The sequence below is a fragment of the Ochotona curzoniae genome, unplaced genomic scaffold (genome assembly GCF_017591425.1).
Source record: "Ochotona curzoniae isolate NIBS_2020 unplaced genomic scaffold, NIBS_Ocur_1.0 scaffold_4937, whole genome shotgun sequence".
Classification (NCBI taxonomy): domain Eukaryota; kingdom Metazoa; phylum Chordata; class Mammalia; order Lagomorpha; family Ochotonidae; genus Ochotona; species Ochotona curzoniae.
Window position 1 is genome coordinate 1,893,542 of NW_024467126.1, and position 60,743 is coordinate 1,954,284.

General features: G+C 56.9%; 6 protein-coding genes across 10 annotated transcripts; 4 read left to right on the forward strand and 2 right to left on the reverse strand.

The window, feature by feature from the left end:
- Positions 1–1,687: 1,687 nt before the first annotated feature.
- CUNH11orf68 (chromosome unknown C11orf68 homolog) lies at positions 1,688–3,831 on the reverse strand. 2 transcript variants are annotated; one of them, XM_040970676.1, is made up of 2 exons: positions 3,682–3,831; positions 1,688–3,012 (listed from the first exon to the last, which is right to left on the reverse strand). In XM_040970676.1, exons 1-2 carry the CDS (start codon positions 3,798–3,800, stop codon positions 2,256–2,258), a joined length of 876 nt encoding a protein of 291 aa, XP_040826610.1. In that variant the 5' UTR covers positions 3,801–3,831; the 3' UTR covers positions 1,688–2,255. The 2 variants fall into 2 exon arrangements, with proteins under 2 accessions (XP_040826610.1, XP_040826609.1); XM_040970675.1 differs by having other exon boundaries at positions 1,688–3,015.
- Positions 3,832–4,100: 269 nt separating this feature from the next.
- On the forward strand, positions 4,101–5,935 carry DRAP1 (DR1 associated protein 1). 2 transcript variants are annotated; one of them, XM_040970747.1, is made up of 7 exons: positions 4,101–4,233; positions 4,473–4,545; positions 4,631–4,724; positions 4,870–4,989; positions 5,104–5,197; positions 5,314–5,402; positions 5,711–5,935. In XM_040970747.1, exons 1-7 carry the CDS (start codon positions 4,192–4,194, stop codon positions 5,823–5,825), a joined length of 627 nt encoding a protein of 208 aa, XP_040826681.1. In that variant the 5' UTR covers positions 4,101–4,191; the 3' UTR covers positions 5,826–5,935. The 2 variants fall into 2 exon arrangements, with proteins under 2 accessions (XP_040826681.1, XP_040826680.1); XM_040970746.1 differs by having other exon boundaries at positions 4,144–4,233; positions 4,870–5,013.
- Positions 5,936–18,368: 12,433 nt separating this feature from the next.
- On the forward strand, positions 18,369–28,519 carry LOC121150120 (testis specific 10 interacting protein). The gene is made up of 8 exons (XM_040970799.1): positions 18,369–18,563; positions 20,114–20,250; positions 20,334–20,995; positions 21,134–21,281; positions 24,629–24,799; positions 27,548–27,647; positions 27,803–27,927; positions 28,278–28,519. Exons 1-8 carry the CDS (start codon positions 18,369–18,371, stop codon positions 28,381–28,383), a joined length of 1,644 nt encoding a protein of 547 aa, XP_040826733.1. The 3' UTR covers positions 28,384–28,519.
- Positions 28,520–29,112: 593 nt separating this feature from the next.
- Positions 29,113–41,409, forward strand: SART1 (spliceosome associated factor 1, recruiter of U4/U6.U5 tri-snRNP). Its single transcript, XM_040970970.1, has 20 exons — positions 29,113–29,506; positions 31,422–31,479; positions 31,759–31,814; positions 32,474–32,600; positions 32,742–32,847; positions 33,077–33,154; positions 33,246–33,345; positions 33,431–33,570; positions 33,661–33,867; positions 34,184–34,308; positions 34,394–34,530; positions 34,618–34,760; positions 39,705–39,878; positions 39,959–40,069; positions 40,182–40,269; positions 40,347–40,437; positions 40,526–40,661; positions 40,950–41,039; positions 41,112–41,233; positions 41,327–41,409. Exons 1-20 carry the CDS (start codon positions 29,188–29,190, stop codon positions 41,343–41,345), a joined length of 2,427 nt encoding a protein of 808 aa, XP_040826904.1. The 5' UTR covers positions 29,113–29,187; the 3' UTR covers positions 41,346–41,409.
- A 3,094-nt stretch (positions 41,410–44,503) lies between these two features.
- EIF1AD (eukaryotic translation initiation factor 1A domain containing) lies at positions 44,504–48,704 on the reverse strand. Of its 3 annotated transcripts, none has more exons than XM_040970873.1 (7): positions 48,309–48,704; positions 47,778–47,841; positions 47,348–47,489; positions 47,138–47,246; positions 46,942–47,050; positions 46,803–46,853; positions 44,504–46,153 (listed from the first exon to the last, which is right to left on the reverse strand). In XM_040970873.1, exons 3-7 carry the CDS (start codon positions 47,432–47,434, stop codon positions 46,012–46,014), a joined length of 498 nt encoding a protein of 165 aa, XP_040826807.1. In that variant the 5' UTR covers positions 47,435–47,489; positions 47,778–47,841; positions 48,309–48,704; the 3' UTR covers positions 44,504–46,011. The 3 variants fall into 3 exon arrangements, with proteins under 3 accessions (XP_040826807.1, XP_040826806.1, XP_040826805.1); XM_040970872.1 differs by having other exon boundaries at positions 47,348–47,541; XM_040970871.1 differs by lacking the exon at positions 47,778–47,841 and having other exon boundaries at positions 47,348–47,541.
- A 99-nt stretch (positions 48,705–48,803) lies between these two features.
- BANF1 (BAF nuclear assembly factor 1) lies at positions 48,804–50,268 on the forward strand. Its single transcript, XM_040970874.1, has 3 exons — positions 48,804–48,896; positions 49,419–49,557; positions 49,762–50,268. The coding sequence occupies exons 2-3, from the start codon at positions 49,435–49,437 to the stop codon at positions 49,906–49,908; spliced, it is 270 nt and encodes an 89-aa protein (XP_040826808.1). The 5' UTR covers positions 48,804–48,896; positions 49,419–49,434; the 3' UTR covers positions 49,909–50,268.
- The last annotated feature ends 10,475 nt before the right edge of the window (positions 50,269–60,743 follow it).

Sequence of the window (60,743 nt, forward strand, 5' to 3'; positions counted from 1 at the left end):
CTAAGTTCAAGCACCACACCTTCCCGGCCCTGCTCCCAGCTCCCTGGTGCAATAGTGGCTAAATCCTCACCTTGCATGCACCAGAATCTCATACGGCTGCCTTAGTTCCCAACTCCCTGCGTGTGGCCTGGGAAAGCAGTTGAGGACAGCCCAAAGCCTTGGGACCTGCATCCATGTGGGAGACCCAGAAAAAGCTCCTGGTTCCTGGCTTCAGATCAGCATAGCTCTGGCCGTTGCAGCCACTTGGGGAGTGAATTAATAGACAGAAGATCTTCCTCTCTTTCTCTTCTCTCTGTATATCCGCCTTTTTAAAAACTTTTTAAAATCTCTACCTCTGCATCTCTATAATGCTGCCTTTCAAATAGCTACATTTTTAAATAAGAAAGAATGTGTCTTTGGCACCTGCAGTGTACTGGGTCTTCTGCTGGGTGATGAGAATGACCCAGATTCCGGAGCTAAGCCATCCTCAAGAGGTCCCCAGGACAGAGGTGAGAGCCGGTGGGTGAGCTCAGGTGGGGAGGAATGTGAGGGAGGGTGACACCCAAGCTATGGACACTGGGATGGCAAGTCAGCTAGGAAGGTAGGCCATGCTAAGTAGGGGCCACAGGAAGAACCGAGACACAGAAGTGACAAAGGGCAGGATGTGCGCAGGGAAATGTGCAGCGTGCATTTCTGGAACAAGGAGGGTGAGCAAGTGCACAGGAGGGCTTCCTTCGTTCACTGAATGGGCTTTAGAGCTGGCTCTGGCCACACATGGAGCTAGGCCCTGGGCACAGGACTACCTTACACACTGCTTCTGTCCTCATAGGGCACATGGTCTGGACATGTGGCTAAACGGCTGGCAGAAAGCAGGCCTCAACTGAGCCCACAATCCTCCGAGTAGCAGCGTGTGGCAGGTGTTCAAGCATGAGCAAGCCCAAGGCCCAGGGCTGTGTGCCAGGGGCTGAAGCAGGTGCCAGCTGGCATCCATGCAGCAGCACAGGCACAAAGAGGTGCCTAGAGGTAGCTCCCATCTGGGCTATGACTGGCCCTAGGTGGATAGACTCATTTCTGTAGCCGTGTTAGGTAACATAGGCAGTTCCACATGTTGAGTGTCAGGGCCTGAGGGTGGTAGGGTGCCAAGCCCCAATTGAGACTACTGGTTCCAGAGACATCCCACCTCTGGGTTGGGAGGACTTAACACTGGGGATACTCAGGGTGGGGAGGAAGCTGGGGGGGGGGGGCGGGGATGAGCCAGCATCTCATGACTCAGCCACTTCCACCCAGTCAGCCCTGTGGCATCTCCGCTCCAAATTCCAGCTTGCTGAGGCTGCTGGGGGCTGAGTCAGCTCTGGCACGCGGGAGAGCAGCATCCCAGGGGGCTCCCAGCTAGACCACGTGAGCACATGTACTTGGCCAAGGCGCCAACTTCACGGGTGACAACAGGGCCTTGGCTCTGGTGACAGTTGTCCCAGCCCCGCCCAGCTCAGCACGTGACCCTCAGAAAACTTTCCCTACTTGACCTCTATTTTGTTGACTGCAGTGGGGTGAGGATTCAACGATGCACCCCAAGCGCTCTGCACACTGCCCGCTGGACTCTGTGATGGGCAGGGCTCCAGGAGTCACTGGTGACATAGGGGTGCCCAGCTGGGCCAGGGCACTCTGCTGACCCTGCCTCGCAGCCAGTGTTTTGAAAGACACAAGGACACAGACCCAAGTTGACTTTTATTGAGCTTGCCAGGAACAGGCACATGTCAGGGGAGCTGGGAGCAGAGGAGGGTGGAGCAGGCTGTGTGGGTGGCGAGGGGCAGAACCATGTCCGTGGCCCTGGCATCCCCTCTCTCTGTTGGGGGATGAGTGGGTACAACTACCCTCCTGGCAAAGTGGCATGCTTGGGCTGCGGGGCCCTTCTCCCTGGACCCCGAAGGCCCCGTAGTGAGGGCTTGGAAGCACTGTTTTCCCCTTGAGAGGGAGGAAGGCAGGGGTAGGCGGAAGGGGTGGTCTGGCGAAGGTGGCCAAGGTGGGCTTTCTCCCACGGTGTCTGTACCCAATGTCTGGCCCTGGTCTGCAGGGGGGGAGCACTGAAAGGGTGGCTGGGCACCGGGCCCGTTGGGAGCCAGAACATGTGGAAGCTCGAGCCAGCCCTAAACACAGGGCCCAAGTTCAAGGGTTTGGAAGACGCAGGCAGTTTGTGGGGGACCTTGACCTTGGGACAAGGAGGAAGATAAAAGGATCCAGCCTCCAGCAGGGGAGACCAGAGGGAGGTTTCCCTCTTACTAGGTCAGTTCCACATTGTTGACCCGGTCCAGCACGCGGGAGCCACGGGTACCGCCTCCCAGCTGGAAACGGCTCTCGTAGAGAGTGGGGCAGAGGTGCCAGCGGTTGGCCCGGTAGATGCCCAGGTAGGTGTAGACGTCAGGCTTGTAAGTGAGCAGGCACTTGATGCCCGCCGCTCGGATAGCGGCATCCGCTGCCAAGACACCCAAGCGGTCCGTGAAGTCGTCCGTGTAGACACAGATGACCTGGCGCCCGCCCTCCTTGGCACGAGGACTCACCTTGGCCACCTGGAGCTGGCCCTCCACCACAGCCCGGGCGATGCCAGCCCAGGCATGGTCCAGCTTGAAGCCAGGTGTCAGGTGCATCAACCACTTGCCAGAGAGCACGCGGTGGGTGATGGCGAGCTGGCGCAGGGTTTCTGGTGTGACAGGTCGGCCGCTGGTCTGCAGCGCCTCCCAGGCTGCCTGCAGCCCTTGCACGTCGCCCGAGTTGGGGTTGTAACCCTGCCCGTAGGCTGCGATCCAGCCCACGGGCTCGGGATTGGGTGAACCAGGGTCCCCATAGCGGGTAACTTGGGACGGTGGGTACTTGGCCAGCCAGGCTTCAAGCTCAGCAGCAGTCGTGGTGCGGGCATCGAACACCAGCCAGGGGTCCATGTCAGCCGCCATGGCCTCCGCAGCCAGGTGCTCCGCAGTGAAGCCATCTTCACGGCCACCAGGAGAGTCGTCCTCCTCCGGCTCCTCCCCTGCTTCCATCCTGCTGGGAGGGAACCCTGTGTGAGCAGTTTTGAGACCAGGACAACCGGGCTCTGGGCACTGCCTACGCTGCCTGCCTCAGGCCTCATCCGGACCATGGGCCAGCAAGTGTTCCAGGCTGGTGTGGATGAATCGGGAGAGTTAAATGCCCTTCATGGGACGCACCTGGCTAAGCGCCATTGCCAGGGGTGTTGTGGCTCCCCCAGGCTCACGCGGGAGAAGGAGTGACGCTTTGCGGGATGGGGAGGGTCTTGCCCAAGACCGCATTTGCAGTAAGTGGCAGGGCCCGTGTGGGAGCCCCGGCCTCCGCTACTCAGGCCCTTGGAGGGCCAGGCAGGTAGCTATTCCTAGGGTGGGCTGCTCATGGAGGAAAGCAGATTCGCTCGGCAACCCTTTCCCGACCCCCCCACCGCCCTATGGACGGCCAGCCTCCTTACGGGGAATTACCAGGTGCACTTAACGACGAGGACCTTGAGTCCTCCCACCCCCGCCCGCGATGGTAAGCGACTGGTCGGACACTGATGGGCCGGGGCTGGGACTCGAACCCTGGTCTGTCAGCATGCGGAAGGGAGGGCCTGCTGGATCAGGCCCCACCGCGCCCGCCGCCATTAGCACCCATAGCCCCACTTGGGTCCCCGGTCCTCCCGTTCCAGCCCTGCCCCGCAGTCACCTCCGGCCTTCGCTGCGTTCCGCGCCGACCCAGCCCCGGGCCCGGGTCCGCTCTGGCCGGGGTTCCGCGCCGCCGCCGCCGCCGCGCCCCGCCCCCGCCACGGCAGCCGCCGCCGCCATCTTAGCGCCGCGCCGTCTCAACAACAACTTTATAGACAAACGCCGCCGCGGGGGCGTGACCGACGCCTGGGATGGGGGCGTGGCCGGTGGGAAAGGGGCGGGCCCTGGGCAGAACGGGGCGGAGCTAACGTTCGCTCTTCTGGCCCGGGGGGCGGGAGGGAGTGGCGGGAGGAGGGACGACCGCGTCCGGGGACCGCGGCGGCGCACGGCCTGCCAGGCGGTCCGCTGCGGGCGGCGCTAGGACCCGGCGGCGGCGGCGGCGGCGGCGGGGCGGGCGGCAGGCGGCAGGACCCGGGGGGGAACCCGCGGCGGGCCGGCGGCGGAGCAGGCCCGGGGCCCCGGGGAGGCTGCGGGCGGCGCAGGGCCCGGCGCGGCGGAGCGAGGCCCGGAGATGCCGAGCAAGAAGAAGAAGTACAACGCGCGGTTTCCGCCGGTGAGCACGTGGCGGGGGAGGGAGGAAGCCCCGGCCGCAGCGAGCCAGCCCGGGAGCCCCGGCGGAGGCTCCGGGCCTCCCCGCACCGAGCCCGCAGCGCCGACGGGGTGTGGGGTGTGGGGTGGCGTTCCGGGGAGCCCGGCGTCCCGCCCCTTCCGCGCGCCCCTCGCTCCGCGGTCCCCGCCCCCTGCTTCCCGGGATCCCCGTCCCCGCCCCCACCCTGCGGTCCCCCTCCGCAGGCGCGCATCAAGAAGATCATGCAAACGGACGAAGAGATCGGGAAGGTGGCGGCCGCCGTGCCTGTCATCATCTGTATCCTGCCGGAAAGGGTGTGTGTGGGGGGGTGCAGCTCAGGGGGGTCCCCACCACGTTCTCCTTAACGACCCTCCACCCCAAGCCCGGGCCCTCGAACTCTTCCTGGAATCCCTCTTGAGGAAGGCCTGCCAGGTGACACAGTCGCGAAATGCCAAGACCATGACCACGTCCCACCTGTAAGCCGCCGCTGGGGCACTTTGTAGGGGCGGGGAGACCCCAGGGAGCCAGGCCCCCAGCACCTGGCTGGGCAAGGGGAGAGGGGCTGCCCCGTGCGGGAGCCCACACCCCAGCGTCGCCCCCCACTCCGCCCGGCTCTCACAGGAAGCAGTGCATTGAACTGGAGCAACAGTTTGATTTCCTAAAGGACCTGGTGGCCTCTGTCCCCGACATGCAGGGAGATGCGGAGGACAACCACATGGACGGCGACAAGGCGCCGCGAAGGTGGGGCTGGCCCCGCAGGGCTTGGTGCTGGGGGTGGCGGGTGAGTGGAGGGGTGGTGGTCCCGGCTCAGGAGCCAGGGAGCCTGTGGGGCAGACATGCCGGGTCTTCCCACAGGGGTCGGAAGCCAGGCAGCGGCGGCCGCAAGAACGGTGGCATGGGAAGCAAGGCCAAGGACAAGAAGCTGTCAGGCACCGACTCCGAGCAGGAGGTGAGTGAGGCCCTGCGCGGCCTGGGCTCCTGCTCTCCGGGTGGCCTGGTGGGCATGACGGGGAGCCGGTTCAGCCCCCAACGATGGGCCCTGGCCTTTGCCGTCTCCCCTCCCAGGGCGAGTCTGAGGACACAGACACGGACGGGGACGAGGAGACACCCATGCCGCCTCCCCAGACCAGCCACCCCCCTGTCCACTTTCAGAGGTGAGCCCCTCTTCAGGGACCCCGTAGTTTCTCTCCAGTCCCTTGTGGTCACTTGGTCTTGCTACTTGGGGCAGGCGTGGAGGAAGGGAGCCAAGGGGTGAGCAGGGGGTTCCTAGACGCCTGGCCCTCGTCTGCAAGCCTTGTCCCCACACCCTGACCAGGAGCGGTGGGCGGGGCCGGGCGGCAGTGTGATCAGCTCGGGGCCTGCCCCTTGCCCGGGCCTCGGCTCCCATTGGCACACATGCAGGCAGGGGGTGGGGTGGGGCGGGGGCGGGCCCAGCCTCATGTCCCCTCTGCTCCTCCCACAGCCCTTCCGCCCCTTTCCTGCCCTTCGCCCCTACTCTGCCTCTGCCCCCCACGCCGCCGGTGCCCCCAGGTCCGTCTGCGCCAGACATGGAGGATGAAGAGGACTACGACTCCTAGCGCCCTTCGCCCCCGGGCCATACTCCTTTTAGTTGGTTTTAGTTGCTTTTGGGGGGACAGAGAAAAGGTGGAGTTGTTCTTAAATTTATTAAAAAAAAAAATTTAAAAAGTGATGATAAAAGGGAGTGTTTGTGTGTGCGCAGGCCTCTACCCTCCGGTCCACACGCCTGCCTCTCCCTCCAGCTGTGGCCGGGGCAGTAAGTGGCTGAGGTTCAGCTGGGGGCGTGGAGGGCCACGGTGTGCCAGTGCAGATCATGGTTCTGTGTGGCCCTGGGCTGCGGAGAAGGACTAGGCAGGACCTTAAGAGGAGGTGAGTGCGGGTCTGGACGGCAGCTTCTGAGTAGGATGGGGGCAGCATCTGCCTGTGGGTGCTGGGGACACTGTGCTTGGGACCCACCTGCTGTGGAGCAGCCGGGATTAGAACCTGCGTCCCACACAGCAACTTTACTGGTTCTGCCAACCCAGCCCCCAACCCTGCTCCAGCCCCATCTCTTGTACAAACTAGTGGTTGTGCGGCTCAGCCCAACCTTATCCACCACACCTGTGGCCCTTACACATACCAGTGGGAACTGCAGTTCAGTCTGTGACGCCCATCCCTAGCCCTGGTTCCTGCACACAATGGTCTGTCCCACGTCCCATTTAGCTTTTGTACACTCCAATAGGTGCTGCAGCTTAGCTCAGCCGAATGTCCTACAATCCAGCCCACACTTACGCTGGCGGGCGCTCCTGCCTGTCCAGTCAATCCACCCAAAGCCCTGGTTCTGGTGCTCACCGGTGAGAGCTGCAGCCCATCATAGGGGTGCCCACAGTTTCCCTACTAGACCCACTCCCAGCCCCAGATCTTGCACTTTCCAGGTAGTTCCGCAGTTTAGCTTGACAGGACTTGCCCCCATTCCTAGCACTTATCAGCTGATAGTGCAGTGAAGCCCAACCAACCTGAACTTACTCTGGCTCATGCACGCACCAATGGATACAGTCGGTTAGCCCAGCCTAGCTCTCCCACTAAACTAATTCACAGGAAGATCAACAGGTGTTGTAGCCTTGCCCAGCCTGGTCTGCTCCCAGTTCTAGTTCACATGTTCACCAGGTAAATCCCTTCACTGCCCCAGTCTGGCATGTCCTGCCTCACAGCATTTGCCAACAGCTACTACAGCCTGGTCTGGCCTGGCCTGCCCCAGTTCCAACTCGTGCTAGCAGGTGCTGCAGCCTAACCCAGCTTGGACTGCCCCCAGACCTGACCCTAATGTGAACTGGCTGGTGTTGCGGTCCAACTTGGCCTGTCCTGCACCTCATTCTGGTTCTCACATCTGTTAGTAGGTGCTATGAACTAGCCCGGCCTGGCTGCCCCCAGACCTGAGCCACATGTGTGCTGGCAGGTACTGCAACCTGGCCTGGTCTGGGCTACTCTCCGATTGGTTCTTGTGCGTCCTGACACAGAAGATCCCCAATCCCCTCTGTCAGGTCACCTCCCTGTGGCAGAGCTCATGCACGCTGGTGGCTGCTTGGTCCAGCCTGACTTGGCCTACCTCCTTTCCTTGCAAGTACAGTGACTACACAACTGGTCCATGCTCTTCCCAGCTCTTACTGTTGGGTGCTATAGCTCAGCCATGCCTGGCCCACCCCAGACACAGCTCTTATGTGGTTTAATGGGTTTTGAGACCTAGCCCGGATCATCCTACACTTAACCTTGGCTTTCACAAACACCAATGGGTGCTGGAGCCTGGCACAGTGGGGCACACCCCAGACCCAGTCCACACCCATGCTGAGGTATACTGCAGTCATGTCTAGCCCAGTTTACTGCTCCCATTCCAGCTCTTACGCCCAACAGTGGGAACCACAACTCAGCCAGGGCATCCCCTTAGCTCCCCAACCAGGCCTATTCGCAGCCACAGGTCTTGCACATGCCAGTGGTTGCTCTGACCCAGCATGGTATAGCCCATCCCCCATCTTGGCCCTTGTCATCGGATGCTGTGGCTTGGCCTGACCCCACTCACCTCCAGTCCCAACTCTCAATGGTGGGAGCTGCAACCTAGTCCTGCCCAGTCGGCCCCATCCCTGGGTTTCATGCAAACCGGTAGGTGTGGCAGTCTAACACACTCCTTACTGGGTCCTGAGGTTTAGCCTGGCTCTGTTCAGTCCACCCTGCCCCATCCAAAACCAACCTACATACTTGCTGACAAGTGGAGCAGCCTTGCCCAGCCTGGCATGCTCACGTGCATAGACCGACCCTGGAAGCAGACAGGGTAAGGTAGGGGGACAATAGTTCTGGGGCGGACGGGGTGATGAGTATTGGAGATTCAGGGTGAAGACAAAGTCGATTAAAAGAGAGGAGCAGGGCCTGGCGCGCTAACCTAGTGGCTAAATCCTCCCCTTGCATCTGCTGGAATCCCATACGAGTGCCAATTCATGTCCTAGTTGCTCCACTTCCCATCCAGCCCCCTGCTTGTGGCCTGGGAGGGCAGTTGAGGACAGCCCAAAGCCTTTGGGACCCTGCATGCACATGGGAGACATGGAAGAAGCTCTTGGCTCCTGGCTTCAGATCAGCTCAGCTCAGGCCATTGCAGCTACTTGGGGAGTGAATCAGCGGGTGAAAGAACTTAGTCTCTGTCTCTCTTCTCCCTATACAAATCTGATATGCCCTTCCAATAAAAATTTTTAAATTTAATCTAAAAAGATTTATTTTTGTTTACTTGAAAAGCAGAGTTATATATAAAGATTCTTTCATGTACTGGTTCACTCCCCAAATTGTCGCAGTGGGATGGAGCTGGGTTGGGCCAAAGCCAGAAGCTTCTTCCGGGTCTCCCACATGGGTTCAGGGCCCCAAACACTTGTACCATCTGCCATTTATTTTCCAGACCACTAGCAGAGAGCTGGATGGAAAGTGGAACAGACGGGACTTGAGCCAGCAGTTCCCACAAGGGATACCGGTGCTGCAGGCGGCAGCTTTTCCTGCCACACCACAGTGTCAGTCCCCAGATTCATGTTTTCTGATCACCTACTCTGGGCTATGCTCTGTCTGGGCTGGGGAGGGCAGACATGAAACCCTAAGAACAAATGAAAATATGAAGGGATGCGGCAGAGGGACAAATGGCACTTGTGTCCTAGATTGTTCTGGAAACCCAGGAAGCCATTGTGCTGAGCCCAGCCCCGGTGCCTGGTGGTGGAGGGGCGAGGCAGCCTGAGGCCCTGTCTGCAGCTATGGCCTCACTGCCCACCTGCCCTGGTGCCCAGTGTTGGTGTTGTGTGTTTGACTTCTCCTTTGTGGAGCACCCAGCCTTCCATCCTCTCCAATCACAAAGGACCCCAAGAGGAGCGGGTAGAAGGACCCCCAGAGGCCTTGTTGTTTCATCACACCCACACTCCAAGGGAGGGAGCACCGAAGGGCTCTCCCCCACGCAGGAGGCCCAGGGTGACTGTATTGACTCATGTGAGAACCTTGGGCAGCTTCCGTAACTCCCATGGGCAGCACTTCCGCAACCTCCAGCATTCAGCGTAAGTATGGGGTGATATCCACCAAGTACTGCTGGTCACCCGCCAACCATGCCAGGCTCAGCCCCTGGCCTTGGCCATCAGTGGCAAACAAGTCCTTTCTTGGGGGGATTCTTTAGCATCATCCATTTTCTTTTTTTCCTGAGTGCACGGTTCTGTGGCATTGGAGGTGTGCCCACTGTCGGGAAACAGACACTTCCACTCCACCAGTGGAACCCTGTACCAGAAGGTACACCCCAACCACCCCTAAGCCTCCTGCCATCTCCCCTCCCCATGGCACCTTGGGAGCCTCCAGTCTACTTCCTGTCACTATGAATTTGGTGGCTCCGACCTAGAACTTCACAGGGACTAAATCAGATGTTCTGGGGTGCTATGGCTAGCTGCTCACACCCCAGCGCCATCTCCTTCACCTGGTGGGGGAGGGGAAGTCCGACCTGTGATTGGGGTGTCCAAGGGACTGAGGGCCGGTCCGGGTTAGTTAGGGTAGGGTTAGGTTAGGGTTAAGGGTAGGGTTAGTGTCTCAGTCTTCCCTGTAAAGTTCTTTTTTTTTTTTTCTTTTCTTTTTTTCCCTTTTCTATCTATTTTTTTTTATTTGTCTATTTTTATTGGAAAGGCAGATCCATAGAGAGGAGAAACAGAAAGGTCTTCAGTTTGCTGGTTCCCTCTCCAGTTGTCCTTAATGCGCTTAGCTGAGCCAATCTTAAGCTAGGAGCCCGGAGCTTCTCTAGGTTAGTATAAGAACGGTTGAGTGGACAGTGTGTGTGTGAGAGCACTTGGTGGAATATACAAGACAGAAGGACGTCCAAACAAAAGCATAGAAACAGTTGATGGGTTTGTTGATGAGCTCAATACCTCCACCCTTATCCCATAGGACCCTCAGTGTATAAAGTCTGATGCCACTAATACACTTTGGCTATTGATCATCAGTCAATAGTCCATGTGTGTACCAAGTCCATCACTGCAGGACAGCGACACCAGGCCACAAGCAGGGAGCTGGATGGAAAGTGGGGCTGCTGGGATTAGAACCGGCACCCACATGGGATCCCAGTGCGTGCAAGGCAAGGGCTTTAGCCACAGGGCTACTGCGCTGGGCCACGCCACTTCCTTCGAGGTTTTCTTTTTCTTTTTCTTTTTCTTTTTTTTTAATTTGCTTACATTGCATTATGTGACAATGTCTCATATGCTCTGGGATTCCCCCAACCCCTCCCCGTACCCTCCCCCCATGGTGGATTCCTCCACCTTGTCGCCTTACAGTTCAAATTCAGTCAAGGTTCTTTCATTGCAAGCATAGAGTCCAGCATCTTATTATCCAGATAAATTCAACAGTTTCTTGGGGAGACCATCTCTGATCTGAAAGCAGAGCTGTCAGAATATAATCCTGATCAATTAAAAGCCAAACATAACATCAACAACAATTTACAACATTATGGAATTGACATGGTATTGAGTAACCAATATGTTAAAAAATGCAAGTTCTTAACCACATCCTGTGACTACTTCATTGACATTTCAATTTTAGGTTATACACAGAACCGGCTGCTATACACCTCAAAATGACTAAAGGGTACTATTCAGCTGTCTCATGACTATTTTCATTTTAGCATTCAGCAGTTTATAGTGCTGAAGCTTAATTTTGCTGAACTTGGCAGATTTTGGGATAGTCCAAACTGGCTTATAACTCTAACAAGGCATATGTCAACAGTTGAAGTGCAGAACAGTTTTAGGAGGGGTGTGTGCAGAGAAATCCTCAATACATGAAGGAAACTGTGGAAATAATAGTCTTACCCACTTTCTTGTAGCCCTTGAACCTTTTTACCCTAATTAACTATGTAAAGATTGTCAAAATATTTAAAAAAGAGAAATCTTTCTGTCCCTCTGTGTCTTTCTTTCAAATTAATAAGAATCAGCCTATGAAACTGTGTCATAAAATGATATTTAAAAATTAATAAGAATCAAAAGAAAAGGAATCAAACAAAACCACATGCCCAATTGTGTAGAGTAGCCAAATCTCAGTGTGACTTAGAAGACATCCATAGCTGGCACTACGGCATATCAAGCTAAGCCTCTAATGTAGTGCCAGAATCCCATATATTCCAACAGCTCTGCTTCTATTCTAGCTTCCTGCTATGGCATGGGAAATGAACAAAAGATGGCCTAAGTCCCCAGGACCCTGTACACACATGGGAGACCTGGAAGAAGCTCCTGGCTCTTGGCTCGAGACCAGCTCAGTTCCTGCCTTTACAGTCATATGCGGAGGAAACCAGTGGATCGAAGATTCTCTCTTGCTCCTTCTGTAACTCTGCCTTTCCAATAAAAAAGGAGAAGACATTCTCCACCTTGGTCTGCAGCTTGGAAACCAGTAGGGTGGGACACGGGCAGGAAGTACTTCCGTGATTGGCATCTCATGACCCCAGGGCTGTGTTCAAATCTGGCTCAAGTGCTGTGGGACTAGTGGGTTTTGGGAGTTGTGCACTCAACTCCTGGAGGTGGGCAGGGCCTCTCTTAGGCTGCCTCTGGTCTACCCTTGACTGGCATTCCCTGTGCAGGACACTGGGTTCCTTCTGGGCAGGTCTGCCCGGTCTCTGCAGGCCCAGCCAGGTCTGGGAGTAGAAAGCAGCCCTTGGCCCCGACCCCAGGACTCTGCCCAGCAGCAGCAATCCCCAGGTCTCATCACAAACTTCTCCTTCAAACCCACGCTAAGTGACCCTGCTGATGAGGGTGGTGACTCAGGAGTGCAGCCTGGGCCAATCAAACCACTGCATGTGATCCACATTGTGTCTGTGTCAGGATACCTGATGGAATCCTGGCTGCTCCACGTCTGATCCAGCTCCCTGCTGCTGTGCCTGGGAGAGCAGCAGAGGATGGTCCAAGTGCCTGGGCGCCTGCACCTGCGTGGGAGTCCCGGAGGAGGCTCCTGGCTTCAGCCTGGCCTAGCTCTGGCCACTGTGGACATTCGGGAAGTGAACCAGAGGATGGAAGATCTCTTTCTCTCTCTGTCTGCCTCTCTCTGTAATTCTGACTTTCAAGTAACTAAATCTTGAGGCAGAAAGAGAAAACGGCTGAGCAACAGCCTGGTGCCATGCCACTCAGTTTCAGTGTCCAGTGAGTGAGGATGTTTGCAGAAGAGCTGTGTGTGAGAAGACAGGTCCTCAGCGTGGGGACCCCCGGAACCCGGACTTGCATGGGAACCAGCCCCTCCCCTGCCAGCCTGGGAAGCTGTTTTTCAACGCCTGATGCCTACGGTGTCTGGGTTCTTCGTTCTTTGCACTGTACAATTTAAACCAGCACCCTCCCCACCCCATTCCAGGTGGCCAGCCTGGGCTTCCCTGCCTCAGAGGCACAGCCATCTGTGCCCAGCCATCCATGGTCATCACAGACGGCCTCTTCTGGGACCTCCCAGCCTCCAGGGTCCCAAGGCATGGATTGCCTTTTTTTTTTTTTTTTAATTTAAAAGGCAGAATTGCAAAGAGGAAGGACAGAGGTCTTCCATCTGCTGGTTCACTCCCAAACAGCCACTGTAGTCAGAGCCGAGTTGGTCCTGGCCAGGAGCCAGGACCTTCTTCCGGGTCTCTGACGTGGGTACAGGATCCTAAGGCCTTGGGCTGTGCTCTATTGCTTTCCCATCCACAAGCAGGGAGCTGGAAGGGAAGTGGAGCAGATAGGATTCGACCCACTTATGGCATGCTGTCGCTGCATACTTAGCTTTGTACACCACAGTGCCAACCCTGGATTTCCCAATATTTTTACTCTAGAAGGAGATTTTAGCTTTTCCATGTTCAGGGAACTTGGACAGTTCCCCTAGTAAACTAAGACTTTATGCTTTTTGATAGGACCCTTAGATGGAATTTACCTGGCACTTCCTGGGGGCTCAAAACTCCTCTTTTGAGCCCAACACAGTAAGGTTAAGGAAAAACAACAACAGCAACAAAACTGGTATAAAAATCCTTTTTTCTGGTTCCTTGGCTGGCCCTCCTACCCCAGTATTTCTAGGTTTACTTCTAAGACTGTGTGTCATAGCCTAATGGCTAAAATTCTCACCTTGCATGTGTCGGGATCCCCCATATGTCGCCAGTTCTAATCCCATCAGCCCTGCTTCCCATCCAGCTTCCTGCTTGTGGCTGGGAAAGCAGTCAAGGACGGCTCAAGACCTTGGGACCCTGCACCCGCGTGGGAGACCCGGAAGAGGCGCTGGGCTCCTGGCTTCGGACTGGCTCAGCTCCAGCTGTTGCAGCCGCTAGAGGAGTGAACAGCAGATGGAAGATCTTTCTGTCTCTCCTCCTCTCTGTAGATATGTCTTTGCAATAAAAATGAATAAACCTCAGAAATAAAACAAAATAATAACAAATATATAACTGTTTATGTCTAGGCATTGAAGTTCCTGGTACCTAGGACCCACTATCAATAATCAGACACAGGGTCCATGATTTGGCTCCCCCCCCAAAAAAAATAGTGGGGAGTGTTAAAAGTTATGCAGAGTGTCCCCCATGGTCACCAGTCAGGTAGACTGACTCGCCTCCCCTAGAAAGGAGCCAGGTATTAGGAGCAGAGCCTTATGAAAAGGAGGAAACAGGTCCTGGAAATGAGCCCTGTGCAAAATGGAGCCACATGTTCCAAACATTAAATAAACAAGTTGATATGGACCTCTCCAAATTGGAAATTTCAGTGGCCAGCTTAGAAGCCTCCCTAAACTCCTCGGCCCAGTTGATCCTCCAACACAACAGGGACCTGACTTATTATACCTTTTCAAAGATTTATTTCTTTTTTATTGGAAAGTCAGCTATACAGAGAGGAGGAGAGACAGAGAGGAAGATCTTTTGTCTGCCGATTCATTCCCAAAGCTGCCGCAACAGCTGGAGCTGAGCCAATCCGAAGCTAGGAGCCAGGAACCTCTTTCAGGTCTCCCATGCAGGTGCAGGGTCCCAAGGCTTTGGGCTGTCCTTGACTGCTTTCCCAGGCCACAAGCAGGGAGCTAGAAGGGAAGCGGGGCTGCCAGGATTAGAACTGGCGACCATATGGGATCCTGGCGTGTGCAAAGTGAGGTCTTTAGCCACTAGGCTACTGTGCTGGGTCCTAGGCCTGTTGTTTTTCTTTTTTAACTTTTTCATTTTTTTTTTATTATTTTTGTGACAATCTTTACATAGTTAATTAGGGTAAAAAGGTTCAAGGGCTACAGGAGAGTGGGTAAGACTATTATTTCCATATTGTTTCCTTCATATATCTGAGGTAAACGGGGATGAGGGAGAAACCCACCCAGTTTCCCACCCACCCCAGGTCCCTGATGTGGCGCATGCTCCGAGGGTCTTGCTCAAGTGGTTTTGATAGTTCAACAGTTATGAATCGCTGCCAATCTTGTCACTCCAAGCACTACGAGGTCGCTGAAGAATCCACTGATTGACAGCCCATCACAGGGTCTCCGTCTGCCCTGTTTCTCACTGCCAACATATAGCTGAGGTGGTTGATTGACTTATTCTGTCTTCTCTCTTTTCATGGTTAGGGTTCTGAGTCTGGCAGTTCAATTGGGGACATCCCCAAATAAACTTTGTTTTCCCAGACCATATTCTTGTATGTACTAACAAGAACAGGGCCTGGCACAGTCCATCGCCCTGATCAGCTGGTGGTTGCAACTGCTGGGTTGGTTCTGTTTTCAGCCCCGACTTCCACTGGAACCAATGGGTGTTACATCCAGCCTGGTGCTGCTCAGCACATACTTGGCCCTCACATGAACCAGTGGGAGCTGCAGCCTAGTTGGAGCGACCCGTAATAACCTGCACCAGGCCCGCCCCCTACCCTGGTTTGCCAGTATGTGTAGCAGTATTCCAGTCTATCCCACACCCCATTCGGTTCTCGTATATGTCAATGGATATTAAAGCCTAGTTCAACCCAACCAGCTCCACTATCCAGCCCTCACGGATGTTGTTGGGTGCCTCTCTGTCTAGCCACCCCAGCCCCTGTCCTAGTTTTCGTGCCCTTCCGTGGGAGTGGTAACCCAAGAGGGAGGAGCCCACTGTTTCCCTCCCAGGCCACTCCCACTCCCAGATCATGCACTCTCCAGGTGGTTCTGTGGTTTGACTTGACAGAATTAGCCCCCAGTGCCAGCTTCTGCCAGCTGATGCTGTGGCTAAGCCCAAACAACCCTCACCCACTCTGATTTTGTTTGCAACAGTAGGAATAATCAGCCCAGCCCGGCTTTTCCCTGATCTAGTCCCACAGGTGTTATAGCCCTGCTTAGTCTGGTCTGCCCCCATCCCACTTCATGCTCTCCAGCGGGCGTAGCTGTCCAGCAAAGGATCCCCCACCCCATATTCCCCTGCCGGCTCTGCCCCCTCCTCTCCTGGTTCTCACTTGTGCTGGTTGGGTGCTGCGGTCACTTCCGGCACAGGCAACCTCACCTTGGCATTCTGTAATGTGCACTAGTTTTTGTCGCGACCGAACCTGGCCCGACCCACACTCTGCTCTGGTGCTCGGATTTGCCAGTGGATAATGTGAACTGATTCAGCCTGGTCTGCCCCTGACCCATGCCAAATGTATGCCAGTGGGAAACTTTCCATGGCCTGGTCTGGGCTGTTTCCTATCATGCTTCGTGTGTTTAATTGCCAGGTCTGTGTCCTGTCAGAGGAGTTGCCCAGGCTCCTCCATCAGAACCTCTCCCAATGCCAGATTTTGTGCACACCAGGGGGACCATGAGCCAGCACTACTCAGTTCACCTCCTGTCTTAGCAGGAACAGTGGCTTTTCCTAACTGGCCTTCAACCCAAACTGGTTCTTGCTGTTGGATGTTTCAGCCCAGCCATGGCTCATCCACACCCACATAGAGCTCACACATGGCTCAGGAGGGACAGAGACCTAGCCTAGTCCATCCCACATCTACCCTGGTCCTCCAGAACACCAGACAGTGTTCGAGTCTGGCCCAGCTTGCTGTGTCCAGTCCCAGTCCACACTTATGCCAAGGGAGACTACAACCATATCCTGACCAGTATGCAGGCCCCAGAATGCAGCACCAGTCCACGTGCTCCTTGGCGAGAACCATCCAGCTAGGAGGTGTCCCCTTAGCTCCCCATCCGGGCCTGTTCCCAGCCATAGATCACGTGCATGCCAATGGTTGCTCTGACTCAGCTTGGCTCAGATCCTTACCTGTCCCAGCCCCTGCCTTAGACTTTGTGGCTTAGTGTTCCTGGCTCATGCAGACCAGTATGTGCAAGAGCCTAGCTCGGCATGACCTGTGCTCCATCCTGTTCTCTAGTTTCGCTTGTGGGCTAAGGTTTGCCCAATACAGCCCATTCCATTGCCAATTCACACATTAGCCAGCTGTTGAAACTACTTTGCCCAGTTTGTCTGACCCCCAGGTCTGGACCACGTGTTCACCAGTGGAAGCTATGACTCACCAGGGGAGTTTCCCAAGTTCCTCCACTTGATCTACTCCCAGACTCAGTTCTCATACATGCCATTGGGTTTTAGGCCAGTGCCTGGCGAAGTCTGGCCTTCCATTTGGCCTTGTATGAGCGAGCTGATGAATGTTGCAGCCCGGCCCACCCCACACCCTATTTGGGATGCACATTGGGCCTGGCACCCACCAGCAGCCAGCAGGCTGTCAGAAGTTTCAACCCCCAGGCCCAAGATCACACAGATCTGTTGTTTTTATTTTATTTTATTTTATTTATTTTTTTAAAGATTTCATTTTTTATTATTTTTTCATTGGAAAGGCGGATATACAGAGAGGAGAGACAGAGAGGAAGATCTTCCCTCCGATGATTCTCTCCCCAAGTGAGCGCAACAGCCGATGCTATGCCATCCGAAGCCAGGAGCCTCTTCCGGGTCTCCCGGGGCTGCTGGGATTAGAACTGGCGCCCATATGGGATCCCGGGCGTGCAAGGCGAGGACTTTAACCACTTGCGCCACCGCGCTGGGCCCGACCTGTTGTTTTTAAAACAAGGCCTCTGTACAGGAGAAACTTACTGTTTTTATGCAAATCACCCTAGAATAATTAAAAATAGCCTATCTCGGGCCCGGCGCGGTGGCGCAAGTGGTTAAAGGTCCTCACCTTGCACGCCCGGGATCCCATATGGGCGCTGGTTCTAATCCCGGCAGCCCCGCTTCCCTTCCAGCTCCCTGCCTGTGGCCTGGGAAAGCGGTCGAGGACAGCCCAAGGCTTTGGGAACCTGCACCCGCGTGGGAGACCCGGAAGAGGCTCCTGGCTTCGGATCGGCATAGTATCGGCCCGTTGCGCTCACTTGGGGAGTGAATCATCGGACGGAAGATATTCCTCTCTGTCTCTCCTCTCTGTATATCCGCCTTTCCAATGAAAAAATAATAAAAATAAATCTTTAAAAAAAAAATAGCCTATCTCTAGTCAGAAACTGTCTCAAGGAAAGAGAAAAGCTAAGAAAAAATATCAACAAAAAAGGTTTGAGAGCTTATCTCCTGGTCCCCTTGGCTCAGCACTTTGATGGCCGTCCTCTCTGGCCCCCTTCTGCTTTTGCACTTAGAACTGTTAATACACCTTGTATCAATGATTGCTTGGTTAACTATAAAAGAAAGAATTCCTACTGTTAAACTTACGACCCTCAGGTCTCATTATAATCCCATTCCTGTTAATGACAATGAGCTAAAGGTTTGAATCTAGTTACTGGAAAAGGGAAGAATGTAAAATCAAGTCACAAAATGGAGTCACTTTGGTTCAGCCTGCATAAATTTGCTAACTTGCTCTTTATGCTTCCATAAAAAATGCCTTGCCAGTTTTCTGCTTTGTAGGCCAGATCACTGGGCTAAGATGTCCTGCCAGTCTGTCCTCCAGGCCCGAGCTGGACACCACCAAGTCCAGTGCTTTGCTTGGTGACCAGGGCCAGGTAAACCCATGGCTTAGGGCCTCAGGGCTCCTGGGTAACGCTGAGATGTGTGGAATTAGATCTCAAGGCTGAAATTCCTTCCAGTGGGCTCCAGACCGGTCCTCGGCATCCTGCTGAACTCTCCCAGGCAGGCAGTAAGCCCCTGAGTCCTAAGCTTCCTGAGTCCTTTCTACCAGAGCCCTTGGGACTGACCAGCTGATGACTTGGTTACCATGGAGATGGCCGGAAGGACCGTTCCACGCTGGCCGGTGGGGGTGGGGGCGCAGCAGGACACAGACATGCTCCACAGCCACCCACAGATGGTCAGGACCTCGTCGGACAGACCGGGGCTGGAGGCACAGCCTCAGACTCCTGAGTCTGCCACGAGGCTGCTCTACCTGCTGTCCAGCACTCCTCAGGCAGAGCAGGTGAGGAGGCCCGGGGTGGGTGGGGACTTCTAACTGCCTAGAGGAGGTGGGCAGCAGGGGTCAAGCCAGGGCTGGACTGAAGCCCGTGACAGGCTGGGGGAGGCCTGAGCCCAACGAGGGAGCCCAGAGGACCTGGAGTGTGGGAGGGACAGCGCCAGGGTGACTCCCATGGGGACAGCCTCATTTAGAGGGCAGCATGGAGGAACAGGGAACTTCAGAGAGCTTGTTGTCGCTGCATCTGAAAAGACCGTTATTTCCTGCTTATTTATGCTTTTCAATTTTAATGAATTCATCTTAAAGATTTCATTTCAAAATTTTAATTGCAAAGACACATTTCCAGGAAGAAAGAGAGACAGAAAGATCTTCCATCTGCTGGTTCACTCCCCAAGTGGCCACAACAGCTAGAGCTGAGCTGATCCAAAGTCAGGAGCCTGGAGCTTTTCTGGGTCTCCCACACGGGTGCAGGGTCCCAAAGCTTTGGGCCTGTCCTTGACTGACTTCCCAGGCTATGAGGAACTGGATGGGAAGCAGGGCTGATGGGACAGGAGCTGGCACCCATGTGAGATCCTGGTGCATGCAAGGTGAGGACTTCAGCTGCTAGGCTACCACGTCAGGCCCAATTATTTAAATTTTTTTAAAGATGGTTTTTGAAATACAGAGTTACAGTGAGAAAGAGAAACACAGGGAGAGTAAGAGAGATGTTCTGTCAACTGATTCACTCCCCAAATGGTGGCAATGGTCAGAACTGGGCCAGGCCAAAGCCAGAAGCTTCTTCAGCATCTCCCATGTGCGTGTAGGGTTCCAAAGCGTTGGGCTGTCCTTGACTGCTTTCCCGTGCCACAAACCAGGAGCTGGACTGGAAGTGGAGGAGCCAGGACTCAAGCCAGTGGCTCCCATATGGGATGCCAGCACTGCATCCTTAAAGCTTAGCCTAAAATAAATCTTAAAAAAAAAAAAAAAGAAAGAAAGAAAGAAAAGAAAAGAAACAAAAAAGCTTAGCCGGCCATGGTGCCAGACTCATTTTTCTGGTTTTAACTGAGATGTAACAATTATGTGTGTTCTTGTACCCAACGTGAGACCTCTGCTATCCATAGCCTGTTATGGTCAGGAACCTGCACCTCTTAAGCAGTCAGTCTCTTTGCCTTGGAGTCCCTTGACGGCAGCTGCGTGGGAGAGTAACACGTATGGCTCTGCAGACACAATACTGGGTGCCAGCAGCATTGCTTACCAGCCCTGTGAGCTCCCTATGGGATGCTCAGAGCTTCCGTTTGCACATCTGTGGGATATGGAGACAGCAAGGCCCTGGGTAAAGTTACAAGTGTTTTGCCCAGGAGCCTGGAACATGTGGTAGGAGTCCAGTTGCTGGAAACCATGCTATTTCAAGGGGAAGACTTGCAAAAGTGGCCACAGGCCCCATGTCGGGGTGGGGAGTAGTGCAGGGCCGGGCGGGGGAGATTACAAAGAGGAGGAAGGCTCTCCCAGCGGGCAGAGGGATCTGGGAGAGTGGCTTGCAGATGGCCTGCCTCATCCATACTGCCATCTCCGTCCAGGGGAACCCCAGAAGCAGTGAGGGGGCTCCAACTCGGGGCCAGCTACAGAGGTCTCAGAGCGCAAGGCAGATGACAAAGAAGGAACACAGACCCCAGCGACGAAGCAAGAAAGCCCAGAACACCGTGGAGGCCGAGGAGTGAGCAGCTGGGCCTGGCTGGCAGCAGGGGTGGAGCCTCTGGCCCTGACCCTGACCCTGACCCCTGCCCTCTCCCTCTTCAGTGTCTTCCCCCCTAGGAAGCCTTCCTTTCCCTTCCAGTGGGCCTGGGAGAGTTTCATCACCAGAACCTCCACCCCAGCTCAGCCCGGCGCCAGCTTGGACCCGAGTGCACCAGGCTTCCCCCAGCTCAGGCACAGGTCGGCCGCCAGCCTCCCAGAGGCCCTGGGCTTCTGCCGGAAGCTGGAGGCACAAAACTTGGAGAAGAGGCAGCAGCCAGGGGGCTGGGGCGCCTCACCTCTCAGCAAAGGGGAAAGCCCAGGGCTGCAGGTGCCCCACGAGAGCACCCTCTGGCCACCCAGGAAGTCAGCCAGACCAGAACTGGAGTGGGCAGAGGCTGAGGAGCCTGAGAGAGACCTGAGCCCTCCGGAGCTGCCCCAGCTGCCCCTGCGGGCCTTGACTCTGGAGGAGGAGCTGTTTTCAGACATGCCCGGGGAGGACGAGGAGGGAGAGCACCAGGCCTCCCAAACGGGGAGGCGGCCTGGTCCTCAGAACAAGGGGCAGAATTGTGGTGAAGAGGCTTCCAGTGAGGGCCATGGCTGTGGACATGGCTCTGGCTCCAGCGGCCTCGGTGGGTCACAGAGGAGGAAGGTGAAGGTCAAAGAGCTGCAGGGTCCCTGGGACCTGGAGATGCCACGCAGGCGATTACAGCAGAGCCTGGACTGTGGTGAGTGCGCCACTCAGTGCCTGGGCTCCCCGAGAAGCCGGGGTGCAGACAGCGTGGGGCCGAGCCGGGTGGGACAGAGGCAGGCTTGCCTAGTGGACCAGGAGACAGGCAGCTCCTGATCTGGTCTCACCATGCCAGGCCCCCAGAAGCAGCCTTGGAAAGCTTTCCAGACTCCTGGCCAGGCCTCTGACCGAAGTGGGAAGGCACACGTTGTGGGAGAGGATGAGATCTTCCCATCAACCAACTTCCCCAATCGCACCTTCCACAAGCGGCAGGAAGCCACCAGGTAAGGACAAAGAACAAGGGTTTGGGGGAGGAGAGGAGCCGGTTCTGCAGGAGCCCCTTTGTGCTCTTACTTGTTTTTATTAACACACTTTTTGTTCACAGCATTTCTGATAACCCAATCATCTACCCATCCACCCACCCATCACCTACCCATCCACCCACCCATCACCTACCCATCCACCCATCCATCACCTACCCATCCACCCACCCATCACCTACCCATCCACCCACCCATCACCTACCCATCCACCCATCCATCACCTACCCATCCACCCATCCATGTGACGACTGAAAGTGTCCCATTACTCATCCCTCTTTCTTGATCAGCTGTTTCCTGACACAGCTGCTTTTCATTCCTGTCTTGTCGTCTCTATTCCTGAGCTGTTCACTCAGTGACTAACTCCACATTTACTGAGCTTCCACTTGTGGGTCCTCGGTAATACTGGGTCCCCAGAAGCTCAAGGGAGAGGAGACAGGTGAGTCTGCCAGCTCAGTGGGATCCCTGCTACTCTTGGTCTTGACCAAGAGACTGAGAGCAGAGGGGTAACCCTGGGGGCTGTGAGGGCCGGTGGGCAACGCCTGCCCGAGATGAGGAACTGATGGCCTTATGGAGGGAGAGGCGGGGGTAGGGCTGCCTGGTAGGTGCTGGAGACTGGTCGCAGACGCAAGGCAGGAAGGGGAGAGCGTGGTGTTTTTATAATACTCCTAGAGTCTTCCTTAAATGACAAACATGAATTGCACCTGTCTGTGGTGCCCGGCATGATGTTTGGAAATGTGTGTGCTTCTGGACTGGTGGGAGGGCTCAGTCGGGCAGATGGTGAGCGGTCTCATCTACTCACCTCTCCGGCGAGAATGCCACATTCCGTCCTCGTGGGGATGGTTATGGGATCAGCCAGGGCTTCATGTCCATCTGCCTGTGCTTCACACCTCAGGGACCTGCATTTGACTCCATCTCTGTAAGCAGGGATGTCTGCCATCCAGCTGGTTCACTCAATGCCCGATATAGGAGCCAGTGCAGGGCAGGCTAAGCTTCTACCTGCAGGACCAGCAGGTTTGTGTCCTGTCTGCTACACTTCCCATCCAGCTCCCTGCTTGTGGCCTGGGAAAGCAGCAAAAGATAGCCCAAGTCCTTGGGCTCTGCACCCATGTGGCAGACTTGCAAGAAGCTCCTGGCTTTGGATTAGCACAGCTCTGGCCATTGTGGCCACTTAGAGAATGAACCACTGAATGGAAAATCTCTTTTTCTCTCTCCATAAACCTACCTCTCAGGTAAAAATAAATTGCTAAAATGTCCACTGCAGCTGGTGCAAGGTGAGAACAAAGCATGGGCCAGGAACGTTATTGGAATCTCCCATGTGGGTGGCAGGGACCTAAAGCATTGAGCCATCATCCACTGCTTTCCAGGCATGGTAGCAGGAAGCTGAATTGGAAATGGAGCAGCTGAGCTGAGAACAAGCCCTCGGTGTGGGAGGCAGGCAGAGCAAGCCGCGGCTTTGGCAGCCAGGCCACATCCCTGCCCCCTTTGGCTGCCTGTCGGCCCTTGTTGGCCGTGTAACGTGCACAGCTCCCCATCCCCGTTGTCCTGACCCTGCTGATTGCCTGCTCACTGTACAGAAGCTGTTTCCCTTTCGGAAACCTGAGATGTGTTTATACTTTTGTTGCCCACATTTTGGGGATATTATCTCAGTAGTGTCATGGAGCTTTCCCTCCAGGTTTTCTTCTAGAAGGTTTACAGTTGCAACACTTGCATTTCACTCTTTAATTTTTTAAAATTTTGAGCTGATGTTTAATTCTGGGTTGAAATAAGGTGTGCTCATTTTTTTGCGTGTGAATAGCCACGTTGATTATTGAAGGGGCAGCGAGGCTCCATTCACTCCCTACAGTGGCCAGAGCAGGGTGCTACCAGGGTCTCTCACATGGGCAACTGGGACCAATGTCCTTGAGCCACCATCGGCTGCTGCCTTGTGGGGTGTGTATCAACAGGGAGCTGGACGGGAAGTGGAAGCGTCCAGAAGCAAACCAGGCTCTCCAATATGAGATGCAGTGTCCTCAGGGGCTTGGTAATCACTGCACTAAACGCCTGCCCCTGTTTTTTCCTATTTCTGTGGGGAAAAGAAAAGTCATTGACTCTGTGTTGGATCTGCTGGTGGCTTTGGGTGACCTGTCACCCGCTTCTCAAAATCCTTCCCCATCACCCACTGTCCTGCTGCACAGCCCAGCTTCCTGGTCACTGACCAGAGTAACTTCAGCATCCTGGGCGCCTTCCCTTCCATCCTGGGCCACTCTCCGCACTCCCAGCTAGCTCAGGTGGCTCTGTCAAGCTCAGGTTTCTCTCCTGGGAGCCGTGCTCTGAGCTCACCTCTGCTGTGGCACCTGTCATGCTTCCCCACATGCACAGAACCCCACCCAGCTTGTTAGCAATCACGGCCTCCCTGGAGTCTTGCTGATGACCTGGCTGGTGCTGGATCAACAAGCACCACGCACATGGCATGCCCTGCCCTTTCATCTGGCTCTCTCGCTCTGTGAATGCCCCACGATTCGATTGCAGCTGGATTCACTGAATCAGTTTCCATAGGCACTGGGCAGTTTCTGTGGGTACAGTGGTTGTACCAGGACACGGGGGAGCTGTGACTTCGCGAGGTCTGCATTCTACTGCGGAGCAAGTGCAATTGATGAAGAAATGAGCATGACGGGCAGTGTGAGATGAGAGACCTTGAGGACAGGTGGCATAGTCAGGGAAAGTCTCTCTTGGGGAGCCCTCCTTGATGACAGGCAGGGAGTGACCATGAAGCTTGGGGAAGAACATTCCACTCTGCTGAGCTGCTGTGGGCTCTGCCAGACACATCCTCTACCCACCCATGCGTTCTTCCGTCACCCGTTGATCCCATCCTCATGGCCTTCTCTGCCATCCTTCTGTCTGTCCATCCATCCAGCTTGATCTCAAACCCACACACTTTTCTGGCTGCTACCGGATCAGGAGGTTGGGGAGAAGCACAAGATCTGATCACCTCCCTTGCATTCCAGGAAAGCTGCTTTGCAACAGAGGGATCTGGGCTGTACATTCTGAGCTGTATGGGGGTTCAGGGGGCCTGATCTGAAAAGCTGAGTTGGAGCTCACTGCTGACTTTCGGAGGGCCAGGGGCTATGGGAAAGAGTAAGGGAAGCCTGGCACGGGGCCAGGGGCCGAGCCACCAAGCACAGCCTCTACGCTCTCAAACTTCCCTGGCAGATCTCATTTCCCAGAGCCTGGGCTCTCTGGGCCCCCGAGCACCCACCCTGGCCTCCCATTCTCCCCTCCTGTTCCCCATGGACTGCTCCTATCCTCTGCCTTCCTTCTTCCCACCCCAGGAGCCTGCTGCAGGCCTGGGAGCGAAAGCAGCAGGAAGAGCGGCACCAGGCTGAGCTACGTCGGGCTCGCGAGCAACGGGTCCAGCAGCAGGTGGCCCGCTGCCTGGCAGCTTACGGCTCCCGAGCTAACCGGAGGCCCTGGGTCAACCAGCGCAAACTGGAGGAGCTGAGGTAGGGTGCTTGGGCCCAGGAGGCCTGGCTGTGAGAGAGGCCTGCCCTGGGGCTGGCAGAGTGTCGGGCCCCAGAACCAAGCAGCAGACCCAGCCCTGATTATCATCCCACAGGGAGAAGCCAGCTTCTAGTTCAGAGTAAACCTTGAAAACTCAAGGTTAGAATGTTCTGTGCGTGTTAATCCCACTGCCCAACCCTGCTTTTCTATTTGCAACGCCAGCCCTACTTATTCCAAACAAGTAACACACTTTGTTAATGTAGGACACGGCCCTAACGGCTCCGCCCCTGTGGGCAGCCATGATTCATGCTCAGTTGTAAACTGTCCATTTTATTCCCTTCCTACTGTTCTCTAAAAAGTGAATTTAGAAATCAGGCCGATCTTTCATGTCCTTGTTAATCTGAGAGAAAGAAAAAGACAGCGAGAGAGGGAGAGATCTTTCGCCTACTTGTTTACTCCTCAAATTACTTCCAATGGCTGGAGGGCTGAAGCCAAGACCTGGGGGCTCCATCCAGGTGTCCTCATGGGGGGCAGACACTAAACACGAGGCCCATCCCCTGGCGCTGCTCAGAGTTCACCTTAGCAGGAAGCTGGAATTGGAAGTGGAGCCAGGGGAGCTGCTGCAGTGGCATAACAGGCTAACTGTCTACCGTGTAATGCCAGCATTCCATGGGCGCCGGTTCATGTCCCCACTGTTCCACTTCTCAGCAAGCTCATGCTTGTGGCCTGGGAAAGTAGTGAGGAAAAAAAAAGCCTTGGAACTCTGTATGTACATGGGAGATGCAGAACAAGCACCTGGCTCCTGGCTTCAGATCGGCTCAGCTCTGGCCATTGCAGCCACTTGGAGAGTGAACCAGCAGGTGGAAGATCCTTCCGCTTCTCTTTCTGCAACTCTGCCTTCATGCAAAGATAAATACATTGGGGGAAAAAAAAAAGAGATGGGGAGGGAGGGAGAGAGGAAGAAAGGAAAAGAAAGAGGCAGGGATGCTTTTTGGTTTTTTTTTACCCAAGTGCTGTCTCAACCACTAAGCTAAATGCTCAACCCTGACTTTATCACTTTTTTTTTCAAGTTGCTTAGCAATTAGTTCTTATTTTATTTGAGAAGCAGAAAGTAAAAGAAAGAGGGAGATATTGTTCATCTACTGGTTCATTCAAGTGCATGTGGGGGCTGGGAGCCAGGCTCTCCATCCGGGCTTCTCATGTGGGTGGCAGGGGCCCAAGCGTCAACTGCTGTCCCCCAGGGGGTGTATTAACAAGAAGCTGGAGTTGGAGCAGAGCTGTCACTCAAACCAGGCACCCCAAGAAATATCCTAACCACTGAGCTAAATACTCATTCCTAATTTTTTTTTTTAAGATTTTATTTATTTGGGGCCGGTGCGATGGCTCAATGGCTAAATCCTTACCTTGCAAGCACCAAGATCTTATATGGGCCCTAGTTCATCTCCCAACTGTTCCACTTCTTATCCAGTTCCCTGCTTGTGACCCAGGAAAGCAACAGAGGACAGCCCAAAGCGTGGGAGACCCAGAAGCTCCTGGCTCCTGATTGGCTCAGCTCTGGCCGTAGTGGCTGTCTGGGGAGTGAACTAGTGGGTGGAAGATCTTTCATTCTCTCTTCTCTCTGTAAATCTGCCTACCCAATAAAAATATTAAGGGGCCCGGCGGTGTGGCCTGGCGGCTAAAGTCCTTGCCCTGAACATGCCGGGATCCCATATGGGCGCCGGTTCTAATCCCAGCAGCTCGACTTCCCATTCAGCTCCCTGCTTGTGGCCTGGGAAAGCAGTCGAGGACGGCCCAAAGCCTTGGGACCCTGCACCCGTGTGGGAGACCTAGAGGAGGTTCCTGGTTCCTGACTTGGGATCCGCGCTGCACCGGTTGTTGCGCTCACTTGGGGAGCGAATCATCAGATGGAGGATCTTCCTCTCTGTCTCTCCTCCTCTATGTATGTCTGACTTTGCAATAAAAATAAATAAATATTTTTTTAAAAAAATAAATTATTAATTTTTTTTAAAAAGATTCTATTTATTTGAAAGGCAGAGTCAAAGAGAGTGAGAGACAGAGAATCTTCCAACTATTGGTTGACTCCCTAAATAGCTGCAGCGGCTACTAGGGCTGGGCTGGACCAAGGCCTGAAAGTAGGAGCTTCCTTAGCCGCAGGAGCCCGAGTACTTGGGTCATCTTCCACCGCTTTCCCAGGAGCATCAGCCGGGAGCTAGATAGGAAGTGCAGCAACTGGGACTCGAACCGGTGCCCATGTAGAATGCTGGCATTGCAAGTGGCAGATTAATGTGATGCCCCACAACACTGACCCCTGCATTGATCCATTAATCGAACTTCTGAAGTCTTTCATAAATAACATGGAGAACATATGCAAGCGTCCTGACTCTTGCACAGCATAGGAAAAACCGAGCCCCGAGCGGGGTCCTGTTCTAGGTAGCAACCATGGCTTCCTTCCCAAAGCTGTGGCAAGGTACACAGGTGTGTGCCTTGGGCACCAGGGAAGCTGTGCACACCCTTGGATGTGAATGCTGCCCCCTTTCCTGGGGAGCAGCCCGGCAGCCACCCAGCTCTGGCTGTACAAGTGACAGCTTAGGATCTGGGTTCAGGCTCCCCACCCTCCCGACATCCAGCTGCTTGACCAGGGTACGACTCCTGCCCTGGTTGACCTGCCAACGCAGCTCAGGGCCAGGAGGCGGGGCTCCAGGGGAAGGGAGGGGGCTGTGTCCTGGGACAGCCGCGTGTCTGCCCTGCAGGCGTCAGGAGCGGCAGCGCTTTGCTGAGTACCAGGCCGAGCTGCAAGGCATCCAGCACCGTGTGCAGTCCCGGCCCTACCTGTTCCAGCAAGCTATGCAGGTGAAGGCTGCCCCTGGGGCTCAGCGGGAAGCCGGCCAGAGGGCAGGGGAGCCAGGCGGGAGTGAGGCAACCCTTTAGAATCGCTGTTCCCCCTCCCCAGAGTAATCAGAGCCCCCACTCGGCCCTGAGCCAGAATTCCTCTCCTCTGCCTGCAGGCCAACGCCCGGCTCTCTGTGACCCGTCGCTTCTCCCAGGTGCTGTCTGCCCTGGGACTGGATGAAGAGCAGGTGTTGGCTGAGGCAGGGAAGGGCGAGCCGGAGGGCAGCTCCCGGAAACCCAGGTGAGGCCACAAGGCCAGGGACACCCACACCAGCATCGAGGGAAGGGGTTTCTGTGCTTGCTTCCCAGGACAACTGCGGAGCCAAGGAGCAGGGCCCCGCTTAGGGACACAGAGCCAACAGGTGCTGGGTCTGGAAGTCTGCAGCTATCTGCCACGTGCACACACTCCACACCCCTTCACAGACCATCCCTGACACGTTATAATCCCCGAGTGCTGAGCAGAGACAGTGGCCGGCTTCCTAGGAGAAATGGAGACTGGAGGAGGGGTTTGGGGAGGCTTTTGGCCAGGGCCACCCAGCAAGCCAGTGTGGGGCCCATACAGACCCAGTGGCCTCCATCTATGTCTTTAAGGTGCCACAGGACCCCAGGGGTGAGTACGCAGCACCTTCCCTCTCAGGGTCCCCAAAGACAGACTGCAGCAGCAGCCAAGGCGACAGACTTCCAAACTCCTGCGTAAACATGGCCAGCAGCCCTCTAAGACAAAAATTAAAAGTTTTTTTATGGCAAGCTTTTATGGCTTCTGGTGGTGGCAGGAAGCATGAGGGGGTGGGCAGGTGGTGGGGAGGTGTCCCACATGCCTCCGGGGGGCTCTGCGTGGGGCATCGCCAACGGATGCCGGGATCCACCACGCAATAGGATACCCTGGAGGCTGACCATCCTCTGTGGGCAAGCCGGGCTTCTAAAAGGGGGTGCTCCGTACAACACGACACAGGCTGCAGAGGTGTGGGGTGTCGGGAGCGGCGTTTCAGAGCCCCGGTGACTTGAAGTTACGGACCCTCTCAAGAAAAAAAAACCTCACACATGCAGAAGGGTCAAATTTTCACTGTTTCCCACGGCTCATAGCGACCCAGGATTAACAACCAAAGGCAACTCAGGGAGGATGGGGTCGGCACAGCCCAGCACCCGGCCACGAGGTGGCGCCGCCCCCAGACAGGGAGGCCGGTGACGGGAACTGCTGACTCGGAAAAAGGCCACGAAGTCCCTCACACTGTGGGATTCCGTCGCCTCGAAGCAAAGTCGGCGCCCGAACCGGACGGGGAGCAGTCGGGCAGCCCGCAGCCCACCCGCCCTCGGCCGCGCCGGGCAGCACTGCGCATTCGCGAACCCGAGACTTCCCGTGAGCCTTCGGGGCACGCGCCGCCGTGCGCGCCCGACGCCGCCTCCCTCAGCGGCTGGCCGGGCGACCCGGAAGCGCTCCCATTTTGCGTCGTCGGGGCTCGGCGGCTGCCGGCCGGCTCCCGGCAGACGCGTCGCCAGCACGATGGGCTCGTCCAAGAAGCACCGCGGAGAGAAGGAGGCCGCGGGGACGGCGGCGGCGGCCGGCGCTGGGGGCGCCCCCGAGCAGCCTCCGCGGCACCGCGAGCACAAGAAGCACAAGCACCGGAGTGCGGGCGGCAACAGCGGCGGCGGCAGCGGCGAACGGCGGAAGCGGAGCCGGGAGCGCGGGGCCGAGCGCGGCAGCGGGCGGCGCGGGGCCGACTCCGAGGCCCGGGGCGGCACGCACGGGCGGGATCGCAGCCAGGCGGAGCCGGCCGAGCGGCGCGTGAAGCGGGAGAAGCGCGATGATGGCTACGAGGCCGGTGAGGGCGGGGCCGGGATCCCGGGAAGAGGTGCTGGGTGCTGAGTCCTGCGTCAGGCTCCCATGGTGGGGTGCTGAGTCCTGCGTCAGGCTCCCGTGGTCGGGTGCTGGGTGCTAGGTCCCGGGGCAGATGCCCGTGGTGGAGTGCTGTGTGCTGAATCCTGGGGTAGGCTCCCACGCTGGGGTGCTGGGTGCCTGTTCCCAGGGCAGGCTCCGATGGTGGGGTGCTGGGTGCGTGGTTCTGGGGCAGGCTCCTGTGGGGGGCATACTGAATGCCTGGTCCTGGGATGGGGGTGGGATCCTGTGGGGGGGGTACTGGGTGCTGGGTCTTGTGAATGGGGGAGGGACAGGATCCTGTACTGGGGTGCTGGGTGCTGAGTCCAGGGGCAGGATACCATGGTGGTGGGGATACCATGGGAGTGGGATTCCATGGTGGGGGACAGGGCATGAGGTCCTGGGGCGAGGTGGCCGGGGACTCTGATTAGATATCCTGGAGCCTCTGTCCCGGGGACTCTGATTGGATGACATGGGGTCCCAGCGTGGAGAGGGTGTGGTGCTGGCCAGGGTCCCAGGGCGTGCGTGCCCAGTGAGCCCAGGCTGTGTGTCTTTGGTACTGTCTAGGCCCACATACCCCCAGGCTCTCTTCAAAGCTCTTAAGAAAGGCACCCCCTATTCCAGTTATTTGAGTGTTTTGGTGGCCCCACCAGGGACACACGGGGCTCTTTCTGCCATGTGTAGCACTTCCCAGGCCAAAGTACTGAGCTGAGTGCGGGTACTGGGTAGTGTGTGGGGTGCCTGAGGTGAGGAGGTGGGCAGAGGTCTGAACCCAGACCTCTGCGTTCGGACTTGAATGGGTAGGTAGATGGGGAGCCAGATCACTGCATCGATTCCGGGCCCAAGGTAGGGCAGCAGGCCAGGAAATCTGGAGGGCTGTATGGTGGCTGTGGCAGCAGGAGGGAGAGAAGCCACGTTGGGGAGGAGGGCAATAAGGATTAGGAATAGGGAACAGCTCTCTGGGTTTTCACTTGGTGGAGGGTGGGTCGTGGTGACCTCGCTAGGATGGAGAAAAGCAGGCTTCATTTGGTTTGGGGGGCAGTGGGCCACGGTTCATCAGCACAGCTTTGGACAGTGTTGGGGTTGATGAGCTCGGAGGGACCAGGGCTGAGTTTAGGTGGAACTGGGTAGCTGGGGACGCCCCCCTGAGAAAAGTGAGCCGGTGGGGAACAGAACTGGAGACGTGCCCGATCTCGTCTGATCTCAGAAGCTAAGCAGGATCGGGCCTGGTTAGTACTTGGATGGGAGAACTGGAGAGGTGGAGGTAGTGGGCCTAGCAAGACTCTCCACCAATGGAGCTGGAATCGCCCAAAGGCCAGGAAAGCCCGGGACTCCTGGGTGTGAGACGAGTGAGTTCTAGAAGGAGGGAGAATAGTCAGCAGAGTCGCCCATTGCACTCATGGGTGTTTGAGCTTCGTTGTGCCCACCTGTGTCCGGCACAGCACAGGCGTTTGCCGGTGTTTGAGTTGACTTTGTGAATCCCACAAGGGGCATGGTCATGTTGCTGAGAAATCCCCGTGCTTGTGGGGCGTCTGGGGCAGGGCAGTTGGCTCTGATCAGTGCTTGCTCAGGGCTTCTAGAAGGAGGTGGTGGTTGGTCTGTGCCCTGGGGTAACATTTCGTCCATCAGAGCCAAGAGCAGAGGGGACCCTTATGGTTGGGGGCACAGGCTGCACAGAAACAGAGGGTGCGTGAGGGGTGTGGGTAGTTAGACCTCGGAGGGAAGGGAAGGACACAGGAAGAGCAGGTCCCCAAGAGGCCACTGCCTGTGGACCCTGGGGCCGCCTGGCACCTGCCCAGGAGGCCGTGACGCTTGCGTCTCGGCCCTGGGCAGCCCCTGAGCGTGACCTCTTGCCATTGCAGCTGCCAGCTCCAAAGCCAGCTCTGGCGATGCCTCATCCCTCAGCATCGAGGAGACCAAGTAAGGGCCACTCCTCCCTCCCCCCCCCCCCCCCCCCCCCGTGGCCAAAGGGAGGCCTTACTCGGGGCGCTGAGAATCAGGGTTGGCTCGGAAGGGTGGGAGTGCCCACTGGCTGAGGGCAGCTGGGCCAGTCCCTGTGTTCCTGGTGTGGAGGCCAGGCCCCAGCTGTGGGATGCAGGGAATCACCAGTCACACCCTGACTTCGTCCCGGATCACGCAGGAGTGTGCTTGCGGCCCCTTCCTCATGCCACCTCTGACACGCGTGTCTCTTGTCCCCAGTAAGCTACGGGCCAAGTTGGGGCTGAAACCCTTGGAAGTCAGTGCCGTCAAGAAGGGTGAGTGTCAGGGCGGGCCGTGGGGTGCAGTGGGCTGAGCTGCTGCTTGGGCTGCTGTGCCACATCCTGGTCACAGGCCCAGGCAGGAGCAGGTGATGCCCATGGGACTGGCTTTCTGCGCCCCATGTGGGTGACTAGGATACAGTTCCAGGCTTTGGCCTGCCCCAGGTCTGGCTATCGCAGGCATCTGGGGAGTGAACCAACAGATGGAAGAGCTAAGTCTCTCAGTGTCACTTACAGTCTTTCAAATAAATAAATCGTAAGAAGCAGAGTGAGTGTGGGTAAGGGCAGGTTGGCAGTCATGTGGCAGGGAGAGAGGCCGTCGGGAAGGGTGCGGGAGTCAGGACAGAGCCGGCCCTGCCTAGCATCCTGGTGTGCTGCACCTGGCACCGTGGCAGGGAGTGCGAGCTGGGCTTGCTGTTGGCATCATTGCCCTGGCACTGCCAGCTATCTGGGCTGGGCGTGCGTGTGTTGGAAGCCTCAGGGGTTCCAGCATGTAGTACAGGTGATGGGGGTGGGGAGAAAGGGGAATTGAAGGACTCTTCCCCGTCCCTCGTCCCCTCCTGGCCCGTGTGCTGGAAGGGGGCAGCGTGAGTGGCTCCTTCCTCTCCCCACCAGCCCTGGGCGAACCTAGCCTCACGTCTGGACCCCCCTTCCAGAGGCGGGCACCAAGGAGGAGCCCGTGACGGCCGATGTCATCAACCCCATGGCCCTGCGCCAGCGCGAGGAGCTGCGGGAGAAGCTGGCAGCTGCCAAGGAGAAGCGCCTGCTCAACCAGAAGCTGGGGTGAGGGGTCCCAGCCAGGGCGGGTCCAGAAGGGTGGAGAAGGCCGTCCTGCCACCTTGCCTCTCCTCACCACACCCTGCGGGTCGGTGAGGGGGAGCAGGAGCTGGGCTCTCCCCTAGTGTCACTTCCTTTCCTGGTCAGGAAGATCAAGACACTGGGGGAGGATGACCCCTGGCTGGACGACACTGCCGCCTGGATCGAGCGGAGCCGGCAGCTGCAGAAGGAGAAGGATTTGGCAGAGAAGAGGGTGAGCGCCCAGGCAGTGATGGGCTGAGGGTCGGGGGGTCAGCCTAGTGCCTCCATGGCCCCACCTTTGGAGAAGGGACAGTGGCCAGGGCCGGTGGTGTCCACCTTGGATTCTGTCCCAGTGGCTTCTCTGCAAGGCTCTCCCTTTTGGCCTTCCCAACTTGGAGAGCCTGGCTGTCTTCTGGTGCCCCCAGGTGGCCTGAGGTCAGTCCCTGCTCCCTGTCCTACAGGCCAAGCTGCTGGAGGAGATGGACCAGGAGTTTGGTGTCAGCACCCTGGTGGAGGAGGAGTTTGGGCAGAGGCGGCAGGTGAGGCTGCGGCCTGGTGGGGGTGGGGTGCAGTGGCTCTGGTGGGGTGCAGCTCCTGATGTGGCCAGCCTCCCCTCTGCACCCCCATCAGGAGCTGTACAGTGCCCGGGACCTGCAGGGCCTCACAGTGGAGCATGCCATTGACTCCTTCCGCGAGGGCGAGACTGTGGTCCTCACCCTCAAGGACAAAGGTGAGTCATGTGGGCACTGGGTTGGCGGCACAGGCTGTGCCTTGGCAGGGCAGGTGTGACTGGCACCTCTGTGCCCCATCTCCAGGTGTGCTGCAGGAGGAGGAGGACGTGCTGGTGAACGTGAACCTGGTAGACAAGGAGCGGGCAGAGAAGAACGTGGAGCTACGCAAGAAGAAGCCAGGCTACCTGCCATACACAGACGAGAGCGTGGACGACCTGGCCCAGGCACGGCTCTGCTGACTGGCGAGTATCCCGGGGCGTGAGGGCCTTGTAGGGGGCTCCCAGGTCCCAACCTGAGCACTTCTTGCCTCGTAGCAAAAGCCTCGCTCCATCCTGTCCAAGTATGACGAGGAGCTCGAGGGCGAGCGGCCACAGTCCTTCCGCCTGGAGCAGGGCGGCACGGCTGATGGGCTGCGGGAGCGGGAGCTGGAGGAGGTCCGGGCCCGGCTGCGGCTGCAGGCCCAGTCCCTGAGCACCGTGGGGCCCCGCGTGGCCTCAGAGTACCTCACGCCCGAGGAGATGGTGAGTGCTGCCGGCAGCCGCCGTGGGGGTGGGGAGCTTCTGCGGCACACATGAGCGTGGGTGAGCTGGAAATGGCAGGCTGGGGGAGGCGTGGGGCGTCGGTGGAACAGGGACTGTAGAGCCAGATGGCGCTGCGTTTGTGTTCAGCTTCCACCGTGAGCTGGCTCCTGCCCTTGCTGAGTCACTTGCTGAGAGTGGGTGCCCGTCTGGACCAGGCTGCCTCCTGGGGTGGGGGGCAGCAGGGGCTGGGGCTTTGGGACCCTGGCACGAGTCCCATGCTCCAGCAGCCCACCTGCCATGCCACTCCTGCCTGCAGGTGACCTTTAAAAAGACCAAGCGGAGAGTGAAGAAGATCCGTAAGAAGGAGAAGGAGGTGGTGATGCGGGCCGATGACCTGCTGCCCCTCGGGGACCAGAGTCAAGATGGAGACTTCGGGTCCAGGTGGGCTCACATTCCACAGCTGTGCGTGATGGCTGGGCAGACTCCGGGGCTCGCGCTCACTGCAGGGTGCTTCTCCTTCCCCCAGATTGCGGGGCCGGGGCCGGCGCCGTGTGCCCGAGACGGAGGAAGAGGCCCCCGAGGAGGAGGAGGCCAAGGAGCCCGTGCCTCAGCTGCCGCCATCAGACGACACCCGTGTGGAGAACATGGACATCAGCGACGAGGGTGAGGGGCCAGCTGCCAGGGGAGGTGATGGGAGGCGACAGGAGACCAAAGAGGTGGTCTGAACAGGCTCCCCTCGTGTTCCGCCAGAGGAGGGGGACACCCTGCCCCCAGGGTCCCCCGAGGTGCTGGAGGAGGATGAGGCTGAGCTGGAGCTGCAGAAGCAGCTGGAGAAGGGGCGGCGGCTGCGGCAGCTACAGCAGCTACAGCAGTTGCGAGACAGTGGCGAGAAGGTGAGGCTGGGCGACGTGGTACTGCGTGGTGGGGATGGTGTGACCGGTGAAGGGAGGGACGGCCAAGGATTGTGGTCTTGTTGTGGGGATGGCCTCTCAAAGTGACATTGAGCTGGGTCATGAGTGGAATGAGCAACCAGCCTGGCAGACATGGGGCGGAGGCAATGGGGACATACTGGGCATTCTAGCTGGGGGGACAGCGGGCATCTCTGGAAGAAACAAACTTGGTATGCCTAATGATCAGGTGGTTTGGCATGGGGGGAAAGGCAGGTGGTGCTGAGCCAAGTGGTGGCTGTATGGGCCTTAGTAGGCTCAACTGTGCCAGGGACTGCCCAGCTGCATTCTGGGTGTTGATTGGTTAATTTGCCCCAGGAGGACCCATTGCCTTTGGGTTGAAGAAAAGGAAGCAGGCACAGGCAGCAGGTGGGTTTCCCGGGCTACAGGACCACTGAGCTGCAGAGCTGGGTCACCTGAGGCCACATTTGTCTCAGCTCCTCTCCTGAGACAAGGCTGGAGGAAGCCCTTGGGCACCTTCCATGTGTGTCCGGGTGCCCCTGCCTGGGGCTTCCAAGGCAGGACCGAGGTGTCTTCTGCAACTGCAGACAGGTGGGCTGTCCCAGAGCATAGAAACAGCATGGCTGGGGACGATTCCCAAGCAGGGCTGGGCGGGCAGACATGGTGTGACCGCACGAGGGGCAGGAGGCTCGTGGGCAGGCTCGGGTGGGCCCTGTGAGAAGCCAGCAGCCCAGCTGGCCGCGGGAGTTTTCCTGTTTGCCAGAAGGAAGCTGCAGACTCTGGGACATACCACTATCCAGTGCTGGGCTCTCAGATGACAGATCATCCTCTCACAGCCATTCGCCCGCCACGTCCCATGCACGTGTGCCAGGCTCTGTGAACAGCTGTTCCAGCCTTCCCTGCAGCTGTGCAGGCAGCTCCCTGTGGGATGCAGTCACATGTAACATCCTCATGGGGGCTGGGAGGAGTTGGAAGGAAAAATTGGGGGTGGGAGGGAGGGAAGATATTTGCAGGCAGGAGTGGCACCAGGGGTATAAGAGGAGGGTGCTGGGGACGGGGACAGAAGGGGCAGGGGATCACAGCTGCAGGGCTTGGGTCTGGTGGTTGTGTCACCCAGTGAAGACCTGGCAGGTGGGATGGGTGCCGAGATGGACCTGGCCTGGGCTGGGGGCTGGGCAGTGATCCTCATTGGCAACTCCCTGGGAGCATGGCTTTAAAGGGGCACTGGTTGGCACCTCCTGCAGGAATCACTGAGAAGGTGGGTGGTCTACAGGAACCAGCTGGGCAGGTAGGGCTTGGCTAAGGAGGGAGTCTGATGAGGGGAGTGGTGTGAGCACCAGGATTGGAGTCTTGATGTATGTGAAGACCTAGGGTGCTGAGGTTGGTCAAGCAACTGAAGTGGGAAGGCAGCAATGGGCAGAGGATCCTGGGAGCTGATGTTCCGAAGGGGTGAACTCCGAGATGACTCTGGCAGCACGTGAGATGCTGTGGGGACACAGCGTGTGGGGCCCTGTGCCTGCAGAGGGAAGGCGGCTGCTGGGACTGGCCTCCATGCCCAGGTGGGTAAGGGAGGAGCCGGCGTGTGGCCTGTACTACCAGGTTGGGGCCTGGCTGCTCTGCTTGCCACGCAGCCCCCTGCTGGCACACCTGGGAAGGCACCCAGTGGGAAGGCAGAAGGAGATGCCCAAGGTGTATGGGCCCTGTGCCACGTGGGGCCCCTGGCTTTGGTCCTGCCTGGCTGTCACTCTACCTTTCCAATAAAATAAATCCTTACAGGGAAGGTGAGGAGATCAGGAAGTGAAGGGATAGGAAGGAAAGAAGCAGTGATTGGGGCAAGGGTGCTCCCGCTCCCAGTGCTTAGGTGCTGAGAGGGGAGGTGATGTCACCAGGGGTCAGCTGGGACTTGATTAGGGTGCAAAGCAGAAGAGGCCCTCAGTGGGCGTGGCTAGCACTTCCTGGGTCAGTTTTTTTGTTTTGTTTTTAAATTTTTGATGATTATATAGTTGAGAAGGATGCATGCCCATGTGGACTACTGATTGGAGTGTGAATGATTGAGGAGCAGGGCAAGGTGGATGAGACCATTATTTCCAATTATCTTTTTCTTCTTCCTGTGTCTGGTGGAAGCGGGTAGGGAAGGGGAGAAGCCACACCTAGCGTCATAGCCGCATCAGTACCCGGGGATGGGGAACGACCACCCAGTGTCATCCCAGGGTCCCCGATGTGGAGAATGTTCTGAGGGTTCTGCTCAGATGTAGTTCTGAGATGCTGTTGATCTCGCCGCTGCAAGGATGAGGAAGCCTTTGCAAGGTCCACTGGCTGCCATGGTCCACTTGAGAGTCTCCGTTTGCCCAGACACTTGTCAAAGCCTGACACGAGAGCAGTCCAGTTTTTTCTGTCCTCTGTTCTCTGCTGTGGTACCAAATGTCCCCTGCAGGCCCAGTGGACTGCCGTATCCCCGTGTGCATCTGGGTATGCCAGCCACTGCAGTGGTTACACCAGCTGAAGAGACCCAGTTCTGCCTTAGTCGGTTTCTTAGGTTTGCTTCATCTGGGCAAGGAGAAGGAACATCGTGAAGACCCTGGCTCCCTCCTTCCCCCCACTCCCACTGAGCAGGACCCTGTCTTGTGTCAGATGCCGTGGGGCTGGTGTGGGGGGCGACTCTGGGCTGGGTTCTGTGTTCACGGGTGCAGTTAGCCATGAAGTGCTCTGTTTGCGCACAGCGCTGTCTCCTGCAGGAAACTGCATGCCATGCGCTGTATCACCAGGTAGAGTGAATGCCAGGGCAGGCTAGGATGGACCGGGTAAGGCAGAGGTCAGGGAAGGCCTCCCAGAGGAGGTGACGGCCGACTGGAGTGAGTCTCTATGGAATCCTTTTTTGTCTGCTTAAGATTTAATTTATTTTTATTGGAAAGACAGATTTATAGAGAGAAGGAGGGACAGAGAGGAAGATCTGTTGTCCTCTGGTTTACTCCCCAAGTAGTCACAATGGCCGGTGCTGAGCCAATCTGAAGCCAGGAGCCTGGAACTTTCTCCAGGTCTCACACATGGGTACAGGGTCCCAAGGCTTTGGGCCGTCCTCAATTGCTTTCCCAGGCTACTGGCAGGGAGCTGGATGGGAAGTGGAGCAGCCGACTTTAGAACTGGTGCCCGTATGGGATCTCAGCATGCACAAGGTGAGGACTTTAGCCACTAGGCCATGCCGCCGGGCCCCTATGGGATCTTGATGAAAGGCTCCAAGTTGGTCAGAGCTGTGAGTGGGTCATGAGTGAGCCTACCCGAGGAGCCACGCCAAGGCCTGTGTGGCCATGTGGAGGAGTGCAGCCCAGCAGGCTGGCCCGGAGTCAGGTGCATCTGTCCCAAAGATCCTGGATGTAGCAGATGAAGCAGCTGCAGGGGCGAGACGGGAGACCATCCGAGGCATCAGATGCTCCAGGGTCAGACCGCGTGTGCCTGGTGTTCCCTGGGGATGAGTGCAGTGGTCTAGCTGAGGAGGCCTCACCTGGGAGCTCCTCAGACCTTGCTCTCGTGTGCTCTCCTGAGCCAGCCGACGCACATACAGTGTGTGCAGCCCCCTAGTCAGCCCCACCCCAGCCCTGACTCTCAGCTGAACCAGCAGGTGCTGTAGTCTGGTTGGAGCAGCCCCTTCAAACCCCTTCTAATCCTGTTCCCTGCCCCAGCTTTTGTGGGTACTGCAACCTAGCCCAGCCTGGCTGCCCCTAGCCCTGGGTCTCGCATGTGCTGTGGCCTAACAGGGAGATCCTTAAAGATCCCCTACCAGGTCTGCTCATAGCCCTAGTTGTCACACGTGCCCCAGAATGACAGGGTCTGGCACGATAGCATAGTGGCCGAAGTCCTCGCCTTGAATGCGCTGGAATCCCATATGGTCACCTGTTCTAATCCCAGTGGCCCCACTTCCCATCCAGCTCCCTGCTTGTGGCCTGGGAAAGCAGTAAAGCAGTTGAGGATGGCCCAAAGCCTTAGGACTCTGCACCCATGTGGCAGACCCAGAAGAAGCTCCTGGCTCCTGGTTTCAGATTGGCTCAGCTCCAGCCATTGTGGCTACTTGAGGAGTCAACCATCGGATAGACTTTTCAGTATCTCTTCTTTGTATATCTGCCTTTTCAATAAAAATGAATAAATCAGATTGGCAAAAAGGGGGAAAGATCTTCCATTCACTGGTTCACTCTTCAAGGAGCTGTCCTGGCCTGGGCCAGGAGCCTGGAGTGGGCTCCCGCATGCGTGACCAGAATCCAGGTTTCCTGAGCCGGCTTTGTGCCTCCCCGGGCACATTAGTAACAGGAGCTGGAACAGAGGCTGGGCGGCAGCTGCTCCCACCAGCTCTCCAGCATGGGATAGCAGCATCACAGAGAAGCCAGCGCGCTGGCCCTGTGCAGGCATACAGAGAGGAGGGACAGGAAACCTGTGCTTGAGCTACACGTATGCATTTTATGTTTATGTTCAATAAAATGTAATAAGGAGTGACAGACAGGGGGCGCCAAAGTATAGTGTCTAGCAACTTCTCTGAGCAGTTTGCCATGGAGGGAGCCGGAGGGGTTAGAAAGGGCAGATGTCTGAGAACCTGCCTTGTGCAGTTCTTCGGGAGGGAGGGCAGCAGGTGTGGTCCAAGGCAAGGCAAGTGCTGCAGCTTTGTCAGCAGAGCCAAAGGCCAGCGAGTGGGAGTTGGTCAAGGAGGAGCCCTGGAGGGGCGCCCTGTGTGATTCCAGATGGGCGGGGTGCAGGGCTGTGTCCTGGTGGGAAAGTGCAGAGTGGGGAGTGGACTGGGGGGCAGGGTAGAGGCCTGTTGGAGCCCAGGTGTGTGTGGTGGGCATGGCTTCAGCTGCTGCCACACGGGGGTTCTGAGGGCTCCTGGGTCTCCATGGCATCACCCCAGAAACTTCCGGGCTTGCCCACAGCCGCTCCCTCCTCCAGGTGGTGGAGTTTGTGAAGAAGCTGGAGTCGCGGCAGCGAGGCTGGGAGGAGGATGAGGACCCGGAGCGCAAGGGGGCCATCGTGTTCAATGCTACGTCGGAGTTCTGCCGCACGCTGGGCGAGATCCCCACCTACGGGCTGGCCGGCAACCGGGAGGAGCAGGAGGAGCTCATGGTGGGGGGCCAGCCTGGGGCTCCCGGGTGGGCTGGGGGGAGGGCAGGGCTGCCTGGTTGACCTTGGACTTCTGGCCCCAGGACTTCGAACGAGATGAGGAGCGCTCGGCCAATGGTGGTTCTGAGTCGGACGGGGAGGAGAACCTGGGCTGGAGCACTGTGAACCTGGACGAGGAGAAGCAGCATCAGGATGTGAGGGGGCACTGCCTGGAGCGCGAGGAGGGGCACTGCCCGGGGTGAGAGAAGGGGCGCGATGCAGGGCTGGGAGAGCCCGAGGTTGCTCACCCTCCCGCACCGCCCACAGTTCTCAGCCTCCTCCACCACCATCCTGGACGAGGAGCCCATTGTGAACCGGGGCCTGGCTGCCGCTCTGCTCCTGTGTCAGAACAAAGGTAGGCCCTGGGCAGGGGCCCGTGCCTCCAGCCGCCCCAGGCTTGTCTGCCGGCCTCACCACGGCCTCTGTCCCCAGGGCTGCTGGAGACCACGGTGCAGAAGGTAGCCCGGGTGAAAGCCCCCAACAAGTCTCTGCCGTCGGCTGTGTACTGCATCGAGGACAAGATGTGAGTGCAGGCGGCAGCTGGGCGGACAGGGCCAGGGGGCAGGCGGCAGGTGACGGGCGGTGGCTCACGTGGGCTCGTGTGTGGGCAGGGCCATCGACGACAAGTACAGCCGGCGGGAGGAGTACCGGGGCTTCACGCAGGACTTCAAGGAGAAGGACGGCTACAAGCCCGACGTGAAGATCGAGTACGTGGACGAGACGGGCCGGAAGCTCACGCCCAAGGAGGTGAGCAGGGCGCTGCGAGGGCACAGGCCTGCAGAGGCTGCCTCCGGCCATGTTGGACCCTCTGTGTGCCGGTTCCTGTCCTCAGTGGGCACAGCAGCCCACCCAAGCTGGCAAGAGGGCAGCGCCTGGGCTCCTGTTCCCACTTGCTGTCGCTGTCACGGCTACTGCAGCTGTCTCCACACACTGTGCCCCGCTCCTCCAAGTCCTGGCCCCATGCCCTTCCTGGGCCTCTCCAGCCTAGCACAAGGTGCCAGGTCCCTCCAGCTCCCCGCCATGCTGTGTTTCCAGGCCTTCCGGCAGCTGTCCCACCGCTTCCACGGGAAGGGCTCGGGCAAGATGAAGACGGAGCGGCGGATGAAGAAGCTGGACGAGGAGGCGGTAGGTGTAGGATGGGGCTGCGGGCCAGGGGAGGAGGGCCGCCCTGTGTGCTAACCGTTCGCCGCCCCACAGCTCCTGAAGAAGATGAGCTCCAGCGACACGCCCCTGGGCACGGTGGCGCTGCTGCAGGAGAAGCAGAAGGCCCAGAAGACACCCTACATCGTGCTCAGCGGCAGCGGCAAGAGCATGAACGCGTGCGTGGGGCTGGGGCCGGGGGTGCGCCGGGGGGTGCTGGGCCGGTGCGCCGTGCATGGGTGCCCGTAGGCTGACTGCCCTTCTCCCCACAGGAACACCATCACCAAGTGAGGCCTGCCTCCTGTTCCGTGCCCAGCCCGCCTTTCTTGTTAAATAAAGTTTCCCCCTTATTTTTTCCTCTGTGTTGTGGTGTAGAGTCTGGGGCCAGCCTGGGAGGAGGGTGTCACCCTGCTTCTCTGAGCCCAGTCTTGCCGTGTGTCCAGTCCGCACCTCTGCTTCCAGGACATGCGTGAGGACGCCAGGGATGTGGGTGTGCATTCCCTCGGTCAGTAGCCTGGAACCCGGGTGGGAACAGAAGGGGGTGGATCCTTGGACACTCAGTGCAGCTGACAGCACTGACCCAAGGGGAGGGGAGCGAAGGCAGACACTGTCCTCAGGCCGTCGTGTGGCCTGGGGGGTCACCATCTGCCCAGTCCCCTCCCTGCAAGGCCACAGAACAGCTGGGGTTACCTCCTGACCCATCTGCCCTTTCACCTTGTCCAGAGCCAGGGCTGCCGTTGAGGAGGGCTGTGGGTGGAGGGGCTGGTCCCCCAGAGCACTGCTCCCACACATCTGGAACACACGGGATGCCGAAGTCGGTGGAAAGGTGGTAGTGGCAGACTGCCAAGACCTGCACCCAGTTCACATGCGCATGAATCACATCCTTCCCACGTGTTCTCTCCAAGTTTGGAACGACTGTGTGTCACAGGTCGGGAAGAACCTGAGACAAAGTCACGTGCCACAAAACTCCTGGTGCCTGGTGGCTCAACCTCTGCACCCCGAGCCTACACCGCAGCCAGGGCGCCCCACAAGTGCTTCTCCCACTGACATCTTCCCTGGCAGCTCACGTCAGCTGCTTGTTCTCAGGTCGGGTAGCTGCTGTGCACGCGTGTCTCGGGTGGGGGTGGGCAGGTGCACTGTCACCTGTCTTGGCTGAAGCCACTGTCGGGCACAAAGCCCCAAACTTGGCCTAGAGCTGTGGCCTAGACATGGCTGGCCAAATGGCCAAGGCAGAGAAGGGACACCCTGAGGTGACCTCCAGGAGCCACCTGGATGGCAGTACCTACTTCCTCTTCATATCTAATGGTTCTGGTTGGGCTTGCTTGTGGGGGACGGGGTGGCAGGGGTTAGCGGTCATGAGGAGCATTGGGGCCTGAGCCTGCAGGGTGGGATGCCAGCTCAGCACCTCAGCAGTGGGACAAGGCCGTGACAAGCCTGGGCTGGGTGGCTTCTGTGGGCACTCCTGACTGCCCTTGAGAGTCCCCTGACCGTGGGGACCCCATGCTCCAGAGAACGGGCCCAGCCTCAGACCTCCATGGTCTCATGAGGCAGGATGGAGAGCTGCCCTTTTTGTGTGTACTAATGGTGCATCTGGAGGGACAAAGCTGGACAGGCGCCCTGGGCCAGGGCCTGCCAGGTGAGCAGCCACAGGGTACACTGGCTGGACGTGAAGAAGCCCTTGTCCTAGGGCACTGCCCCCACGGTGCTGTGTCTATATCACCTGCCCTACCCTGCCCGGGGTTCTATATCACCTGCCCTACCCTGCCCGGGGTTCTTATCAGCTTCAGCTGTTCCCTCACTGGGGTGCAGTCTAGTGACACAGCCTTCACCTAGACCCAGGCAGTAGAAGGGACACGGCTCTGAGGAGCTCAGCCAGGACCATGCTGTGACACCGGCCCAGGCTGGAGCCAGGGATAGAGAGGGCCTGGGGCCGGAGGGACCGCAGCCAGGGAAGCTGCTCGGCCTGAGCGGGCTATGGCCAGCACCAGGGCCTCCTTCCTGCTCCGGCCACCCAGCTGCTCTTGGGTACCTCCCCTCCCCCCATCCCAGTATGTCCCCACCACACAAGGCCCATGCCTCTTCACTGCCATGTGTAGCCACAACACCAATGGCTCCGAGGTTTGTTCGGCAAGTTCTCCGCACTGTGGGTGCACAGCGTGGTTTCCTAGCTGATGCCGTGCTTGGTCAGAATCCCCCCTCAGGAGCTGGTCCCTTTTCTAGCCAGCATGGTAAGAGCTGTGTAAACGCTTTCAAACTCTTTCCTTCAGAATCCTCCCCTGCCACACACACACGCACAGGGTTCAACTCCCAGGGGCTGAGCCTCTCCACCTGTGCTTCCCCTGGACAGAGGTGAGCTGGCTGGGCTGGCCAAGTGGCCTCAGGGCAGCCATAGGAGATGCCAGCACTCCCACCAGCCTGTTTATCTCCTGTCCTACTTGCCCTGCCAATGCCAGGGTTCATCCCTGCAGTGAAGGCCAGGGCACCAGGAGATACTAGGGCTGTGGGGCTCCCCTTCATCCCCAGAGAGCAGGGGGCCTTCTAGAAATGCCCCCAGCCCACCCTGTTCTGAGTGGAGTCAGGGTGAGGCATCTTGCTGTGAGAGAGAAGGGTCCAGCTCTCAGGTGGACCCGTCTGGGTCTCTCCCTATCCCCTCTCTGGGAGGCAAGGGCTGCAGACACACGGTTAATTCCACATACTCCGTGCTAAGCTGGGGTAAGAACAGAGGATCCTGCCAGGGAGGACCGGAAGCCAGCCGGAGCATATGGACCCAGGAGCTGGGGAGCCGAGGAACACAGGGAGCTGTGTGCCGTCCCCAAGCTCCCTGCGGCTGGTTAACTCCCAAGTGCCTGTAACAGCAAGGGTTGGGTCAGGTCAAAGCCAGGAGACCAGAACTCACCATCCCAAGTGGACAGCAGGGGCCCACCATCTGCTGCCTCCCACTTGGATGTAAGCTGGAGGCTAGACAAGAAAGCAGGGAGGCGAGGCAGTGTGCAGGCAGGGAGGCACTGTGGAGGCGCAGCAGTGTGTAGGAGACCAGCTTCCTCCAGGGGTGGGGACAGGCAGCTGCAGGACGCCTGTCACACTGCCAGCACAAGGAAAGTTCTCACCCATGGCTTTGTGTATGTAAAACTTTATAATAAACCAAGATTTCCTATATTTCTAAATAAGATTACACCGAACAGACCTTATAATGGACTTTATGTTTAATTTTTTTGTTGGTAAATGTGTTCCAGAAACTCTGCCCTTAGGACGCCCCCAGTTTTAAATTGATGGAGACAATCTGGCCCCCGAAGGCAACAAGAGCCGACAGCTGGGGAGCACGCTCACGATGACCCCAAATACAAAGCTTGTAAAATCTTGATTTGTTCACATACAACACATACTTTTTTGGCACAAACGGCCTGGTTCTTTGCCCAGTGTTTCTTCCAACCTCATCTGCCTGCATCTTCTTTAGAGGTCAGATTCAACTTCGCACCAACACGTGTGTGCAGTCTGCTGGCTGGCTGGGTTTGGCTTCCAGCCAAGGTGATCCACTGCTGCTTCCGCCTGCCCTGCTGTCTGCACGCGGTGGACTCGGGAGAGGCAGTGCTGGAACTCATCATGACAGCTCTGGCTTTTGCTCATGGCACCTGTCATTTCAGTTGCAGCACTTTGTCAGGGAAGGGATGCCAATGTCGAGACCAACACCAAACAATGGAGAGCCACATCCATTTGGTGGGACAGGCGGCAGGCTGGTCCTCCTATGGGGTCCGGTGAGAATGCATCTCCGTGTTTCTGGCTCTTAGGGAAGCGTGAGCTGCGTTGGGCCAGCGCAGCCGACAGATAGTGCAAGCCAGCAGACACTCCGAGCAACTGTCGCACTGTGAGGGCTGGCTGGCTGAGCTGGGACTTCCTGAGCTTGAGGTGTGGCTGGTGGGCCTTCCAGTTCAGCGGATGAAGGACAAGCCCACGGAGGGTCAGGGTATTGATGGCAGGAGGCTGGGTTAGCAAGTGCACAGGAGGAAAGCCAGGGTGCCTGTGGTAACCTCAGGGCATCCTGGAGAATGAAAAGTCAGCTTGGGAGGGGTGCCCACTAGACAAGAAGTAATGGAGCTGGGGCTGGAGGACACACGGCTGTCTACACTACAGGCCCTGTCACTTGTAGGGAACCAACGGGGGTCCCGGTAGTGACTAAACATGCCCGGAGCAGACGAAAAAGGATGCCAAGGGCCCATCTTCGGGTTGGAATATTAGGGAGTCAGGGCACCACCTGCTGAACACTCCATCATGGGACCGTGTGTAATCATTCAGATGAGGTTAAGGGACAGGCCTGGCGATGCAGATAAGCTGCCACAAGGCATGCCTGCATCCTTACCAGAGTCCCTGACTGCAGTCCTGGACACTCTGCTTCTGGCTCAAGTCTCTGGGTTCCTGCCACCCACACGGGATACCTGGATGGAGCTCCTGGCTTTGGCCTGGCCCAGCTGCTGCAGGTAACCAAGGGATCTGCCTGCCTCTTCCCTCGGACACTGCATTTCAAAAAAATCTTAACAAAGTTACAGATGGACAGAGGTGTGCGCATCACGCTAAGCGTCCTGGGGACACAGGCACTGCTGTGGTGATGGCGACGGACAGACAAGGGGAACAGTCACCCTGAGTATCGGTAGGAGGCAGGTGGTCCGGAGGGATGCCCCCCTCCCAGTGCCCTAAGCAGCCAAGGAGAAGAGAACAAGGGGAAACAAACCACTCGTGCCAGGCTGTGGCCAGCTCCCATTTCTTTTGTGTCCAGTGATCTGAGGGCTCCCTCCCCAGATGGCGACTCAGCTTCCAGGACCACCCTACCCAACAAGGGGTTAATTCTTGTATCAGAGAAGCGGTTCTGAGTGACCCTGCCTCACTCCCGTGTGGGGCACCCCAAAATGTCCGCATCTGGGGGAGCTGTGACGAGTCCTTGAGGGAACAGCAGTGGCCCTGGTCCTCAGGCTGCCTCCCCATCTTCACTCTCCTCCTCGCTCTCGTAATACTGCATCCGGTTGGTGTTGACAAAGAGGTCGGAATCGTCCTCTGAGCTGGACTCCACCGAGGACAGGGATTCAGCAGGGAGCTCTGGCTGACTCTGTCTGCGGGGGACACACGATAGTTAGCTCAGGGCTTCGGGGAAGACCACCAGCCAAGCACTCCAGTTCCCGTGGGGGAACCCCAACAACCCAGGAGAAGACCGATCACAGCAGGGCTTGGTGAGCCCACATGGAACAACAGCCCACGCAGGCAGCATCAGCTCCCTGGTGCCCCAAAACTCCCACCTGGTCTTGGGAGATTCTGGCACATGTCTAATATCACGCAAGGCCAAGACTGCAAGCCAGGGTGCCCAACTGGCCACCATAATCATAACCACAAAGCACGCCACGTGTGTGGCCTTCACCGAGCACCCCGGTATGGAAGCTGTATTGCTCCCTATAGCCACCCACACGGTCTGACTGGTTTTTTTTGTTTTTTTTTTCTCCACTTTAAGGCTTGTTTCTCTCACACGCCCAGCCAGGATTCACAGAGAAAGGACGGAAATGGAGATCTTCCACTTGCTGGCTCTCTCCTCACATGGCTGCAGCGGCCAGGATGGAGCCAGGCGCTTTGTCAGTCTCCTGTCTGGGCACAGGGGCCCAAAACCATGGGCAACTTCTGCTGCTTGCCCAGCCACCTGCCAGGAGGAGCTGGTTGGGGAGTGGAGCCACACACACAGGATGGGACCAGCACCAAGGGGATGTTTCCTACCTGCTCCTGTTGCTGCTGTGTTTCTCAGCCACCTCCGAGAAGGCCTCGGGCCTGTGCCAAAAGCAGAGCCAGTGTCAGGAAGGGCACAAGGGCTGCTTCCCGCCGCTACGCGGTGCCATCCAGGACCCCAGTCCCTTACCATAGCCCCTCCTCCTGCAACGAGCGCACATGGTCCTTGCAAAGCACAAAGCAGATCTCAGCCTTGACCTTCTGTCCTTCCTTAATGGGGTCCACGATGAGGAAGTCGCCTAGCGGGTTAAAGAGCAGAGGCACGTTGGGCCTGTTTCCACTGGGCAGTCCAGGGACGTGCGGGGACACGCGCAACGGGCTCTTACCTCTCTTGATCCAGATATTCTTGCGGAACTTGGAGGGCATGCTCACCAGGAAGCGCTGCCCTTGAGCCGTCTCTACCTCGTGCAGGTTGTTCCCCGGGGTCCTGAGAACCTGCAGGAAGAACCGAGATCCATCGGCCCTGGGGTCAACACGGGGTCCGGGGGGCGGCTCAGGCCCTGGGCAGGCAAGGTGTGGGTGCCCGGGTCACTTGCCTTGACGATCTGCTGCTGCTCCGATGGCACCACGTGCTCTCCCAGCACCTCCTTCACCACGTGTTTCCGCTTGGTGACCCGCGACATGCTGGCTCTTGTCTTAGAGGACGAAGGCCGCAGGAATAGGAGACTCCTCCCAACACTGCCAGGGGATTATCCGGACACCAGGCCTGCCGTCACGGCACAGAGGGAGCCTGTACAGGAGAGCGCGCTATGGGGAAGGAGTCGGCCCCCAGCCAGCCTGCTCCCCAGCATTCCCCCTCCTTAGGCGTCCCCAACCTGCAACACTGTCACTTAAAACTCCCCGAGAACCGAGAACCGTGCAACCCTAAGCTTACACGCATGTTTCCTGAAAATTGCATTCTATGGGACTAAGAGGTGGGCAGGGCCCGGTGCCCAGTGGGATCCCCCAGGAGTCCAGGGCTCCTACCTGTATGCCACCAGGAGACAGGCAGCTTCTGGGCGACTGGGAAGATGGGGCCAATCTCACTGTTCTGGTGGCCAGACAGGATTATCACGCCTGCCCTGATGGGTTTTTGTCTCCACCCTGTCAGTTGCTGATACACTCTCCCTGACCTGGACCACAGTCCCGGGTCTAACTCGCTCAGCGCCCCGCCCCCCACCAGGTGGACTGCTACCCCGATGTTTACAAACCTGACGCTGTTACTAATTTGAGTAAACGTCGATAAGCCTCCTTCTGTCCTCCCGTTAGACCGCCCCTTGGCGCCGAGTTCCAGGTTAACACTCCGCCAGGCGTCTCTACCTTCCTCCCCGCCGACCCCCGACCCTCAGGCTCTCCCCAAGGGCTCGCCGCCGCCATGGCGGGAGATGAGGCTGGGCTTGGGTCATCCCCCATGCCCGTCTGCAGGACCAGCAGTCTGAGGCTTCCTAAGCTCGGCTGCTGCCGGTCCCCACCTGCCTCTCCCCTGCCTTCTGCCGCCTGGACCGGGCCAGCACTAACCTTCCGCCTCTTGCTGCTCCAGCGACCTCAGGGTCCCAGGTCGGCCGCGATCCAACGTACTGCCGGCGGTCCGAGCGGTCCGGTCGGCTTGCAACAGCCCCGCGGCGAGCCCGACTCCCGACTCCAACGCACGAGTGCAACTCCGCCGCGGCCAACAAGTCAACTTCCGCCGTCCTCCTGCAAGCCTTCCTCTGCTTCTGTCCGTCGCTCTAATTCGTCCCACCACACCAGGTCAATTAAACCCCAGCTCCTTAGTACCTAGTTCCGTGGAGTTCCGAGATCCCGGAGAGGCCTTTCCCTAACGGAAGAGAAAGGACCACCGTGGGAAGTGGTTCGGCCCCCAGCAAACGACGCCTTATATGCGCCGGGGACGGTTCCGCCCTGCGGTCCCTCCCTGTGGCTCCACCGCCCCGCCGCCCCGCCGCCCCGCCCAGCGGCTGCAAGCGGATGTCGTCGTCGTTGTTGTTGCTGTAGGCGGCTCTCGAAGCGACCCGGAAGCGGAAGTCGAGGAAAGTTCTAGTGGCTTGGAGGCAGCGGCGGGAGCGGCCCGGTGGGCGGGAGGAGCCGTTGCAGGATCCGGAGCTGCCGGTGAGCGCGGGCCGCGGAGCTGGGCGCTGTGGGGGACACCCTGAGGAGGCGGCGGGCGAGGCGCGAGAGCCGGGGCGGCGCGCGGACGGGGTGGGGCCGGCGCGGCGCAGAGGGACGCGGGTTCGCGCCCCGCACCGCGCTCCGGGAGCAGCGGGGAGCAGCGGGCCGGCGTGTGTGTGTGTCGGTGTGACCCGGGCTGGACCCTCGTGGCTGCTGCTCCGGGCCCTCGTGACCGTCGCAGGCCGGGGCAGGTGCCTTGGCCAGGCCAAGGTCACGGAGGGCAGTGGCCGCCCCGGGGCACACCACCTGTTCCTGGGGCGGCCGGATGATTCCAGAAGGTCTGCTCCCGCTGCGTAGAGAAAGTATTCGGAATAGTTGTGGGGAACACCCCTTTGTCCCCTGTCGTGTGAAATGAGAGGAACCCCCAGTGCCTGCCCTGGCGTGGCCCCTCTGGCAGGGTAGGTGAGCAAGCTCGCCCAGCTCTTAACCTGCTTTTCTGGGGTGGGGTTGGGGGATTACCAGAGTGACCCCGATCAAGATGACCACGTCACAGAAGCACCGGGACTTCGTGGCCGAGCCCATGGGCGAGAAACCCGTGGGGAGCCTAGCAGGGATCGGCGAAGTCCTGGGCAAGAAGCTGGAGGAGCGGGGCTTCGACAAGGTGTGTGTGTTGGGGGTCCTGCGATGTGCGCCGTTTTTAGGGGGGGGACAGGGGAACAGTGGGGTGCTTACATCCAAGGAGGGCGCGACGGAGAGCTCCTGTGTAATGTGAGAGGGATGCTCTGGGATGGGACGCGGTGTGAACTCGGGAGCCCACCCTGGGTGCACGCGCATTCTCAGTGGTGCCCTGCTTTGCCTCTGGCAGGCCTACGTGGTCCTCGGGCAGTTTCTGGTGCTCAAGAAAGACGAAGACCTCTTCCGGGAGTGGCTGAAGGACACGTGCGGAGCGAACGCCAAGCAGTCCCGCGATTGCTTCGGCTGCCTGCGGGAGTGGTGCGACGCCTTCTTGTGACTCTCCCCAGCGCCCGCCTGCAGTCTCCCTGGCTGGTGGCCGCTTGGGGACTCGTCCCAGCGCCCCCAGACGAAGGGCGGAGTGGGCCGTCGCCGCCATGTTCACCCCCTGGTGCCTGCAGGGCCTTTGCCAAGTGCCCTGCCCTCACCGCGTCCACGTTTTTGGGATTCTCACACCTGCATGCCTCGCCCTTCAGTGTGTCCTGCTGGTCCCACAGGGAGAGTGTCCTGCTTTCCTGAGTGGGTGCCCAGCTCCCGCCCTCGCCCCACCCTTCCCTCTGGTCTCTTTGCCATTTGGCTCTCTTTTTGGCAGTCACTGTCCTCAAAAACTTTTTTAGCTCAATAAAGTCAGCGGCCTTCAGGACTGCGCCTGGTGTGTTGGCAGGCAGGTGGCTGGCAGTCACGGCGTCACCACGGATGGACAGGGCTTCTTATCAGGACTGAAACTGGCAGCCGCCCTGGCCACCCAGGCATTGGGCAGGTGCCCCGCGTGTCCCAATCCCTGAGTAATGGAGAGTGGGCTGATCTCTTGTGCTGGGCGGGCTGTGTGGTACCAGATGTCCCTCAACAGCCGGGCTGGGCAGCACCTGCTCGAGTGGTCCGTGGGAGGCAGAGGCAGCAGGAAGAGTGGGGCCGGATGTGGGGACACACCTGTTCTGGCTTCCGTGTGCCCTGCTTTCCTGGAGGAAGAGGAGTGTAGGCACCACAGCTAAGTGACGCTGGAATTCAGGCTGTTTCAACCCTCAATTTTTCTTCTTAGAAGTCAAATAGAGATCTCCCTTAGTGTATTATAAGGTTTAATTTATGTAACAGGCCAGCTAGGTGGTGTAGTTGGCTAAGCCTCTGCCTGCAGTACCATCTTCCATATGGGTACCAGTTGTAGTCCTGGCTGCTCAACTCTGTCTAGCTCTCTGTCTGTGGCCTGGGAAAGTGTTGGAGCGTAGCCCAAAGGCTCCTGGCTTCGGATCAGCTCAGCTCCGGCTGTTGTGGACATTGAGGGAGTGAGCCAGCAGATGGAAAATGTTAGTCTCTGTCTCTCCTTCTCTATATCTACCTTTCAAATAAATAAGGGACTGGCACGATGGCTCGGCTAAATCCTCACCCTGCAACTGCCAGGATCCCATAGCGATGCTGGTTTGTGTCCTGGCGGCCCTACTTCCCATCCAGCTCCCTGCTTGTGGTGTGGGAAAACATTCGAGGATGGCTCAGGGCCTTGGGACCCTGCACCTGCGTAAGAGACCCAGAGGAAGCTCCTGGCTTAGGATCCGCTTGGTTCTGGCTGTTGAAGTCACTTGGGGAGTGAACCAGCGGAGGGGAATCTGTTGCCTCTGTTAAAACCTGCCTAAATAAAAACTAGATCTGTATTATTTGTTTTTGAAAATAATTGGAAGATTTAATCTATTTGAAAGGCACAGTAGGAGACAGAGCTTCCCCAGTTCACTTCCCAGATGGCCAGAACGGCCGGAGCAGGGCCTGTCCCGAACCAGGAGCTTCTTCCAGGTTTCCTACGTGGGTGCAGGCGCCTGAGTGCTTGGGCCATTTTCTGCTTTCCCAGGCATGCTAGGGAGCTGGATAAAAATAGAGCAGCCAAGACTTGAACCAGTGCCTGTGTGGGATGCTGACACTGCAGCATTACCCCTTCCCATCAGTTACCTTTTATGTATAAGATTTACCTTACTGGAAAGGCAGATTTACATGGGGAAGTCAGACACATCTATTTGCTGGTTCACTTCCCTGAATGCCTACAACAGCCGGAAGTGGTCCAGTCCAAAGTCGGGAGCCTCTGTGCAGGGTTCTAAGGCTTTAAGCCATCCTCCACAAACAGCATGATGGGAAGTGGAGCAGCTGGGATTAGAACCAGCGCCTTCACAGGATCCTGGTTTGCAAGGTGAGGATCTGAGCCATTGCATTGGGACTGTAAATGTATTTTAAAGGTGCATAATGACAGAGCAAGTGGTTTTGTATCTGGTTCACTCCCCAGTTGCTGCAATGGCTGGAGCTCAGCACTGTCCGAGTGTCCCCCACGAGGGGCCTCTTCCTGGCTTTGCCAGATGCATCAGCAGAGCTGTCCTGGAGGTGGAGTGGGATCGGACCAGCATGCTGGTGTACCTCGCTGTGCTTGGCGCCTGCCTCCTGCTCTTCCTTAAACACTCAGGGTGCACCTGAAGCTAGCATGCTTGTAAACAGCTTTTCTCTCCTTGGCAATCATTGTCTCATTCTCAGGTGAGAAAACCTGGGATCCGGGCTAAATAATTTGCCCGTGGACTTGGGGAAGTAAGCATTTAGCTCTGGATATTGGAAGTATCTGTTCACCTAAAACTATGGCATCAGGAGACAGCGGGAGAGGATGTTTGCAGCAACATAACCACAGGGGCTACACCCAGGACATAACCAGGGGACCAGCGTTCTGGCATGGCTGGTTAAGCACCACTGCGAGGCCAGCATCTGTGGCTGGTGTGTGGTTCAAGTCCTGGCTTTTCCACTTTCAGTCAACTCCCTGTTTTTGTTTGTTTGTTTGTTTTAATATTTATTATTGGAAAGGCAGGTATACAGAGAGGAGGAAAGACAGAAAGTGGTTACTCCCCGTGCGGCTGCGACAGCCAGAGCTGAGCTGATCAGGAGCCTCTTCCAGGTCCTTCACATGGGTGCAGGGTCCCAACTGCTCCCATGGGGACAGCAGTTTGGGACGTCCCCAACTGCTTTCCTGAGCCACAAGCAGGCAGCTTCATGGGATATGGGGCTGCTGGGATTAGAACCAGCGCTCATATGGGATCCTGGCACATGCAAGGCAAGCACTTTAGCCACTAAGCTACCGTGCCAGCCCCAGTCAACTTCCTATTAATGTTCCTGGGAAAGTAGTGGAGGATGGCCAAGTGCTTGGGGACCCTATACCTGTGTGGGAGACCCGGAAGAAGCTTTTGGCTCCTGGTTTTAGCCTGTGCAGTGTTGGCCATTATGGCTGTTTGGGATAGTGAACCAACACATGGAAGACCACTTCCTGTAAAAGGAGAAATCCCTGACCCTAAGGCACTGTGTCATGAAAAATAAAAGATTAGAAGGTGGACAGGGTCAGTTATCCAGTGCAGTGGGTCACCCGTGGTTGCAGTTCTGGCTCTTGGCCTTCCAGTTCAGCTTCTCAGGTGCACCCTGGGGAAGCAGCTGCTGGCCACGCAGCCTGGGAGCCAGGGTGGAGTTCTGGGCGCTTGGCTTTGGCCTGTCCCAGCACTGGCTTTTGGGAGCATTTGGGGAGTGAACCAGCAGACGGAAGCTTTCTGTCTTTGCCTTCCGAATGAAATGAAAATAAGGCAGCCATTAATTATACCCTAATAGGTGCCCAGCACAGCAGCCTAGTGGCTGGGGTCCTTGCCTTGCATGAACTAGGATCCCATATGGGTACTGGTTCATATCCTGGCTATTCCACTTCCTTCCAGCTCCCTGCTTCTAGCCTAGTAGAGGATGGCCACAGCCTTGGACCCTGCACCCATCTGGGAGAAGTTCCAGGGTTCGGATCGGCTTAGCTCCAGGCATTGTGGCTACTTTGCGGAGTGAACCAGTGGATGGAAGATCTTCCCATCTGTCTCTCCTCCTCTCTGTAAATCTGACTTTCCAATACAAATAAATTGTAAACAAAAATAAAATAATGTCCTAGGACCTGGCAAGGTAGCCTAGCAGCTAAAGTCCTTGCCTTGTATTGCTGGGTTCCCATATGGGCACCCGTTCTAATTCCCAGCGGCCCTGCTTCCCATCCAACTCTCTGTTTGCGGCCTGGAAAAGTCTCTGTTTATCTGACTTCGCAATTAAAAATAAATAAATCTTAAAAAAAAATAGATACCCTAATAGTGAATGAGCATGGGAAAAAGCTCAATTTCACCAGCAGTCAGACAAGTGCCATCAATACCACCCAGATGGGAGAAGCGTGCAGACAATGCCATGTATTGGTGAGGAAATGGGGCAATAGGAATTGGGACCAGGTGGGCGTGGAAATTGATATTAGCACATTGGGAAAACAGGCAGGTGTTACGTAGTAAAACCACCACACCCTGTGAGCCAGCGATTCCACTGGGACTGAACACCTGCACCAGGTCCCGTGCCCTGCTCGCTGCCACGTTACTCACCAGCCCTCCCCCCCAGCCCGGGCGGCTGTGACCCCTGTGCCAAGGCACCCGCATGGCTAGGGAATGGGAGGGGGTGCCCAGGCCATGAGGGGTGGGGATTCTCTGCAGGGTGATGTGGTCCCTTCATGAGAAGTTAGTGAAACTTGCTTGGGGATCACTCCCTAAGTGGTGAAACTAGCCAGAAGGGGTTTGTTGCCAAAGTCAACAGTGGTAGGAAAAAATGGAGGCTCCCTGAGGGAAGGGAGGAGGGTGAGCCGGTGTCCCGGTGGAGGGGGTATTTCCATGTCTCCACCTGAGTGTGTCACGAGGGTGGGCTAAGGGTGAGGTTAACTGTAATGCTTTGTTAGATGTGAACCTGTATTTCATGTGCACGCTCCATTTAAAAAAATATATTTATTTGTATTAGGAAGTCAGATACACAGAGAGGACAGATATCTTACATCCGTTGGTTCACTCCGCAAGTGGCACAATGGCCTGAGCTGAGCTGATTCAAAGCCAGGAGCCAGGAGCTTCTTCCCACACAAGAAGGTAAAACACCATGGCAACCCCTTTAAGAGGGTACCAGGGCACTTTCAGCTCCCATTGCAAGTTTCTAAAGCTCTTTCCTAATGTCCAGGCAATTAATCTTTTTTTTAAAAAAAGATTTATTTTTATTATTTTTTTATTGGAAAGGCCAGATATACAGAGAGGAGAGACAGAGAGGAAGATCTTCCCTCCGATGATTCACTCCCCAAGTGAGCACAATGGCAGATGCTATGCCGATCCGAAGCCAGGAGCCTCTTCCGGGTCTCCCACGAGGGTGCAGGGTCCCAAGGCTTTGGGCCATTCTTGACTGCTTTCCTGGGCCACAGGCAGGGAGCTGGATGGGAAGCGGGGCTGCTGGGATCCCGGGTGTACAAGGTGAGGACCTTAACCACTGCGCCATCGTGCCAGGCCCCAGGGCAGTTAATCTGTCATCTATATATCACCTATTCTTCTCTACACAGGATCTAACGGAATATACTCAGAGTCATTCCTTGAGCGTTTTAAGATTCTGGGAGATTTCTCTGTGGCCCTAATCTGAGATTTATTCAAATTATCGGACAGAAGATATTTCTCTCTGTCTCTCCTCTTCTCTGTATATATCTGACTTTGCAAGAAAAATAAATAAATCTTAAAAAAAGAAGATTTAGCTGAATACAATTCTCACAAATATTTTCATTTATAAGCCAATTAGAATAGACTACATAGCTTGCCACATAAACGTGTACATGCATTCCAGGTAACACATTATAAAACAAAACCGCTTTCTGGGGCCTGATGCCATGGCCAAGCAGCTAAAGTCCTCACCATAAATGCACCAGGATCCCATATGGGCATCAGTTCTAATCCTAGTGGTCCCACTTCCCATCCAGCTCCCTGCTTGTGGCCTAGGAAAGCAATTGAGGACATCCAAAGCCTTAGGATCCTGCATCTGTATGGGAGACCCTGAAGAGAGTCTGGGCTCCTGGCTTCAGATCGGCACAGCACCGACTGTTGCAGTCACTTGGGGAGTGAATATCGGACGGAAGATAGTTCTCTTTGTCTCTCCTCTTCTCTATATGTATCTGACTTTTAAATAAAAATAAATGAATCTTTAAAAAAAAGAATTATAGGGCCCAGCGCGGTGGCACAAGTGGTTAAAGTCCTCGCCTTGCACGCCCGGGATCCCATATGGGCGCCGGTTCTAATCCCGGCAGCCCCGCTTCCCTTCCAGCTCCCTGCCTGTGGCCTGGGAAAGCAGCAGAGGACGGCCCAAAGCTTTGGGAACCTGCACCCGCGTGGGAGACCCTGAAGAGGCTCCTGGCTTCGGATCGGCATTGTATCGGCCCGTTGCGCTCACTTGGGGAGTGAATCATCGGACGGAAGATCTTCCTCTCTGTCTCTCCTCTCTGTATATCCGCCTTTCCAATGAAAAAATAATAAAAAATAAATCTTAAAAAAAAAAAAAGAATTATAAGTATCTATTTACATTACATAGCACACTGGAACCACTTGTAGGACCTTACACTTGTACTGTTTAGGCCTCTGGGCCTGTTCATTAGCATAATAACTGTGAATAATAATGCAACAAGATAAGCACCAGTATACATTAGCCACTTTTGAAACTTTAAGGCAACAAATTTTGCCTAATTTTATCAGAGGTCCAAATAAATTAATCAAAAAGTACATTCAACTGAGCATTTTAACACACTGTAGGCCAGATCTGATCAGAGCTAGAATAGCACTATAAACCAGTAGATAGCTAATCTTCAAGACCAAGCAACAGCAGAAAACATTGCAAAACAAGGGAGAGCTCACCACTAAGCCAGTTGCAATAACACAGAAAAACCTTGGTTCAGCGTGAACCCATCATTAACAACAGTGCAACACACCAGGAAAGCAAAGACACATAGAATCCCACACTCCTGGTCGGAGGCAGAAGGAACCACAAGCTGGGAAGGGTTAATGAATTCGAAGTTCTCCCCAGCGGGGTGCAGGGTCTAGGGTTTGGTGTCTGACTCGCTGTTGGAGAGATCCCTGACCAGGAGAGACAAAGAACTGCGGGAGGTTCCGGAGACTTTGGCTAAAGACAGAGCTGGGAAGGGCCAAGGTCAAAGCCAGGAGTGTGCTCCGCATGTTGGGGGAGCCAGCACAGCAGCATGGTGATGCAAAGAGGGCCCAACTAGGCTGATTCTCCCCGTTCCAAAGCTCAAAGCTGACAGCTAGGCTGTGGTGCAGAAAAAGATCAGGCCCCTTTTCCTTAGATTCTGGGGATCAAAGGAATCCTAAAGTTTGAGGATCAACCCCAAGGGGGTGTGTGGTGGATGGCTTGTTTCCTGTCTGAAAAGAGGATCAGTTTCCATCTCTCCCGAGTCTAAGCCGTCTCAGGACTCCGACGGCTCGCCTGTGGCGTCCAGGTGTGCGCTGATCAGGCCCACGGAGGGGAGTGAAGTCAGCACACACACGTCGCTCGACCTTCCACGCCTTGTGGGATGTCTCGGTTAGAGCAGCATGTGCCAGGAGTGAAAAATTCGCTCCCATTTCCTGCGCCGTGCTAGACCTAGGCCTCTGCCTGGTCCAAAATACTCTGGTATTCCAGAGAACATGCAAGTCAGCAACAACATGTGCCAAGAGTGAAAAACTTGCTCCTATCTCCTGTGCTCCTATCTCGCTGCATCTGGGCGGATAAAATATGCTCTCCCTTTGAAATTTGTTCTAAGCTGGAGTTGACAAGCCTGACCTCAACTTTGGGCCTGATTCTATGAGCATGTAGCACGATGTTCTTAGCTATGTGTGTTCACCTGGCTTTCTGCTTACAGCGACTACAGCCGGCAGAAGGGATTGAAGCGCATAACAAAATAACCCCACAGGTTTGCTCAAAGGAAATGCAGAAAGAGCCCTCTGCCAGAAAGGGGACAGTAAGAACTACACTGGAGACCCTGTCTCTGCCACGTGGAACTCCTCTGTGGCGGGGCCGAGACGGGCTGCCTCATGAAGGGATTACAGGTGCAACACCTTCCTCCTCAGGTCCATCTCCATCACTTAGATCTCATCTGTGGAGGGGCCTTTTTCCCTTTCCCCATCATAGACCAAAGGATACTTAGCAAATACTGACCAGTGAAAAGAAAACCTGAAACGTGAATCCATAGAAATCCAGATTTAGTGAGAAAAAGCTTTTAGAAGAGCCTAACAGAGACGGTAGCGGAGGAGTTGCCAGTGCCTGGGGCAGTTTGGGAACTGAGGCGCCCAGCGCTGGGCTGGCGGCCTCCCCGTGGTGCCCATTCTTCCTGACAACTGGATCTCTGCGGAAGGAGTGCAGGTTGCAGCCCGACACCCTGTCGGAGTCTGGGGTACAGACCAGAGGCCTTCGGAAAAACATCAGGGGGTAACCCTGACCTGTTTCTGAGGCGCCCTAAGACCTCCCCCAGTCTCACCCAACGGGCTCAGCCAGCGAAAGGAAACTGAGTTCAGACAAGACCAACGTTCCTGGAGCTGAGGAAATGAGAAAGGTGGGGTCCACGCTCCCGAGGAGAATCCCAAGGAAAGGTACTGAGCACCAAGTGCCATTCCCTGTAGGAAGCGCGTCGCTCCTCCGCTTGCCAGGGGCTTTCGGGGGGCCGCCGGGGAGCGCCCTGGCCAGGTCCCCTACTCGTCCAAGCCTTCTCCACGTCCCTCCTGAAAGGCCAGTCCGCCCGGGTGGTGAGTCACCCAGCCTTTCTGGGGACTGGGCTGGTGCTTTAGGTGGGGGACTGATATGTTAATGCGCCCTTGTCTTGTGGGGAAGCGTGTGCTTAGTATGTTAAAATATGCACTTGTCTCTTGGGAGAAATGTGCTCTGGTGAATCCAAGACATGGTGGAGGAAATACCCTTTTATATTTGAGAAAATAACGATGACTCAGGGACCCAGAGTACCCTAACTGCCTACTACCCAGTCTGACTCCTCTCTCACTCTGACGCCGCCAGGTTGTTGGGCTCTGTGAAGCTATGAAGACACCTCCTCCAGGAAGCCCTTCTGGTGGCTGCTGCCCATGTCGGCCACATGGCCTTGCTCCTTGGCTGTGATGCTGAGACCTGTGACCACGCTTCCGCCTGGCATTGGGACCATTATTGGTAGGTGGGCAGGCCCCAGAATGCATCCCACACAAGCTTCTGGATCAGGCTGGGGGCAGCAAGTCACAAAGGGCATGTGGAAGGGACTTGGTATCCAAATGGACTCTCAGGGCATTCCAGCCCAGACGGCAGGGAGGGTGGAGGGGATAGGAGGGTAGGTAGGTATGTAGGTAGGTAGAGCCTAGGCAGGCTGGGAGTCCCCACAGGAGACACACCCCTCCAGGTGCTTTGTTTCCAGGATTCTCAGACTTGACTAGCAGCACCCTTGAGAAGTCTGCCAGCTCCTCCTCCACTGCCCCGGGACCCTGAGCAAGTAGTGTCTCTGCTCTGAGCAGAAGTCCCCTCCTTCTGTTCCCCATGGGTGCCAGCCGGGGCATGTAGAGCTGCCAGACACCTCGGGACACCTGCCAACAGTGTTGGGTCACAGGGGGCACCTACCAACAGTGTTGGGTCACAGGCTCCTCGCCAGGAAGGAACATGGCAGGAAAGGCGAGGAGAGTCCTTGGTCCAGCAGAAGGTCAAGGAAGGAGGCCCTGGAAGACCTGATCCTAGGGTTAGGAGCTGTTGGACACTGAGCCTCAAACCACAGGCTGTACTCCGTGGCAGCAGGCATGGCCGGCCTCAAACTGCCCCTGGGTGAAACACAGACCCGGGTCCAGTGCCATTATGTCAGTTCAGTGGCTAATCCTCCCCTTGCAAGCGCCACGATCCCATATGGGTGCCGGTGTGTGTCCTGGCTGCTCCACTTCTCTTCTAGCTCCCTACTTGTGGCCTGGAAAAGTAACAGAGGATAGCTCAAAGTTTTGGGACCCTGAACCTACATGGGAGCCCCAGAAGCAGTTCCTGGCTCCTGGCTTCAGACCAGCCCAGCACTTGGCCATTGTGGCCATTTGGGGAGTGAACCAGCAGATGGAAGATCTTCCTGTCTCCTTTTCTCTATAAATCTGCCTGTCCGGGCCCAGCACAATAGCATAGCGGCTAAAGTCCTCACCTTGAACACACTGGGATCCCATACAGGCGCTGGTTATAATCCTGGCAGCCCTGCTTCCCATCCAGCTCCCTGCTTGTGGCCTGGGAAAGCAGTAGAGAATGGCTCAGAGCCTTGGGACCCTGCACCTGCGTGGGAGACCTGGAGGAAGCTCCTGGCTCCTAGCTTTGGATTGGCTCAGCTTTAGTTGTTGTAGCCGCTTGGAAAGTGAATCAGCAGACAGAAGATCTTCCTCTCTGTCTCTCCTTCTTTGTGTATATCTGTCTTTCCAATAAAAATGATAATAATAATAAAATTTTGCCTTTCCAATAAAAATAAATAAGTGTTTTTTTTAAAAAAAAAAAAAAGAGAGAAGAGGGCCCGGCGCGGTGGCGCAAGTGGTTAAAGTCCTTGCCTTGCACGCCCGGGATCCCATATGGGCGCCGGTTCTAATCCCGGCAGCCCCGCTTCCCTTCCAGCTCCCTGCCTGTGGCCTGGGAAAGCAGCAGAGAACGGCCCAAAGCTTTGGGACCCTGCACCCATGTGGGAGACCCTGAAGAGGCTCCTGGCTTCGGACCGGCATAGCATCGGCTGTTGTGCTCACTTGGGGAGTGAATCATCGGAGGGAAGCTCTTCCCCTCTGTCTTTCCTCTCTGTATATCCTTCTTTCCAATAAGAGAGAAGAAATGTGGTTCTGGATGCTGCTGGCCTGCAGGTGCAGCTGTGGGCCGCTCTGCGATCCCCCTGGGCCTCCCCATTTCCTGCAGAGCTCCCGTGCCAGTGGGCCTTGACACACAGCAAGCACCCATCCATTGTTCGTTCCCACCCACTCCTGCTATTCTAAGAAGTTGCTGTCACTGGTGAATCTGACAGATGCCCTGGCTTCTCTTTGTCACCTTAGGGTGCTTGCAGGAACTGACCAGTGGGGACCAATGTGAAAGACCCGTCGCTGGCCACAAGGAATGTTGGTGCTTGGAGGTGGAGGATTAGCCTCCTGAGCCACAGCGCTGGCCCCAAGTCTGTGCCCGCCTGGGGAGGTGACAGGGCTTGTTTGTCACAGCTGGGCCGAAGTGGGCAGGGTGGCCAGGTGGCTGGACTCTGGATCTCCTTGGGAAACTTCACTTCCTGCCAGGGCCCCAAGG

Bases quoted from the DNA above. Each gene is read 5' to 3' on its own strand.
- CUNH11orf68 (XM_040970675.1), bottom strand. From the start codon at position 3,800: ATGGCGGCGGCGGCTGCCGTGGCGGGGGCGGGGCGCGGCGGCGGCGGC. The intron at 3,016-3,681 runs GTGACTGCGGGG...GTTCCCTCCCAG, and splicing joins GAACGCAGCGAAGGCCGGAG to CAGGATGGAAGCAGGGGAGG.
- DRAP1 (XM_040970746.1), top strand. From the start codon at position 4,192: ATGCCGAGCAAGAAGAAGAAGTACAACGCGCGGTTTCCGCCG. The intron at 4,234-4,472 runs GTGAGCACGTGG...CCCCCTCCGCAG, and splicing joins ACAACGCGCGGTTTCCGCCG to GCGCGCATCAAGAAGATCAT. The intron at 4,725-4,869 runs GTAAGCCGCCGC...CGGCTCTCACAG, and splicing joins ACCATGACCACGTCCCACCT to GAAGCAGTGCATTGAACTGG.
- LOC121150120 (XM_040970799.1), top strand. From the start codon at position 18,369: ATGGAGATGGCCGGAAGGACCGTTCCACGCTGGCCGGTGGGGGTGGGG. The intron at 18,564-20,113 runs GTGAGGAGGCCC...ATCTCCGTCCAG, and splicing joins GCACTCCTCAGGCAGAGCAG to GGGAACCCCAGAAGCAGTGA. The intron at 20,996-21,133 runs GTGAGTGCGCCA...TCACCATGCCAG, and splicing joins ACAGCAGAGCCTGGACTGTG to GCCCCCAGAAGCAGCCTTGG.
- SART1 (XM_040970970.1), top strand. From the start codon at position 29,188: ATGGGCTCGTCCAAGAAGCACCGCGGAGAGAAGGAGGCCGCGGGGACG. The intron at 34,309-34,393 runs GTGGGCTCACAT...TCCTTCCCCCAG, and splicing joins GATGGAGACTTCGGGTCCAG to ATTGCGGGGCCGGGGCCGGC. The intron at 40,438-40,525 runs GTGAGTGCAGGC...GTGTGTGGGCAG, and splicing joins TACTGCATCGAGGACAAGAT to GGCCATCGACGACAAGTACA.
- EIF1AD (XM_040970871.1), bottom strand. From the start codon at position 47,434: ATGTCGCGGGTCACCAAGCGGAAACACGTGGTGAAGGAGGTGCTGGGA. The intron at 47,051-47,137 runs GTAAGAGCCCGT...TTAACCCGCTAG, and splicing joins GAATATCTGGATCAAGAGAG to GCGACTTCCTCATCGTGGAC. The intron at 46,854-46,941 runs GTAAGGGACTGG...CTTTTGGCACAG, and splicing joins TTGCAGGAGGAGGGGCTATG to GCCCGAGGCCTTCTCGGAGG.
- BANF1 (XM_040970874.1), top strand. From the start codon at position 49,435: ATGACCACGTCACAGAAGCACCGGGACTTCGTGGCCGAGCCCATGGGC. The intron at 49,558-49,761 runs GTGTGTGTGTTG...TGCCTCTGGCAG, and splicing joins AGGAGCGGGGCTTCGACAAG to GCCTACGTGGTCCTCGGGCA.